At 39.3% G+C, this 72,089-nt stretch overlaps 3 protein-coding genes across 3 annotated transcripts; 1 reads left to right on the top strand and 2 right to left on the bottom strand.

Moving 5' to 3' along the window:
- Nucleotides 1-5,336: 5,336 nt before the first annotated feature.
- On the bottom strand, nt 5,337-7,457 carry LOC122009107 (protein DEHYDRATION-INDUCED 19 homolog 2-like). The gene is made up of 5 exons (XM_042565130.1): nt 7,243-7,457; nt 6,999-7,153; nt 6,371-6,448; nt 5,938-6,185; nt 5,337-5,583 (listed from the first exon to the last, which is right to left on the bottom strand). The coding sequence occupies exons 1-5, from the start codon at nt 7,313-7,315 to the stop codon at nt 5,484-5,486; spliced, it is 654 nt and encodes a 217-aa protein (XP_042421064.1). The 5' UTR covers nt 7,316-7,457; the 3' UTR covers nt 5,337-5,483.
- Nucleotides 7,458-26,789: 19,332 nt separating this feature from the next.
- On the top strand, nt 26,790-37,138 carry LOC122009106 (trafficking protein particle complex II-specific subunit 130 homolog). The gene is made up of 10 exons (XM_042565129.1): nt 26,790-26,980; nt 28,882-29,111; nt 29,216-29,397; nt 29,627-29,810; nt 29,951-30,041; nt 34,846-35,006; nt 35,727-35,816; nt 35,928-36,086; nt 36,666-36,727; nt 36,806-37,138. Exons 1-10 carry the CDS (start codon nt 26,917-26,919, stop codon nt 36,981-36,983), a joined length of 1,401 nt encoding a protein of 466 aa, XP_042421063.1. The 5' UTR covers nt 26,790-26,916; the 3' UTR covers nt 36,984-37,138.
- Nucleotides 37,139-56,368: 19,230 nt separating this feature from the next.
- LOC122009105 (protein DEHYDRATION-INDUCED 19 homolog 2-like) lies at nt 56,369-58,489 on the bottom strand. Its single transcript, XM_042565128.1, has 5 exons — nt 58,275-58,489; nt 58,031-58,185; nt 57,403-57,480; nt 56,970-57,217; nt 56,369-56,615 (listed from the first exon to the last, which is right to left on the bottom strand). The coding sequence occupies exons 1-5, from the start codon at nt 58,345-58,347 to the stop codon at nt 56,516-56,518; spliced, it is 654 nt and encodes a 217-aa protein (XP_042421062.1). The 5' UTR covers nt 58,348-58,489; the 3' UTR covers nt 56,369-56,515.
- Nucleotides 58,490-72,089: the final 13,600 nt, after the last annotated feature.

The raw sequence follows: 72,089 nt of genomic DNA, 5'->3' as shown, positions 1-72,089 counted from the left end.
TCATTTTCTTTTTCTATTTTAACTAATTTACTGTTTAAGCAGGAAATAATTTTGAAAAATTTCTTATTTAAATTTTGGTATACCTCTTCAGGACCTTCGGAAACGAGTACGGACTCGTGGTTCGATTCAGGTTCGGACCCGTTTTCCGATTCTTCCTTCGATTCTTCTTCGCGGGCCATCAGCGCGAGGTAACTCTTGTTCTTCTGTTCTTCGGCTTCCAATTCATCCGAGGAAGTGTCGTCTCACGTTGCTTTAAGGGCCTTCTTTTTGGTCGTTCTTGGTTTCTCGTTTTTCAACTTTGGACACTCGTTCTTGTAGTGGCCCTTTTTGTTACATCCAAAGCATGTCACACTCCTCGAGTCGGTTGGAGAGTTGATCTTCTGAAGGTCCTTTTTGGTGAAGCTCCTTTTCCTCCTGGTGAACATTTTCCTTACCAAGTTCACCAGGTGCTCTTCATCTTCAGAGTTCTGATCAGAGTCGTATTCAGGTTCAGACTTGTTCTTTATCTTCTCCTTGGAGGAACCTGCAAACAAAGTTACACCCTTCTCAGCCCCGACGTTAGTTTGCTCGTGTAGTTCTAATTCACAAAACAACTCGTCTAATTTAAATTTAGATAAATTTTTTGAAATTTTGTAGGCATCCACAATAGATGTCCACAAACTATTATGTGGAAACACATTCAGTGCATACCTTATTAGGTCCCGGTTCTCCATTTGGTGGCCTATCGCGTGGAGTTCGTTGAGGATGTCCTTGATCCTCGTATGTAGCTGACTTGCAGTTTCCCCTTCCTGTATTTTTATATTGAATATTTTATTTAGAGTAAATCCCTTTTTGTTACCTTAGCATCGCTGGTTCCTTCGTGCAGCTCGATCAGTTTGTGCCACAGCTCTTTGGCGTTCTTATGTGGTCCAACCTGGTTTAGTACTTCTCTAGTCAATCCGCACTGTAGGGTGTTGATTGCCTTGTTCTCTATCGATGCCTTCTTTTTTAGGTCTGATGTCCAATCTTTTGGATCCAGTAGATTCCCGGAACTGTCTACTGGAATTTTGTAGGGTCTGGTGATGCTCATCCACTGGTCGAAGTCCGTCTTAAGATACACTTCCATTCGCTTCTTCCAGTATGGGAAATCGTCCCCGTTGAAAAGGGGAAGTCGTACTGTTCTGAAGCCTTCAAGATGAGACATTTTAATCCCTGCACACAATCAAATAAATAGGCAGGCAAATTCCCAAGACTTGGTTTTGGATTAGCAGTGCGGGAAGAATTAAAAGATAATAAATGAACTAAATTGGTGTTGCACCAATTTAGATTTAATTTCAACGAGAAAACTTTCCAAAAAGATAATAGTATCAGTTTGGAATTGAATGTAAGATTGAAAGCGAAAGAAAGAAAAGAAACAAGAGAAAATTTCCCCCCTGTCTGATTGGTGGTTGCACCAAATCAGAGCGGTACCTGCTCTGATACCACTTGTTAGATCGTGAAGTTTCGATAGAGGGGGGGTGAATATCGATTAAACAATTCGTTCGAAAAGAGTTACGCACAATGAAAATAGACAGACAATGCTAACACAAACCAGTTTTACTTGGTTCGGAGCCTATGTCGACTCCTACTCTAAGGCCTGCACACAAGGGTGCTTTCGGCGGGCAATCACTAGCAGTTCGGAAAATTATTACAAGTTAAGTGCTGAAGTGCTAATGAAAATTAAAGTGATACCGACAAGAAAATTAACCAAAGAAGAAAGAGCGTGTTGTCGGAGCTTTGTTGGCGTCGCAGGAGCGCAGAGCAGCAGAGCAAGCAGTATAAGATCTCTCATTTTCAGTTGTCTTTAAAGCTCCCCTCTGACTCTCCTTTTATAGGATGCTCGGGGCGCCCCGGATCCCTTCCTGGCGCCCTGGTGAGACGTGGCAGGTCCAACCAGCGAGCTCCACGTGGTGACGTGTGATCTGGATAAAAATCACCTCCAGGGCGCCCGGACCACCTTTCTCCAGCAACCAGCTTTCCTGCAAGATAAGGTTAGTCCAAGGCAAATAAATAATGTATATCCTGCAAAACAGAGTGTTAGCACAGTTTATAAGTTTGACATAAAAAGTATGACTTAGATTCCGTCTTTCCGAGACCGGAATCTAGTCACGATCTCGACTTAGATATCCGAAATGGATCTAAGCCGGATCGATGCCTAATGTTCCCTTCCCGGGAACGCATCCTCACAGTCACTCCCTTCCAGTGACTTACCTTTACTCACCTGTCAGACGTCCGGTCAACCCTTCGACCCGTCTGGACTTCTCGCCAGCTATCCGGTCAGCCCGTCGACCTAGCTGGACTTCTCACCAAGCGTCCGGTCAGCCCGTCGACCCGCTTGGACTTTGTGTCAGACATCCGGTCAGCCCGTCAACCTGTCTAGACTTCGTCTGCACACTCGGTCAGAGTGTTAGATCACAACAACCTAACTTAACCCGATTTGTCATTCATCAAAACCTGAGTTAGACCGTTAGTGCTAACCGCACCAACACATCTTGCTTTGGTCATCACTGTGCGTGGGCATCCATAGCTTGGGCCACCATTTCCAACAACAAGATCTTCAACCGCGAGATAATAGGGAAGCAACCAAATTAAGGTAAGCAATGTATAGAGATTTGATTGCATTTATGTGATGGGTTGGTGGATATGAATTTTGTATCAGATTTTATTGAAGAAGGAAAAGGTAATGTGAACCATTTGTTAATTAAGATTTAATTGGATTAAATCATAAGAGGATTAGTTGTGTAAGAAGTGTTGGATCAGTAAATAGAATTAAAATGTTGATTTCCTAATCAGATTAGGATTAGGATTAGTTATTTGGCTTGTGATAGAACTTAGCAGTACTATGTATTCTGTGTTGTAGGATACTAGTCGGAGACACATCTCGACGTGGCATTATTTATCACGATCGGCAGATAAAGACGGGTACTTCTTACTTTATCTCTTTAGTACATTGATCCTAGTGCATAAGCTATATTTTCGGATAGTTTCTGTATTTATCTTGACTCCACTCGTATTTCTCCTGTACTTGATACTTAACCACTCAATCTTTGAGAAACTCGTTTCTATATCTATACAGTCTCTAGTTGCTATCTATGATATTTAGCAGATACTGGATACCATATACCATATACCATATACTAGATAGTATATATTGGATATATGGATACTGGATATCATGTTTACTTGCTTGAATGTTGTTATTTACATACCTTACTAAGCATGCTGGCTTCACGTACATACCTGTTTTCTGTTTATATATATATATATATGATGACTGTTGCATTTTACGCATCATGTCATTGCATGCATGCCGGCGACCATGTCTCCCTTGTGGTTGAGTGGGTCGTTAGCCAGGACCGCACGCTCAACCACTCATGGGTAGTGGTAGTGGGAATGTGCTGCTTGTCCTGTCATGCACTCACTCGATCACTCATGAGTAGTGGCGGCTGGAGTTGTGAGCAGCAAGGACCCTATTGCTACGTAGCTAAATAGCTACTATGCAAACTGTCCACTCGGTCACTCGAGAGTAATGGCAGTTTGAGTGTCGTACAGTTGTCATCGATCCGACCTCTCGACCATACAAGGGTCGTGGTGCGGAGGGGTGGGCGGAGTGACCATCCGTGCATACGCTGTTATTATTATACCTACTGATGTTGTTGCTTACTTATGCTGCTATTGCTTATCTATGCTACTGTTGTTTAGTTATGTTGATATGCTCACATAGGTTGAGATATATACCTGAGGTATGGGTTTAGACACTGGTTTACTTATTGGTAATATGTATATATCTCACATGTTACCCGTGTAGTTATGAGCAGTACTATAGCAGGTCTTTGCTACATCTGACCTTCTATTACTAGCCTAGGATATGATTTCAAGTATGGATATTTATTATGATATCACTATTGTATCTGCTATTTTCCCTTTGTATCTCTAGTTCTTTATTATGTTCATGCACTATCCGTCTATTACCCGCTGAGTCTTAATATTCACCACCCCATAAACTGGTTTATTTCGTCAGGTAGCAGGTAAAGAATTCATGGAGTCGTTTGGAGGCCATGTTTGCCAGCCCCACGTCACATTGGAGGACAATCTATGGTTTCGGTTTCTTACGCTATTTTGTTTTGGATTTGTGATCTTGGCATTGTAATAGTTTGATGTGGACTTGGAGTTTAGCTTTGTGATATCTTGTATTTGGTTTGGTAATGATGTGTCAAGCCGAGCAGACTCGCAGTTAGTTATTTGGTTTATTTTATGTTCGTTATTCTGTGATTTTCCACTGTGTTTATGTTACATCCGTGTGGGTTGTCTATTAAACTGCGTGGTTGTGTTTTCATCTAGCCGTGTGGGTTGTTGTATATTACTGATGAATATGTTTGTGGATGTATGTATATATATGCTTCAGATTGTCACTGGTACTGAGAGATGCTGTCGAAATTTTGTCGATAGGGATTTCTCTAGGGGTGTGACAGTATCAGAACCCGATCATGCTTTGACATGATCGTAAAATAGTTTTACGAATTGTAGTAATTGTAGTTTTATTATTTTAGGCATTAGGAAAATACGGATTGGAAAATTATTTTCCAATTTGAGATTGAAATCCCACATAATCATTCATAATTGATCCATCAATCGATTGATATGTCTATTAATCTATTAAGCATATGAGCCAATTGATCAGTCGTTGATAAAAACTTCTCCTAATCAATGGACGAAAGCTCTCAATCGATTAAGAAGCTAAAAATCACAAACAAAAACTTAATCCAAAAATCACAAGCAGAGACTTCTAAATCGTTTGTCTAATCGATTCAATCGATTAACAAAAATCATCAATTATTAAGCGGTCAAAAATTACGTACAAATGACTTTGTAATCGATTACTGAATAAATCAAGTATTTTAATCAATTATTTCGTATAGAGTTTCGTAATCAATTACTTAATTGATTAAACATCATAATCGATTAACGAATCGATTAAGAGCTCTATTTTCATGAATAAAAAGTTCCACAATTGATTACCCAATCAATTAAAACCTGAATCAATTAAGAATAATTCTGATCGAACAATAAAGATTGTAATCGATCACTGAATCGATTGAGAATTTTCCAATGATTAATATTTTTAAAAATAAATAAATAATTTAATAATTTTATCAATTGAAAAAAATTATTATCAAATCTTAAATATAAAAAATAAATTAATAAGTTTACATTAAAAAAAACTAAAAACCTAAATTTTATATAAAAAATCGTTTAAAAAATAATATTTATTTTTAAAAAAAAACATATTGAGTCCATAATGTTTTTTCTGTCTAAAGCCTCAAAAATAGTTGAGACAGCCCTTGCCTATCAATATGTTACATACAAAACAAGTTCTTATCTGATGTCAATGAAGACACAAGAATCAGAGATGCTCAACAATGTCTTGCGGTAGCTGATGCCAACATGAACAGCCAAATTCTCCCTCAAAAGAAGTTATCAAAGATTGTAGAAATAACAAGGCCTTGCAGGAACTCAGTCCTCCGAACTTGTTCCTCATCCTCGAATGAAGAAGATGGCTCAGCACTGGAATGAGAATTGAGGTTAACATAATAGAGGAAAAGCGAAAACAAACGATAGGGCAGCATAAACATTAGTCAATGTTTCGAATTCATGACAGGCAGTAGAGACAGATTGATTTTCTCGAACAAGTGTACAGTATTGATAATGATGCGACCTAAGATAGTGATCAATCATGGATTTAAATAGCAAGATTGAAAAATCTTCAACACAGCAGCCATTGATGATTACTACAGATAAGAGAGAGATTAGGCAGTAAATTATGGTTTAGGATTCAAATTAGTAGCAGGGAATAAGATCTTCAAGCATGACCTCGTTATTTTCTAAAGAAGCTTTCATTTTAACCAAATTGTCTCTTACCTTTCAACTGCTTTTTCATCTGATAATTTATCAGCCATAGTTTCTCGGTTTGAAGATTCCAACGGTGTAACTTCCAATGGATCAGTCATGGGGAAATTGCCAATAAATCTTGACAACAATGGATCAGGTGCTGTGTTGGAAGGAAAATTTAGGCAAGATGATTCCTCGAGAAAAGTTTGATCACTGCTATCACACAACTTTCTCAGCATGGAGTTGAAGTCCGAAGAACCTTTGTAGACTCTACTCTTCTGTGGCATGTAAATGCACATTCAGGAATTCAAGTTGCTAATCAAACATACAACATGATATCCCATGCAAAATGAGCCAATAAACAAATGTTCAACTCCTAAAGTAAGTTTCTAATAGTTAATACTGAAGATTCCTGCTGAGTTTTAAAGTTTCCAAGTTCAGAGATAATGAAAATTACAGATACCTTAAAGTAGTCCCCGTGTTGCACTTCTATGTGGTCAACCATGTCAAATTCAATCCTAGTTTGGCAAATAGGGCATGCCTGAAAAAAAAAAAGTAATGGATAAAATGGTTCAAATTATAGCCCTAGCACGAAGCAGGGTTAATCAGGTAATCACGAAGCCAAACAAAAACAGCAAGAAAGAAATTTAAGCTGAAACATATTCAAGACATGAAAGGATAAGGTTTGAGTCATCTGTAAATTGTTATGGCCATCACGGTCTGCTGATGAAGACAATCTTGATGAAAATGGATAGGTATGTTCATATACAAAACGATTAACCACAAAAACTTCCAAATTTATGAAAGTCTTAAACCTTACTGAAAATGAATATGGAAAGATGTTTTCCCAACTACTATCAATGAATTCTTAGTGCAGTGCAGGATTGATGCCTTAAATCTGATTTAGAACCTTAGAAAGCTATAATCCTAAAGAAGATAACTTAAAAACAGTTTCCAATGAGAAGATTACATAAGTTAGTCATGATTCCCAAACCAATTTCTCCAATAAAAACTACATCGAACCCTATTTTTTTTTTTTTGGAAAAAAAAATACGAACAGAAGCATCATAACTATAATCAGTAGCAATTACCCCTTTCGTATGCTCCCATGGGTGCTTCTTGTCAATATGAAGGCACAAGCTTATGACATCGAATGCCTCAGAGCAGAAGGGGCAAGGGAACTCCGTCAAGGAGTCGTAGTCGTCCTCTGCCGCTCCATGAAACTCCTCCATACCAAGACACGCGTCTACCAAGCACAATCCGACAACGGAGGCAAAGAGTAATCAAGATCCAGAACTCCGCGAAAGAAATAACCCAAGGGCGGCGCATACTGACCATAGAGAGGTGGAAGGGTGGGCCGGCGGTGTGCGAAGGCGTGGCGCGAGTGGCTCCGTCGGTCGTTCTCCATGATGCCTGAGTGGCGAACTTGTGGAGAGTAGGAGCTGAGGCTTCCGAATCGAATCAGACGAAGGAAAGGTTGGGTTTTTTGTTTTTTTTTTTTTGATGTACTTTTGAAGCGAAAGTGCTCGGCAACTTCGATTGCTTCGGGAGGAAGGAGAGGAAGTGGAGACAAAGGGCGTGGCGTCGAAAATATAATAAATAAATAAAAATTATTTATTCTTTATATGACTTGAGGACGGAGAAAGTAGGGCCCACACGAGGGTCGGTGAAGGTGACGGGGCAGCACTTGGGGTAGGACCCACTAGTGTGAATCCAACATGAAAAGTGTGCTGTACCGAAGAACTAATTTATTAAACAAATATTTTATTAGTAATATATATATATATATATATATATATATATATATATATATATATATATATATATATATAAATTAATTATTTTTTTAATATTAACCAATGTTATTCTATCTTAAAAATACATCATTTTAAAGATTAGCAATTTTAGTCCTAAATTCTTCAATCGACTAAGTCAATTGAATAATTTTATATTCGATCGTAAAATTTATCAATCAATTACCTAATCAAATTAATTGAATAATCTTTTGTTATTTTTTTTTCAAATTGAACATACCATTCATGTTCATGTTAAAAAATTATTATTGACTGAGTCGATTAAATAACCTTCTATTGCATTTCAAGTTGAAAATATTATTCTTCTTAGAAATACTATTTATTCAGTTGATTGTTAACTTGTGAAGCAGAGTACTCAATTGATGAATTTGAAATCAAGAAATTATGATTTAGTTAAATTTGGGGCTTACAATAATCGACTTATAACAATCGATTGATTGATGGTGCAGTGGTTGATGAGTTTAGGGAGTCAACTAAAGTACTTAAAACCATAAAAGGTTATTTAGGGATCTGTGATTTAGAACAGTTGATTGATGAGGGATTGATGAGGGTAGGACCTAACTTATGGATCAATCAATTGAGCAGTTGACGCGGACTGATATGCTCACAAACAAAAGGTTTTATTCGGGTGAACAATTGACTGATAATTTTAAGTAGTCAACAAATGCCAAAACAAAAAACTAGAATTGCTGTTGAGTTGATAAGACAGCAATAACATTCGGATGTTTTGTATGCTAGAATTGTCGACTGATAGGAGGCAAATAATTGACTGATGGTAAGGAGCAATTGTTTGGTTAGAGAATTTTGAACGAACATAAACACTATAAAAGGGTGTTTCAAGGAGTTTTTGTCTACTATACTTAAATAATTCCTAGGTCAGTATGGTTGCATTCCAGAGCAATTTAAAATAAGAGAAAGCAAGCACAAGTGAAAGCATTATTTGTAATTCATTTACTTGTTTTTGTTTTTCATCTTACTGTGTTATCCTAAAAATAGATTTGCGAGAAGTTTCTTCACCTATGGAAGAGTTCTGTGTGGGAGAAAAAATAGATGGTTTGCAAGAGTGATTCACTTAAAGGATCATAATCGTAAAATAGGGGTTCGAGGGAGAATGGTCGAACCACGTTATATTGGTTTGTATTTTTTGTGTTTGTGCTTTTCATTTTTGTTATCTTTATATTCATACTAACCATTATAGAAGTGTGAACAAAGTCGAACTAGCATAAACATGCGAGCGTTTATTCACCTGGACTATTGTGCAAACATATTCTTTGAACATTAAAGCACACTACTTAGTCTATCATAAAAGGACCAAGCTAGGCCTGACTTCACCAACAATTTCCTAACTAGACCAGGTTGAGGGTTGAGGGTTGAGGGTTGAGGGTTAAGGGTTGAGTGCAACAACACTTGGCGTGGAATACTTAAACATTTATGATTAATCAAGTTAGATATCATCGTTGAATCTTGAACGATTAGTCTAATCTTACGAAAGTTTTTCATAAGCCGTTAGGATAAATCGAAAAGTACTCACAACTAGAAATCGAACCATGAATACTTAAGTGACAATTGAATATCCTTCCACTGCAGCCCCGAAGACTAGAATACTTAAACATTTAACTCTTAGTACAAGATGATTACAAGGTCAATAATTCAAGGGATCTAGATGTTTGTGAACCAAATTAACATTATGCTCTAGCCCACTAAGTCACCCATGGAGTAGCCTATCTTCAACTGTGGAGGTTCTAACAAGTGATCTTTGGTGTAATTGAGGTCAAAGTTGATTAAGCTCGAGTTGACTCGAGTTTAAATTTTGATATTTCATCAATATATTAGTAAGAAGTTAAGTAGATTAAGATTGACTGAATATTTAATTAGTAGTGAAAAGTCCAATATGAAAGTTAGTAAGAGAAAAGTTCAAGTGAATCAAGGTAGGAAAATCTAAGTGAGTCAAGATTAACTAGACACTTGGTAATTAAAAGTCCAACGGGAAATTAGCAAAAGGAAAGTCCATGTTGGTTGAGGTTGACTTGACATTTGGTGATCCAAAGTTCAACAGGGAAGTTGGCAAAAGAAAAGTTCAAATGGGTCGAGGTTGATCGGATACTTGGTGATCGAAAGTCCAATAGGAAAATGGGCAAGAGAAAAGTCTAGCTGCGTTAAGGTTGACCAGACACTTGGCATGATTGAGGCAGTCCTAGTAGGTTGAGGTCAACTGGATACTAGGTGACGATGAATTTCCAATAGGTCAAGATGGATGATTGGATATTAGGAAACGAGAAGTCATAGCAGCCCATGAATGATTGAATGTTGGGTAGAGAAAATCCTAGTAGGTTAAGATAAATTAGATACTAGTCAAGACGCGAATTCAGGCTTGAAAATGTTGCAATTAGGGTTGGCAATCATCATCAATCGATTGGTAAATCCGAAACCCAAAAGTTTGGGTTCGCTACTTGAGCAATTGATTGGTAGCTTATTTTAGACCGATAAAACACTGGCAAATCGATTTGTAGCAATCAATCGATTGCTGCAATTGATTGTTCTACTGTGGCCAATGAATAGAAGGGTTTGAAATTGACTGGTTAGTTTGGTTAGAGGCAAGCAATTAGTGTGGTTTACCATTTGATTGGTTAGGTAAAAAAGAGTTGTTCTATATATTTGAATGGTTTGTATCTGACATGACAATCAATTGATGAGTAAGGTCAATTGATTGCTAGGCGGAAATCAGCCCGAACAACAATCTTATAAAGATAATTTTTAGGAGGATTCTCGATGCCTATTCTTTGGGGTTTTAGAGCAAAGTGTTGCTGTATTTCCAGATCAACAAGAGCATTTCCAAGCAATAAGAGATCAAGTAAAGCAAGGTTTTAATTGTAAAGTCATTTTCGATTTCATTTATCATTGCATTCTTGTTTCTTATTGTATTATTAAAGGTTGTAAAAGGCTTCTCCACTTTTGGAAGGATTTTCGTTCTATTTTTTAAAAATATTTAGCTCGTATTTAAACATTTAGTTCTTGGCATAGGGTGACTATAAAGGCTATAATTCAACATTCTGTTGTAGCCTTGTACAGTAGTCTATCTTTGTGAATCCTTCCAAGAATATGACATCAAGTAGTTGTTTTGTATCTTTAAGATGAATCAGATAATATCAAATCTGAAACGATCGGTCCGATCTTATGAAAATTTCCTAATGACCGCTAGAGTAAATTGGGAAGCGCTCATGATGGATGACTCAGAAGCTTAATATCTCATAGTTACGCATCTCATTTAGAAGAAAACTTTCTATAAATGTACTGTAGCTGAGGATAAGATATCAAATAGTTATTTTGTATTTTCATGGTGGCAAAAGGCGACTACGCTCGCCCCCAGCACTCCGTCAACTCGTCCCAAGGTCAACACAGAGGAGGTAAATTACGGACGACTACTAACCTTTGGAATAATGACGGTCTCATGAGAAAGGCTTATTTTGTATCTTCATGACACTATAGTTGGTGATATGAGCTCTGTCTACTAATGCGTTTAATCTTGACGATGTCTTTCTCAAAGAAGGTTAGGTTCCAACTGTACTTAGCTTTGACATGAAGGTGAAGCACTAGACTTTTTCTGTGCATAGGTCGTTCCCTTTATATTACTTTCCCCACTTGTGCCCAGCTCACCAATGATCACATCAATCTTCTTTAATATTGGCTCCATGACCCAATCTTTTAGGTCTTTGAATTCATTAGACTTCCTATCTTTGAAGAATCTTTACATGTGAATCTACTCTATCGAATCTTTAATTAATCTTTAATATAGTTCGAATGTATACATTCATTGTTGTGTTCATGTTTCCTATGGAATCTACAGTAGTTTCATCAATCCCTCTTATAGAAGGGTGACCACAATACCACATGGAAATGGGATATGATAAAATTATATCAAGTTTTTCCATCTCGATAAGTACCGTAAACATAGGTGCATTTAGGAATTTCTTTGAGCGTCTTAATGATTAATGATAGGAGGAGATTGAGATCCATTGTTATTTTTTAAAATCTAAGTATTTAGTTTTTTATACTAATTAATTTTGAAGATGATCAATTTAATCTTATAAAAAAATTTTATCAATCATCAGAGTAAATTATGAAATGCTCATGAAAGTCCATCCAAATGACCAAAATTCTTAGGTCCGTGCTATAGCGGAGACTCAAATCTTAAACCCCTTGGTTATCTATTGGAGAGTTTAATCAGTATATTATTGTCCTAAAGACTTGAACCTTGGCTTTCTCAGTTCTTCGATTTATTTCTTCATTTTGGTCATCTTGGCATCATGACATCCATTGTGATGTGATGGTTCACCCTATGCATCACTTCTGTATAGTTTTTTGAGTTGGTTCTTCCTATGAAGTATGACAATTGAAACGGTGATGAAGAGGACTTAGTAGCTCCATCAAAAAGGGGTCAAAGGGGGGAAAAGTCTACTAACACGGATGTCAAGGTCAAAAATGGTCAAAGACCTTAGTCGGTCGATTAGACCAGACGATCGGGAGCCCCTAGTCGGTCGAGCAAGGATATCAAACGACCATCCTCAGGTATCGATGACTGGAGTTAAGAGGTATGCGATAATTCACGACAAACCAGTCCTCGTCAATCGCGCGGCATGGCCAATCGCACAGAGATAACCACCGACAGTTGGGAAGCAGAGAAGGAGACAAGACAGAAGCTCCGAACGACACTACCGAACAGGGACAACTAGTTTGAGCGGAATCCGGTCGACCTACAGTGGGACCTAACCACATATCTCATCGTACCCTTTTGGAGGTTAGTGTCACTAACAACAAAGCATGTCTAGCAGGTAAATCATATTTTAGAAATTTCTCGCCTATCACATCAGATATTTGCACACTCGCTTAGGAAAAGGTGTTAGGAACACTTTTTGACTTATCTTTTCCTAGGACGCTTTGGAAAATATGTACACGCTTTGGATGTATGCACATACACTACAATAAAAGGGGGGTTCCTATTTACAAGCGAAGGTATGCGCAACTTTGCTATTCGACACACTCTTTGCTACAACATTCTTATTATTCTACACTGTGCCAAAAATTAATTTAAGTATCGGATGGTCAATGCCGGAAACCCCTTTCTGGCTCGGAACTAACGTCTTTTGTGTTGTAGGACTATGTGGAGTCGCCGCTTAATCAACCCATAGTCATGTCCCCAGCTTGTCATCTTCTCTGCTTTCAGACAGAATCATATTTGATGGCATCTGTGGGAAACTCTACCTAAATCTAAAACATGAAGATGGAGGATGGTCGACAACTTACCATGGTAATGCTAACACAAGAAGACTTGAAGATGTTAACATAAGCCCGAGTCGCGAAGCTGGTGCAACAGCAGCAAACGACGGTCGACTGCCAAACGAACAAACCCACAGCATCGATGATAGGACAACAAACTAATCCTGGAGCCTAGTAGAAAACACCGCCATTCGCAAGCCAAACAATAGGTCGGTTGGCGCCTTCAGGGATGCTCCGAAGGCGCCAATCCCCTACCACCGCACATTATTCCGCACACTCTCGGAAGAGCAAGGCCGGCGTAAAATACACAAGGGCCCTCTTTATAGGGCGCGCCCATCCGAGATGGGCAAAAGGCAAAGCACCTTAGCTCGATGACTCTCCGAGTAAATCAATAGGTAGTTCTCTTAAGAGATCTGGGCGATCAAGCGCCACCTCACTATAGACCACCGACAATCGGGAGTATACGGGGACAACCGACCCTCGAGGATCATCTTATCAAGTTCAACAATAAGGTCATATTACACTAGTATACCAACGGAGTCATGTATCGAGTATTCCTCACCACACTCTCTAGATCGGCACAGAGGTGGTTCAGGCGCTTGCCGATCGGATCCATTTGCAACTTCAAAGACTTCCAAACGACTTTTTATAGCATTTTGCAAGTAGTCGCTGCTATCAGAAGATGAACGTCAATCTGTTTATGATCAAACAAGGGCCCAAGGAAGCATTGTGGGCCTAGATCAAGAGGTTCAACCAGATGACTATGGATATCCCATCGGCCACCCGGAGATCTTGATAAGTTCTTTTTCCCAGGGACTTACGGATGATGACTTTTTTCGATCTCTTATCTGAAAGCCCCTAAGAGACTTTGACTAGCTACTCGGGCGGGCTACCAAGTATATTAATGTTGAAGAGGCACAGTCAGCTTGAAAGAAAGAAGTCATTCTCGAGCCAGCGGTCGCCACCGAGCGTTAAGCGACCCATGTCCACCAGCTTCCAAAGGGGCCCCGAGCGGATGCCACTTAGCAACATCAGGAGCTCAGAGCCCCATGTACTCCAGCATGTTGAGGCAGAACGATCGAAGTTCACTGATTCTCGACCATGGCTCGACCATGGACGTCGCCGCTCTTTTGCTATTATCACCGCTCAGCAACCCATAATGCTAAGCATTGTTACCATCTTAAGCTACGACCATGATGATAGATTCCTCCAAGATTCCACCATTAATCCCCATTTCCTGACTGCCACCATCACTGCTGATCAAGAGGACAACACGGTGAGGGTAGGTTGACATTCGAGCAGCATCCGCAGCAGCTCCAATGAAGAGATTATGAAAGGCTTGTCTGAACCTTTGCCAAGCAGTCATGCCCGTCAGCTCAGGAAGAAGAGAATCATAGCAACACTGCTTGAGGAGACATTTGTATGATCGCAGGAGGTTCGACTGACAGTGATTCCTGTTGGTGCAGGAAGCATCCGACGATTGAACCTATGTTTTGATTATGTCAAAGGGTTCAAGTTAAGTTGTTTTGTTATCTTATATGTGTGAATGAGTTTACAGGAAAGTCCTAACTGCGGTTAGGTAGGTGGAAAAATCCTAGGGGTGGTAACCCTAGGTCCTAGGGGGTGGTAACCCTAGGTCCTAGGGGGTGGTAACCCTAGGTGGTGGAAAATCCTAAAGGGCGGTAACCCTAGGTCCTAGGGGGGTGGTAACCCTAGGTGGTGGAAAATTCTAAGAGGTGATAACCTTAGGTCCTAGGGGGTGGTAATCCTAGGTGGAGGAAAACCCTAAGAGGCGGTAACCTTAGGTCATAGGGGGAGGTAACCCTAGGTGGCATAAAACGCTAGGGGGTGGTAACCCTAGGTCCTAAGGGGTGGTAACCCTAGGTCCTAGGGGGTGGTAACCCTAGGCAGAAAGTCTAGTTGGTCTGGAGGATCGATCTGGCATCAGGTATGCTCTCCTGAGTGGAGTATGTGAGAACGCGTTCCCCGCTGAGGAAATAGTAGACGTCGGTTCGACCTAAGATTTTCGATCGGAAATCCGAAGTCAGAACCGGACAGTCCGGTGACTGTCAGATGTTCTTGTTCATGTTATTTATGTGCTAACTTTATTTTGCAGGATATATTATTATTTTATGGACTAACCTATTTTGCAGGGACAAAAGAGCACATTATGCATCGGATGAATAGTACCCGAAGCGCCCTCCATGGAGCTTGGAGGCGCCTCGGGTGCAAGGCAGAAGCTGCGCAGAAAGCCACATTGGAGGCACCCTCATGGAGGCTTGAGGTGCCCTCATGGTGGCTTGAGGCGCCTCAGACAGCATTGGAGGCGTCTTCAAGGTGTATGGAGGCGCCTTCAAGAGGATCAGTGAGGACTTTTTCTCAGCTTATCTACGCGGCTGACTCGGCTAATGGAGGCGCCTCAAGGGGCTTATAAGGAGCCCTTGACCAAGAGCTCAAATCATCAATTCCCAAGCGATCCTTCTTCCGCGTCTTTCTCAAGAGACGTTCCAAAAGTGTTGTAACAAGACACCGACAACCCGGAGCTTTAGTTTTATGATTTTTAATTATCGGTATAATTTTAGTGCATTTAATTGTAATATTCAAGTGTACTCTTTTGCGATATTATAGTTGTTGCTCAAGAAAGCGATCAACGATCGCGACCTTGGAGTAAGAGTCACCCTAAACTACGAACCAAGTAAATACTTGGGTTCCTCAGTGTTGTGTTTTCTTATTCCACCGCTCTTTACTCGCATGTTTTTGAACACGAAAATTGAAAACCACGAGCGCTATTCACCCCTCCTCTAGCACATCTCGATCCAATAATTCCAACAGAGCTAGTAAGTCACATGCCCAGCGGTTGGAAATCCATGTTGTTGGATGCAACAAAGAGAGAATAGAGAGGCTAGAGATCAGTTTTGACCCTCAAGATTTGGAGGGAGTAAAAGCCCCTCACGACAATGCCTTAATCATCCGAACTATAATTGCTAACTATTAATGATGCAGATCATATTTCTTGGCTTAATAGGTAATAAGGGAGAAGATGGAGGGTATTTTGATCTTTACACTTGGTAAGGGTTTGGGGGTTATAAGGAAGCACTGTTCATTTTCGAGGGGGGGGGGGGGGCGGGTTGTGCTTTGAGCCTCCGCCATGAACAGGGTTGGCTTCCTCTCACATGCCTTGCCGGCGCCGACGTCGGTGGCCGATCGCTCCCCTCCTCCTCTCCTTTACCCCTTTCCTCCGGCCTCTTAGCACTGGCGTCGTCACTGTGAGGAGGAGGGGCTTCTTTGTGCCTTGGTTTTCCGTCGCCACCTAACAAAAGGGCAAGCTAGGGGGGCTTCTTTGTGTTCGGGAAGCCACCGTCACCCCTCTCCTCTCTTCCCCTCTCCCTCTCTCTGTAGATGCCGGTTCACCGGAGGAGAGTTGTCTCCTTCTTCAGTCTTCGGGCGAACGATGACGAGGAGCACCACTATCGCTGCCACCAGCGTGCGCCGCCGCCCCTAGCGGACACCGCTACCGCCTCCTACGACCATCGCCGTCGCTTCCTGCAGCCACCAGTGTGCATCGCTGCCTCCTGCAACCATCGCCGCTGGCAGCCACCGTTGCCCCTTCCCGCGGCCACAGTCGCCGCCTCCAGCGGGTGTCGCCGCCGGCAGCCACCGCTGCCTCCTTCCGCGGCCATAGTCACCGCCTCCAGCGGGTGTCACCTCCGGCAACCGCCGTTGCCTCCTCCCGCGGTCACAGTCGTCGTCTCCAGCGAACGCCGTCACTCTTCGGGCAGTCGCCGTCTACGTACTGTTTGTTTGCTCCGACCTTCGAGTCGAGATGGGGTTCCGGCCATCGAGCCGTGTTGTGTTTCGCTATTCAAATTGTTATTTTTCTTGTGAGTTATTTGTATGATCCGGCCTGCCAGCCGCTATCATATCTAGTCTACATGTCGTGTGCCGGCCTGCGAGCCGTCATCATATGCCGACCTATGAGTCGTTGTAGTATTCCGGCTCAGGAGCCGTTGTCATATTTCGGCCGACATGCCGCCTATGGGATCCATGCTGCACCGGATTCCATGTCATCGCCCTTAGATCCGGCTCCTCGGCTGGCTCACACCCATCTACTCGTTCGGGCCGCTACGACTCGATCAGCACCGTGATCAGCTCACCGACCCATCAGAGGGCGCCCCCCCGGGGTCAGGGTACGCCACTGTACTCGTACCCATCTTATATTTATTTCATTGTTTTGCTATTATTGAATTGCTCATACATTCGTGGGACCCACCTCGAGCATCGGGGTACCAAAGATCGGGGCAACCCAGTCGTTGGATACATGTACTGTTGGCCAGAGAGCTTCGGGCGGCTTGGTCAACACAGAAGACAACTCATCATTTGAGTTATAGAGATGCGGTCAACATTCCAGGCATGTCACACCGACAGGTCCGTCTTCTCAAATTCTCGATAGGAACAATTAATATTCATCATACTTTTATATATACAGGTAGCTCGGTGAACATTATATTCAAAAAAACATTTGATCAACTATAAATCTATCGGAGCGAGCTACAACCCATGACAATGCCCTTATATGGGTTCACGGGCAACGAAGTGTTGTCGATTGGCTAGGCCGACTAGCCATATCACTTCGAGAGGAGCCACTCAAGGGGATGAAAATGACGAACTTCATTATGGTGGATGCTCCATCCGCTTACAATATCATATTAGGTCGACTGGCGTTGAACGAGTTCCAAGGTCCCCACATTTTGCCCAAAAATAAGTTTCTTGTGGTTAACTTGGTCAGTGAACTTAAGGGTAACCAACTACCAGCTCGTTGGTGCTATGTAGAGATGGTAAAAACTGAGTCGAGAACTACTCAGAAAGCTCAACAGCTACAGGTAAATGCGATTCTGGAAGAGCCCCCCACGCTGATCTATGAAGAAAAAGAAGAAGTTCAAGTGCATCCCACCTAGCCGGAGGCCACAACCTTTATCGCTACTAATCTGAGCAAGGAGAAGAAGGCGGAGCTGGTTCCCTGTCTCAGACAAAACCATAATGTGTTTGCATGGACAACTCACGAGCTCCAGGGTGTCTCACTGACCATAGCACAACATGAATTACACGTCCATCCGAAAGCCAGGCTAGTGAAGCAAAAGAAAAGAGATTTCAGCTCGAAGCAGAATCAGATCATCCAAGCGAAAGTGGAGAAGCTACTGGAGGCCGGACACATCCGCGCAGTTTCATTCCGGAGCTGGCTGGCCAATATGGTGTTGATTTCTAAATCGAACAACAAATGATGGGTCTGTATCAAAATCCCTTCGAGCTACTGATCTCTATGTAGATATAGAGGAAAACACTGAGGAAGTACAGAGTCAAGCTTAATCCTAGCAAGTGCCTGTTCGAAGGAAGGAGCGGGTGTTTCATTAGTTACATTATTACCGAAAGGGGAATCGAGGCAAATCCAAGCAAAGTGAAACTAGTGCTGGATATGCCCCCTCTACGTAACCTAAAAGAAGCTCAGCGACTGATCAGTCAGATCACAACTTTGTCAAGATTCATATCCAAATCATCCAATCGAAGTCATTCATTCTTCAAAATCCCACACCAAGCTACGAAGTTTTAGTGGAACAAGGAATACGACAAAGTGCTAGAGGAACTCAAGAACTGTTTAACATTTTTACTTATACTAGCAAAGTCCATCGCCGACGAGCCACTCTGGATATACCTATCATCCACAGAGTGAGTGGTCAGATAGGCATTAGTGTGATAGAACGACACTAAACAATAGCCGATGTATTTCTTGAGCCATTAATTGAAAGATGTTGAATGTCACTGCACCTGTCTTGAGAAGTTAACGTACGGGCTGGTCCTCATAGCTCGGAGTTACACCCTTATTTTCTCGCACCCTATGATTGTGTTAACTAACATCGCGCTAGGGAAAGTGCTCCTCAACCGAGAGGTGTTCGAGCGGCTAATCAAGTAGACTACAGAGTTGAACAAGTTTGATATATAGTACCAACCCAAAGCAGCGATTAAGGCATAAGCCTTGGCTAATTTTGTAACTGAAGTCTAGAACGTTGAGCCGGAAGCAACTTGAAGAATATATATAGGTGGGTCATCCACCCGACAGGGCAGCAGGGTGGGCATACTCTTGATATCACCTCATGAAAACTGAATGCAACTGTTCATGTAGCTGCACTATTGAGCTACAAATAATGAGGCAGAATACGAAACACCGATCGGCCTACAAATAGCCGACATGTGTGAGTCACTCGAGTCCTTGTCTATTCAGATTCTCAATTGGCGGCCCAGTAACTCTTTGACACTTTTGAGATAAATAACGTAAGGTTCAATTATATGCTGAGGCTTTCAAGAAGCTAAAGGTGAGATTTCACAAAAAATCCCCTGGGCGGACAATTAATATGCGGACGAGCTAGCCAAGCTAGCAAGTTCGTTAAGTCTTGTGGTGTTGGATAAGCCAACCGAGCACATGATGTTGGTAGCTCACATCGAGAGATCGACTGAAATGGGAACCTTAGACGATTAGAGGGCACCATTAGTTGAGTTCCTCTGATTGGGCAATACATCGATCGATCGAGGCTCAGTTGCTAAAAAAGAGATTTGGATAGTTCATATTAGTAGGAGACCATCTGTATAAAAGAGTCTTCTCGAGGTCATTGCTGAAATGCATCGGATCAAAGGATATTCAATACATCCTACAAGAAGTTTACCAAAGCTCCTGTGAAAGCCATTCGGGCGGTCATTCATTGGCAAGAAAAATCTTATTGGTAGGTTATTTCTGGCCTACCTTGCAAGCTGATGCCGCTTATCTTGTTAAAAATATTAGAGCATACTACACAGACCTGTTGAAGAGTTGAAGACATCCATTGTCTCTTGCCTGTTCGATCAGTGGGGCATGGATATCATTGGGCCTTTCCCCTAGCGACTGGACAGAGGAAATTTCTTCTTGTGGACGTAGATTACTTCTCCAAATGGGTGGAGGTAGAACCACTCTCCAAGATAACCAAGCAAATGGTTATCAAGTTCTTGTGGAAGAATATTGTATGTCGATTTAGCGTCCCTCACAAACTCGTCTCAGACAATGGAAGATAAATTTAAGGATGGAGGCTTAGAGAGAGGTGTGTCAATTATGGTATTATGCAAGTCTTCACTTCAGTAGCTTACTCTCAAAGCAATGGCTAGGCAGAAGTCAGAAACAAAAAAAATCCTTAGAGGACTTAGGACTCAACTCGACCATGTTTGAGGAAGCTGGGTAGAAGAACTGCCAAGCGTGCGGTGGGCCTACCGCACTATGCCCAGAGAAGCTGCCAACATAACCACATTTTACTTAGTATACGCGCGCGTGCTCGTGCGCGGGGGAGGGGGGTGCAGGCGCAGTGGTGCTGGTAGAGATAGGAATCGAGTCCGATCGGGGTGCAGCTCTATATTGAGAAAAATCCTGAGCGGCGCCTTATGGAATTAGACACGAGATCAGGAATAAAGTAGTTGTTCAGCTGATGATATATCAATAGAGGATAAAGTAAAACTACAACAGAAGGGTAATCCCGAGATACTTCCAAGTCAATGACTTAGTTTGAAAAAGAGTAAAGCTAGTTGGTGATGTCAAGAAGCTAGAAGCCCCTTAGGGAGGACTGTATAAAGTAATCCAAAAGCCCATTTCGAGAGCTTATTATTTACAAGATGAAAATGGGAGGAATCTGAAATAGACTTAGAGTACAAACCATCTATAGCTCTACCGAGCAGGGTAGTAAGGCCATGATTAAATTCATGTAAATTGTAAAAATATTTGTTCCACGAATGCAAGAAAATTTGAAGGAAAAATTAATAAGTGTGTCAAACTCTTTAGCCGTTCGACCACATTATAAGCGAGCAAAACTCTCGTGCTAAGTGTCAAAGACTCTCGACTCATTCGAGCGAGTTATAAGTGAGCCGAGCTCTCACACCTCCATACTCTTAAGCCACTCGACCAAGTTATAAGCGAAAAAAGCCCTTATGCCAAGTGTCAAAGACTCTCGACTCATTTGGGTAAGTTATAAGTGAGCTGAGCTCTCACGCATCTAGATTCTTGAGCCGTTCAGCTAAGTTATAAGTGAGCAAAACTCTTGCGCTAAGTGTCAAAGACCTTCGACCCGTTCGGGCGAGTTATAAGTGAGCTGAGCTCTCACTCCTCCATACTTTTGAGCCGTTCTGCGAAGTTATAAGCGAACAAAGTTTTCACGCTAAGTGTCAAAGATTCTCAACCCATTTGGGAGAGCTATAAGTGAGTTGAGCTCTCACACCTCCAGACTCTTGAGCTGTTCAGCCAAGTTATAAGCAAGCAAAGCCCTCGCGCTAAGTGTCAAAGACTCTTGACCCGTTCGAGTGAGTTATAAATGAGCTGAGCTCTCACACCTCCAAATTCTTGAGCTCTTCGACCAAGTTATAAGTGAGCAAAGCCCTCTTGCTAAGTGCAAAGACTCTTAACCCATTCATGCGAGTTATAAGTGAGCTAAGCTCTCATGCCTCCAGACTCACGTGTCATGTGACAATGATATAAGCAACGAAGCACTCACACTAAGTGCTCAATACACACATGCCGCTCGACCAAGCTCAACTTTTGTTCTATATATTATACAGACAAATATAAAAAGTCAAGTCTCCTATGCTAAGGATAAGTTAAAAGACCACAAGACTATAGAACAGAGAACTCAAAAGGGCCGAACGGATGTGCATGTATTCATACTTAGAAAATTTTTACAGGGTGCCTTTGGTGAGTACAAGAAGCTACTGATAAACTTATAGAAAGAACTATGCAATGTAGTTAAGCATGTCATCTGGGAGCAAATCCATGATTTTCTCCCTTTTTATAATTTTGGTCAACATCTCGGTGGAGAGGTAGTCGTCGTCCTTCAGCTATTGGAGGGTTCCATCAATGTTGTAGTCAAAGAGACGGAGAGTTTGATCGGTGAACATTTGGTTGAAATCTGGGAGCGAAGGTACTTCACCTAAAAGGTTCCAACCGATTGGGCAATTCCTTAAACTTGTTGAATTAGGTCTTGGACGCCTCAACTCGACCTTCATTGTGATCGACTTAGTGTCTTTCTCATCAATTATTCGTTAGTGCTCTCCGAGCTGGAGCTCGCTCGCCATCCGCTCTGTGGTTCGGCTAACACGCTTGGCCGCTAACGCAGCTTCTGCCTCTTCAAGCTTCTTTTCCAAGACCCAAGCCTCTTTATTTTTGATATCCGGTCTTCAATGGCTTAGAGCTTCCTAATGACTGGCGAATTAATTTTTGACTCAAAGTGATGAGCACGCTTGGTTAATCAATCGAGTTAGAGAGCCCGATCATGATACTTATTCTTTTCCACCATAAGCACCCTCTTGGACCCTAGTAGCTACTCAAAGCTCGTGTCTAAATCTTTCTTTAGTTGGGGCATCTCCACAGTTAGCTACTCAACCCGAGCTCGTGAGGTGTCTGTTTGCTCGACCGGGGCTTGCAGCTGTTGGTTCTCATGCTCCAGGAAGGCCAACCTCTGCATATAACCAAACTCTCCACCTAGAACTACAATTGAAAGAAATAGTTAGTGTCGAACAGGAAAAGTAAAGAAAAGATTCGGCTAAATTTACCCCAAAACTATAATTGCCAACAAGCTCCTTGGGCGAAATGGTCACTGCTCTGGCCTAGCGTCTGCCTAGGTCTGTGCCATGGGACCTTGAATTTTGATTTGGTGCTCTGGGGAGCACAACTCGACGTCGTCTAGATGGTGCCACTCATCGGTTGGCAAGCGGATGATGACCTTGATATATTGGTGGCCGCTCGGATCTGAAGGCTTTAAGATGGCCTGACCCTTGGACTTAAACATGGGGGAGGAACGTATAATGGAAGTGAGGGCTTTTGTGCTAACCCGCAGAGATGGCAGATAGGAGATCGATGACTCGAATATTGTCCCGATCGGCAACCCAAACAAAGAGGGAGTCCGGTCAAAAGAAGGAGTCGGTAGGACAACCTCCCTCTTAGAAATTATGGAGGAAGAAGTCTCACCTCGCTCGGATGGAGGTCGAGGAGTTGCTGTGGGAACGAGGGGGGGGGGGTTGTAAAGCTGAAGTTACCGAGCTAGAGGAAGACTCCGTTTGGTGCCTCTTGTGGTGCTGGATCAACAGCTCGCTAGAGGTGGTCGATTCTGATAGGACCATGGTCGGTGCCATAGAGGGGCGCTCGAGCGACAACTCGCCAGTGTTGGGCGCTGCTTCACTGGCCGCTACCCCGCTTCCCCCTGCTTCACCTGTCAGCTCTTCAGAATGCTCGACCGATAATAATCCGCGATTCTCCATCTTGACCACTCCTTTAATGTTGATCTCCACATCGACAAGCTTACACTTGCCACTTAGTAACGCTCTATTCATGATTTGATCTGTAAAAAAGGGAGAGAAATCAATTAGATTCAAAGATGACAGGAAGAAAAATGATGTATCTAGAGGGACAAACAACCGTGTTTAGATAGGGCTTAGCCCGAATACATATAAGACTCCCTCCAAAAGCAACCTATATATGTGATGCTTCTGACCGGCAAGACTCACAGTTGTTTGGAGGTAAGCTGATTCGCCTCGGTGTCTCCTAAGCAGAAGAGGCTTCGACAATTCTATCTGCCAGTTGGTCAGAAAGACGGGCCGAGCAAGGAGACGAATGAAGAAGTAGTGCTCTTTTTAGTATTTATTTGGGGTAAGCATTTTGTCAAAATAAATGGCGTCCACTCGAGTTTGAAAAAAGAAAGTGTCTAGCTCGAACAACTTCAGATACTAAAAATTGTGAAACATATGGGGTACAAGAGGAATCCTGTATAGACAGAATAATACTACAACCCCGCATAGTAATCTAAAGAAATTAAACACTAATTGATGTAGTGGATTGTGAAAGTATCTAAAACTTTTGAAAAGAAGGGATGGATGGGAAAGAGTAAGCCGGCAAAGAACTGGTCTTTGAAAAAGGGAAGAAAGTCGTCTAGAGGTGTATGAAGGTGAGCATCAGTAGAGGGAATGACGATTTGGTAATCGCCGAAAATGTAGTAGGTTAGTTTCATTTGATCAACCTCGTCACTGTTAAAATTAGACACGGTGGAGGTGTACCACAGCCCGGGGATAGCCAGGGAGAGGGGGAGAAGGAGAAGGTGCCATGAAATAAAAGATAGGAATCAGAGATTGAAAGGGAGAAAGAGAGGAAGCTTACTGGAGAAGGATCGCCGGCGATAAGCAAGGAACCGACAGCAAGGAAATGAACAAGAGGAAGACAAAGGCAATATGGAAGGAAGAAGGAGATGAAGGGTTTAAAACCCCTGAGCACAACGTTCCCAGGTCGTCCGATCAAGGGTTTTGGAAGATGAGACGTGATCTAAGTCGTTGAATTCAAAAGGTAGTCGTCGCATCAAATCCAAACAGTCACGTATCACATTACACATGCGGTGAAAGGGAAAAGCGACACGTGATATTCGATTACAGGTGGCATTAATGAGGAGGGAGAGCGCATGATTAAAAGGCATGACCAAACGTACTTTTCATTAATGGTTCGAGATTTGAATGGTTTTCAAGAAGTTATGGTGATGTCAGCAGCAATTAAAAGACACTACGTGGGGGTAAGTGGTCGAACCAGAGATCATAAGGAAGTTAAAAAATGATTAAGTGTTGGCCATGATAGATCCGAGTGGCATCAGCCTTGGCATATGAATAGCATATTATGATATTGATAGGAAAAAGTATAAAGATGGCTAAAAGTGTTTATCATAGTCGAGCAGCGGCTCTAAACTTTAGCATCTCCAATAGGAGAAAAGGCAGCTTCTCGACAAATGGAAGGTGGCAGGAGGAGTGAACATCATAGCCGAGCAACGACTTTAAAACCTAAAGCGCTAGGCTGAAAAGAGAGCAGCTTCTTGAAGAACAGTTTAAATATTGATTGTGATAGCCGATTGACGACTCTAAACCCTAGTGTGTTCGGTCGGCGAAAGTGTTTACAGAGAACATTAAAAGTCCAGTCAGTCGAACTTACCTCTTCCTTCAACTAGACTTGAGGAGAAGACTTATGATATAGTGATGAAGAGGAGCTCCACCAAAGAAGGGTCAAAGAAGGAAAAAGCCTGCTAACGCGGAGGTTAAGGTCAAAAATAGTTAAAGGCCCTGGCCGACTAATTGGACTAGACTATTGAGAGCTCCACGTCGGCCGGGCGAGGATGACAAACGGTCATCCACTAGTAGCGATGACTGGAGTTAAGAGGTAATCGACAATTCACGATTGGCTAGTCCTTGCCGATCGTGCGGCATGGCTGGTCGGACAAAGGTAACCATCGACAGTCGAGAAGTAGAGAAGGGGCAAGCCAGAAGCTCTGAACGACATGACCGAACTGGGACAACCAGTCCGAGTAGAATCCGGTTGGCCTGCAGTGGGACCCAACTATATATCTCATCATATCCTTTTGGAGGGTAGTGTCAATGATAACAAAGCATGTTCAGCAAATAAATCATACTTTATAAGCTTCCCATCTATCACATCAGAGATTTGCGCGTTCGTTTAAGGAAATGTTCCAAAGACAGTTTTTGACTTGTCTTTTTCTAGGACGCTTTGGAAAATATGTATACACTTTGGAATGCATGCCCAAACACTACAATGACACTATAAAGGGGGGAGGGGATTCCCCATCTACAGGTGGAGGTATACGCAGCTTTACACGCTCTTTGCTACAACATTCTTATTATTTTCCATTGTGTCGGAAACTGACTTGAGCATCAAAGGCCAACGCCGAGAACTTCTTCTCGACCAGGCACTAACGCCTGTGTTGCAGGACCGTGCGGAGTAGCCACTTAGTCAACCCCATAGCTACGCCCCTATCTGCCATCTTTTATATTTTTAGACAGGATCAACAATGAAGAAGGTTGGAGATTGAATCTAAACATGATAAGGAGATATAGTTATAATATGATGCGGAAAAACCGAGCAAACTTTTAGAGGTCATATTTTTTACTCTAGTTGAATTAGAGATATATAATATATTAAATTAAATCTTGTTTATAAATTTATAATTAATTAACTCATAACGAGTTGATTTCAAATTAAAAAAATATCATTTAAAAATTTTTGAAGACTTGGAAGAATTTTAATTTTTATTATCTTTTATTGAGTTAGGGTTTGAAAGTATTTTCGTCTTTTATAGATGTAAGATTTAAGACTATTTAATATTTATTTAATTAATTTTTAATAATTTTTTTATCAATAAGATTTTGATAAAATTTTCCTCAAATTTAGAATTTTTAGATGTCTATTTTCATATTTTACTGCATGTCTATAAAAGATTATTTCTAATATTTATATTTTAATCAATAAATCAATAACTTCGGCTAGCTAATCCAGTATACAATATTGGTTATTTTGATCATGGCTTGTTGACTTAAGCTCATCAAGTATAACACTTGGGGACAAGATACTAACAGCAGGAGCGGAAGCTACCGCTGCTGCTGTTCTGGCTTCTGGCTTATGCTGTTCTTTCTAAGGAGTTCCTTCCAAGTCGTTTGAGGCACGCTTGAAGCCTTCTTGCGACGGCTCAAAATATATATTTCAAAGTCTTGCTAAACTCTTCGAAGCAGGTGGGAAGCCTCCTAATAGTTGAGGGCCTCCTCTGCACCTTTGCTTTGGGCTCTTCATGGGTTCCTTTCCTTTCATCAAGCCCTTTGTTGGGCCATAGTCTTCTCCTTCTTTCACTCTCATGTACGTATTTACTTAAATAGCCCTACTTGAATTAAAAGAGACATTCAGGAAAATCAATCTCCGGAGGGCATATATAAGATTATCCGCCCATTCTTTTATATTTGTGTTTCGCTGTCGCGGCTGCCGGCGATCTCGCTGTTCCGACACCGAAGCCGGTGAATGTGAGCCTGGTGACGGCCGCCGTCCGCCGCCATGGCGAATTACCTCGCCCAATTCCAGGCCATCAAGAACACCTCCGATCGCCTCGTCGTGGCAGGTACCCCATCTCACTCTTCCTGTAACCGAATTATGAAAACCCTAGATCTGCTCAGATCTGCACCCTTATCTTTGTTCCTAGCACCGACTTGGAGATTAATATAGTGATCCTGCTTGAAATCTGGTAATTGGAAGAGCCACGATACGTTTGATGGGTTGTAGGCCTAGTCTGCCTATGAAATTTATGTTTTTTATGGTGGAATCTGCTTCGATCTTTCTTCAACTAGATAATTAGTGATCATGGTTTCAGTACCTAGAGAAATCTAGCTTCGAGTTCATTGTTTCGCCTCTATTTTCTTTAGAAAGTTTGATGCATAGTTACAATCCAATATATTTTTTTCTCCGCTGATGCATCAAGTTTGTACTCGAATTATGTGGTTGGTCTGTCATTTTTTGGTGAAAATAAAATGGAATTACGGAGTTATTGATTGTTAGGGGAGTTCAAACTTCAAATTGCTCAAATCCAGTCTGGCAATCTTTGGCCACCTCTTTTAATTACGTAGATCTGTCTAGTAGAGACTAATTATTTATCTCGAACACTTTTGGTGATATTTCTAAATTCCAAATGCATATATTTTTACTCATGTCACTTCAATGAAAAATTTTGTGCCTGAAGATAGAAGAGTGTTCACTTTTTTGCCTCTTTGCTCCTTAACCTTGTGATCCAAATTGCTGGTGAATGCTACCTTTAATCTCTAAATTGATAACATGTATTCTGTATTACTGTTGGGTATGATGAGTTAAATGGTGTGACATTACTTGTAGAGGAATGATATTTATTCTAGCATTCGAGCTTCCATCTCTTATATTGTTGAGTTCAATCTTTCTGGTTAGCTTATTACTATGCACCTCCTTTTCCATTAACCCCTTCAGCTTCCACTTTAATTGGTGTGTTGTTGGCTGGGGAGTTTGAATCAATTTTTTTTGCACCAGTGTTTTTGAAGTGGGACCAACCAGTGAATAAATGGTCCTGGCAGTTCATGGTTTTCTGGATGAACAAGCATAGACTCCAATGCAATAGGGATAATCCATGATTCCCCCTGAACTGTTACGGCCTTGGATTTCTATTGTAACCAGCCGATCATTGAGTCAGATTTTAAATACACTACCTAATACTCAAGCCAATACCTGTACTTTCTTTTGATCATTCAGCTTTCCATGTTTGTATTACATCCTTTTGGAGCCATATTGATAAAATCATTTATAAGCTTATAAGGATCTAACTGGAGTTTATGGATGCCAATAACATGTTAGGATGTTCTTGTCCGTGTTGATCAACTTCTAATTGCAAATTCATGGGTGCGCCTAGGCACACTTAGCACATTGGAAATCTTGACACAAACGCGAATGGTAGCTCAGATATCACACTTTTCATCTTTACTCTATAATTGTAGGTAGCCACTAACTCCTAAGTTTTGTGTTTCATAATTTTAAGTTTTGAAAAGTTACACCAATAGGATTTAGTTATATTTGCCTTCTTGTTCCATGGAGCAAAGGATTTCTTAAGGATGAGTCAAAATGATTAGAAGCCAGATACTTCAATTTTGAACTTAAGTTAATTTGTAACTTTAACTAGGTGAGTTAAATTCTTTTTTTTTTGTCAAGTAGAAGTGAATTTGGCTAAATAACTAGTGATTGAAAAGTATTACACTGAAAGGAATGATGAGCGACCAGGTTGGCGTATAGAGCTGATTTATTTATTTATTTTTTTATTTTTCTGTCAAGAATAGGACTGGTTTGAATTTTTTTCATCAATCATTAGTAGTTGGGCACATTGAAAAAAATGGAAATCCCAACAATTTTATATTGCCTTGTCCTGTTGTGGTACCTAAAGATTCTCATGCACTTTTACTTGTTTACTTTTTCTTATTGATAAAGTCTCCCGGTTTCTTCTTTTCCCAGTTGAAGATGTGAGTGACTTGTGGCCTAGTGTAAAAGAAGGTTTAGAAAAACGCTTGCCTTTGAAGAAGGCCAGTTTAAATAACAAGACAAGGAATCCTGTCTATGTGGAGAATCTTCAGGCTGAGTTCATATTAACCACTGATTCAAGGTTGCGTAGCCGGTTTCCCCAAGAACAGTACCTCTTTTGGTTTCGAGAACCGTATGCAACTATCGTTCTAGTTAGCTGTGAGGTAATTATTCAAGTCTAGATAGCAGACGACTCTATTCTTTTTCAAACATATAAATCATGTTAATTATTCTTTAAATTTATGATTGTTGTGATTACAATTTTCAGGACCTTGATGAATTCAAGACGATCCTAAAGCCTAGGTTGAAGTTAATTGTGCAAAATGAGGAACGCGAATGGTTTATTGTCTTTGTATCAAAAGCACACCCCAATAATGACCAAGCAACTAAAAATGCAAAGAAGGTTTATGCAAGACTGGAGGTTGATTTTAACACCAGAAAAAGAGAAAGGTGTGTCATGGCTTTCCATATACATAGTTGACCTTATGAAATCCATATTACAACATACAAAATTCATTTGTTGTTGTATGCTTGATTCATGATTGAAGTCATTGCTAATTTATTACATTTGATGAAGCCCCATTGTCTGCATGAAACTTAAACAAAATGTCTTAAAACTTTTTTACCTATGCTTATTTGAACTACTTGTTATGAGGAGATTCCTTATGTTTCTTCTCAGGTGCTGCAAATTGGACTTAAATGGAGTAGATGCAAGCTTCTGGGAGGACTTTGATTTCAAGATAGTGGAATCTATCAGAAATACATTAGACAGACGTGCCCAGTTTTATGAAGAGGAAATAAGGAAAATGAGTGAACAACGTCTAATGCCAGTCTGGAACTTCTGTAATTTCTTTATTTTGAAGGTACCACACCTGAGTCTGATCTTATTAACATCCATATGGAATACTAAACTGTTTGCTATGTTTTATTTTCCTAAAAATTATCTCTCTCTCTTGTTTTGCAATTTCTCATTGCATCCGACCCTTATATTTATTTCTTCCAGGAGAGCTTGGCTTTCATGTTTGAGATGGCACATCTCCATGAAGATTCATTACGTGAATACGATGAGCTTGAACTTTGCTATATAGAAACAGGTTATTTTTTATTTTTTCTCATTTTAGCAAACTATACTTTAGCTACCTAATATGCTAAGGTTAGGAATAATATTCTTCTATACATTCTGCATAATAATCTTACAAGTGAATCATCATCATCATTATCAAACAATGCCAGTCCCTATTAAGATTTGAAATCCCGTTCTAAATCAGGTTATGTCCATAGACAGAATGAGATAGTTGCAATGTCATGCTAAATGTATCCATTTGCTATGCTAGAGCACTAGGGTGGAGAAGAATAATCAAATAGGAGAAGTGGAAGAAGATTAAAGAACGAAAAGGAAGAAGAGAATAGGAGTACCGGACCCTAACCTTTGTCACCCTTCTCGTAGAAGCCTTGTTGCCGCCTTTGGCCACCTTTTGCTGCATTGCTATCTTTGTGGAATGGTTGCATACTAAAGTCCAACTTTACATAACATCATGGGAAATCTTAGATGGCTCAGGGAAGCCTTTGTTGCATTTCCTTCATCATGGAGGATTTTGATCAATTTCATCATCTTGAATTGTTTTTATATGTCAGCTAGTGGGCAAAACAAAATATTTCTCGTCCATCAACACAAAATGAAATTTTAATCCTTGGTCCTGACTATTTGGCTTTAGCTTGTATCAAGGTTTAAAATTTTGAGTTGTGCCGAAGTTTCGGTCCCAAATCAACAGCTTCGGTATCCTATCGTTCTATGTTGATACAATTTCGATATTTTTTTTTTTAATTTTTAAATAAAGGGTAACTCGGTGCATGAAGTTCTTTGTCAATGCGGGCCGCAAGAAGGGTCGACCACATTGGGTCTATTGTATGTATTCTTACCTTACATTTCAAGAGGATATTTTAGCGACTCGAACCGATAACAATTTTCCCATAGTAACAAAACTCTCTTTCTTTTTAATTTTTAAATATAAGTGTATATTAATTAAAAATTAATTTTATTAATATTTGATTGCTATATATGCTCACTATTGATGTTATATTTCAGTTATTGAGGTGTTGATTTCATATTTCGATATTTTGTTCATAGGATGTTTGATTCCTATTAAATTTTTACAACAGCTATAGAAAGGTATAAATTTAAAAATTATTTAAATGTATAAAAATATTTATTTTTTAAAAAAAATTTAAAAGATATAAAAGTAAAATAATTAATTTTCAAAATTCAAAACTAAATCTAAAATTATAAAATTATTTGGAAGGCTAAAAGATAATTGTAAAATTATTTGAATGTCTTAAATTAATATTTAAATGTATTTGTAAATTTTTAAATTTTATTTTAAATGTTTAAGAATTATATTTTGAAAAAATAGATTATTTAAAATTCTCATTCAATTTGCAATATATATTAAAAATTTTAAATTATTTTATTAATTTTTAAAATTATTCTCTAAAATTAAAATTAAGAAAATAAAAAATTGGTTGTTGCCGCCGCAAGTGTCGCATCTTTGTAGAGGCCACGACACCTTTTGCATCCCTATAGAGGTCATGATACCCTCTGCGCAACCACGGGTGGTAAAAATGGTAAATTCCACCTGTGTTGACCGACATGACATGAAATTTAAATCCATGGCTTGTATTCCTCTATTAAGCTTTATGCAACAAAATATACTAGTAATTAATTAATATTTTCTATTATATTGGCTAATATCTTTTTTGGTCTCCTATTTATTTCACTTTAAGCCCTAATATGATCAACTTTCTAATTATAAAATTTATTGGTGTGCACTAACTCAACCTTATTTCTCTCATTTTATCACATATTAGAACTACACTTAATTGGTCTTAAATGTTAGTATTTTTATTTTATCCTTTCCAATAACTTTAGGCAGAGTAACATGTATTGAACCAATTAAGGATATGCATGAGGATGTAACAACCAGAGTAAAAACTTCAAGTGAAGTAACCGAAGCATTTCCAATAAAGATAGAGTTACATCAAGGATCAACTTTAATTCTCTATCTTACACTAATTATGGACGACCTCATTGCACACATTCAAGACACAATATCGTGGTGCATGTTGTTTGCAAATGATATTGTTTTGATAGATGAAACACGTGAAAAAGTAAATGCTAAATTGAAATCTTGGCAGGAAATATTAAAAGGGAAAGGTTTTAGACTTAGTAAAATAAAGACATAATATATGGAATTTAAGTTAGAATATTATACGTAATGAGACAATTGTTAAAATAGGAGATGACGAGTTGTGAAGTGAGAGCTTTAAATATTTAGGATTATTTTTGCAAAACGAGAGAGGATTGAGAGAAATGTCTTACATAGAATACAAGCGATTGAAATGGAGGAGAGTGTTGGGTGTTTTATGTGATATAAAGTACCTCTAAAACTTAAAGGAAAGTTCTACAAAATCGCAGTTAGACCTGCTATGTTATATGGAGTTAAATATTAGACTATGACTTGAGCAAATCAGCAGAAGATGACAGTTGCAGAGATGAGGATGTTAAGGTGGATCTGTGGACATACGAGAATAGACAGAATAAGAAATAAGAGCATTAGAGAGAAAGTCAGAGTTGCATCTATTGAGAAAAAACTCTAAGAGATACGTTTAAGATGATATCAACATGTACGACGACCAATGAATGCTCTAGTTAGGTGATGTGAAATTACGACAAACACGCACATCAAAAGAGGAGGAGGACCAAAAAGGATTTGGTTAGCAATAATAAAACAAGATAAATTTTATTTAAATATAGATGATTATAAAGTAAGGGATAAAGCCCAATAGTGTAAAATGATCTATATAGCCGATACCACCTAGTGGAATAATGCTCGGTGGTTGTTGTATCCTTTTCTTCATACCCATCTTAGAATTTTCTTCTTCTTTGCTACAATAACTTTTTACTTATTTTTTTTTGCCTAATATGTCAACAACTGATTTATATAATTTGATGGGTCATACCATAATTTTATCATTTTTTTTTGTTTTAATTTAAGGACACAACTATCACACAAAACTACAAAAGCTCCTCTCTCATTCTTCATCCTATTAATGATTAATATCCCTTTTCTATTGAATAATAGATAAAGTACTTTTGAACTCTTATAGGTTTCAGGTTCAACCATCCTAACAACGCTGTCATTTTTTTATTGATACTAAAACCCAAGCTTAAAATGTTGACCTGTGTTGGAGTTCAATCTCTAACTTGAATGGTTTGGTTTCAGTATTATGCCTTTCAATTTCAATCATGTCAACAAGGAGTATGAAGAGAGGAAAGAAGAAGAAGAGGAAGCAGAAATGAGTAAAGGAAGTTTACCTGGTTAGCAGAAGGAGCTCATAGCTCGGGCACAAGGTCTTGTTGGGTAATGAAAGGTGCTTATGGTTCGGGTGGAGTGTTGTGTTTGGTCATGAAATGAGTTGTTTAAGGAAGGAGGTCACTACTTGGGTGGATACTTGCATTAGGTTACAAAAAAGAAGCTCATGGCTTGGGTGGAGAGTCGTTGAATGACTAAAGACACTTAGACCTCTCGCGACAAAGGTGGAAGACCCTTGCAACTTGATCAAAAGGTTTCATCCTTGCAGGAGACTCTCGAGCTTGCCAAAGATGATCTAAACGAAGGTAGAATTGCCAAAGAACTCATACCAGGGCAACAAAGTTTCTCAAGTGTTGGTTAGCAAGCAGAATGAATAATTTTGCTGGTGCTAACTGACATGATTCAAGATTTGAAACCATGACTGAAACTACATTTCATATATTCAGTTTTTTTTATACTTATCTTAAAAACCTAAGGTTTCTTAAGATTTTCTCCATCAATAAATCTTTAAATTTAATCTAATTACATTATTGTCAATTAACATATTACCATTTGCAAATAGCATACACCAAAAGGGAATCATTGAATAAAAATAGAACAGCATTTGCCATTTATACATCATTTTTTCCTATATCATTATGTTTGTGCATTTGTACAACATTTTCATTTCTTTTCCATTTCATTAGTATGTTTGTCTATGAATTTATATTTGCATTTGTGCATCTTTATGTGATTTTGATCATGAACTTATTGGATTCAAGAGTATTTCAACTGCAATGGTTATTAGAATTGTCTTTTATCCCATGTTTCACGTTTTAATACTTCTTCTGTTAATCACTAAATATCTGATATTTTCTATTGATGCTAGGATGCTCAATGCCCATTAGCCACACAGGAACATATGGTGATCCATGCCTTGCCCCAAATGATTAATCTTTTTCGAATGGAGTGAGCTCCACCTTAATTCAACGTGTTATTGGAATAGGACCCTACCTTTTGAGTGATGGGTGTGACACGGCATATTGAAATTAAGATCTTGCAAGCTTATTAGTCTCACATGGACAAGTGCATTGATCCATTATCTTTTAAAATTAAGAGGTTATCTCTCTTCCAAATGAACAGTCACTTTAGGATAGAATGAGCTCCAACCCAATTCATTACTGTTTTGGTGTAGTAGTGTCAGGATTCCAGTACAAAAATAACCAAGATGGCAGTTTAGTACTGTGGTATTTCTAATCCTTTTTCCTTCTGATTGTGAACTATGTGGAAAGCAAAAATTCTCTCTTCCATTGTGCTTATCTTTTCATATGAGCTACAAGGAAGAAAGATTGGTTTATGCTAATTCTTTTTCAGAGAATAACTTCTCCTTGTCTCCTCGCACTGTCTTTGCTTATTTATGTTCTGTCTTTTTCACTTTTGAGTATGCACTGCAAACTATTGTTTTTTCTATATTATGTAGGAATATCCAGTTCATTTATTCATAGCCCTGCATGATAACTTATCTGACTTGTTCTTTGCGCAAATACAGTTAGTACTCCTGGAAAACAAAGGGATTTTGGAGGATTGGAACATGGTGATGATCAGGCTGCATTATTGAAGCCTGGATTCAAACCTTTATCTCAAATTGTCCAGGATGATTCATTCAGAGAATTTGAGTTCAGACAATATTTATTTGCACGCCAAGTGAAGGTTTGCACATTAGAATTTACACTTATATGCATTTTTTGCTTCAATTTTTTTTCATGAATACAGAGATTATTTTCAAACTGTCCACTGATGATTGACCGAGAAGAACTGAAGAAAGATTCCATTTTTGCATCTGTGACATTGCCAAGCATACGATTATTTTTTTTTTAGCTTGTTATGGAAATTATTCTTGGGTGTTTTCTTTTTTGTACCAAACTACCTTTCTCTTTTAGATGATTCATCTTTTTTAGAACAACAGCTTCCTTTTCTATTGAGTTGCTATAGTCAATAGTTTTGCTGCATTGTAGTTTTATTTTGATATTCAAGTGGTTAAGATGAAAACCTGATATTTTTTTCCTCTTTCCAATTCTATTTATTTATTTTTTTTTTATTTTTTTTGATAATCCATCTATCTGGGGCTTCAGTCCAACTAGACCAATTCTATTTCTCAAATATATAGTAATTTGTAGTTGTGTGATATCATCAAACAATTTAATATGATGTATCTGCTCTTTCTTTATCAATATCTTGTTGCTCCTTTGCTTTTCAGAAATTAGATATGTGATTGTCTTAGTGTGACACTTAGTTTTACTAAACTTCTCTTGTTTATGCCAAGATTGTAAGTGGATTGCAGGTTTATTTGATATTAGAACTCAACTTATTTATTTTAGTGCTATATGAACTATTCTACACTCATCCCATTGTGTTCCTTCCATGTTGCAGCTACTATTTAGATTAGGTCGTCCATTAGAGGTTGTGATGAGGGGTTATTCATTCATTATCAGCTTCTCAAAGACACTGGCTTTGCATGAAGTATGTGGTTCAACCAATCATATGATCTCCTTTTCATCTTTCTGAAAATTTAATATCATGTATGAAAATTAAATATTGGTTTCCAAATAATGTGTTTCTTTGTTTTTTCAGAACACCCTTCCTTTCTGTTTGCGTGAAGTGTGGGTGATAAGTGCTTGCTTAGCTATTATCAGTTCGACTTCGTCAATTTATGATGGACTTGCTGCACCTGATAATGAGAAGGAATTTTATCGTTTACATGGAGACCTTTATTCACTTTGTCGCATTAAGGTAAATTTTGATTTATAGAATTCATTGACTTTGCATTTATGCTTTTTCTTGAGCCTTTATATTTTATGCTTTGTCTTGAGCCTTTATATTTTCATCCTTTGATACCTATAATTACAAATGGGTATTGGACTACAAATACAAAGAGATCTTTTGAAGCTTTTTGATACTTTAGAAAGGCATTGTTTTCCTACCTTGGCATTGGCCTTTCTTCTCTACTTTTGAAGAAAATCAAGATAGCTATCCATTCATGGGTTATATATTCAGACTGTGAAGAAACCAATTTGGTTCGCATTGTTTTGTACAACTTATACCTTTTTATAATTGTTGAACCCCTGAAAGATATTACAGTTTACTTGGAGATCTTACTTCAGGTTTATTTGAGATGTAGCATATGAAATGTGCCTTTCTGTTAAATTTTTCCTGTGGTAAAATACACTTTCATTCTTTTAGCTTTTCAGAAGTATGCCTGCTCAGCTGTGAGCGTTGTCATTTTTTATTTGTTTTTTATTCAAGTTGTCTGGATGATTTTGAATTGCTACATCAAAAGACAAAATTCTAATATTATTGTTGGTATGACAGTTCATGAGACTTGCATATTTGATCGGTTATGGAGTTGAAATAGAGAAAAGTCCTGTCAACAGGTACAGGATCACATTACTTCTATTAATTTTCTGTTGTAGAAAAATGTTTACTTATTACAGTTATTGATAAACAAACAGTGCTTCGTTAAGCATGTTGCCCTGGCCAAAGCCATCTATTTGGCCAGCTGTTCCAGAAGATGCTTCCGCTAAAGTGCTTGCAAAGGAAAAGGCATGTTTCTTTCTTTTTCTTGGTTACATATTATTTCTAAAGGACTTGAATGAAACTTATATTGATTGTGAGTTAAAAAAAAGTTAATTTCGACGTGGGTATCTTCAGTGACTTTTTATTTCTAGAAATAGAATTTTCACTACTCATTTAATTACAATAACAACAACCAAGCATTATCCCACTAGGTGGGGTCGACTCACTACTCATCTAATTAAACAATAAAATTTAATTTCAATATATAAAAATTTGAAAATTTCTAGATATATGCAAGCAGGTTTACAAAAGAAAAGAGCAATTATCAATTAAAGGTTTATTGTTGAACATAATTTGAAATGTTGTTCCAAGCTGGAGTTTGGATGGCTTGTGGGAATAATATTGTTTTAAGTATTAATATGCCGTATTGGCGACACAAGGTGTTAATGGTGATGCAGAGGTGGAAGAAGGAGATGAAGAAGAAAAAGAAGATAAGGTGGCTAGGTATCTAGAGGAGCTATTCAATCAATTGAAGGAAGTTGTTCTAGACTTTAGCCCTTCCAAAGTTGATCATGAATTGAAAACATGTGGTGACCTCGTGGCTCCAAACCCATGCCGGTGCCAATCCCTGGGTGAAACAAAAAATTTCACCCGTGTACCGGCACAACACAGTATTTTATACTATGGTTGTAGAGAAGTTGTTTTAGTTTCTCTCACTCATACAAGAATTTCTCTCACTCATACAAGAATTCAAGCTTGATTACTGTAATCATTTTCTATCTAATTAGTTTACTTTAACAAGAAAACTATAGCAATTGTATGATAAATTGAGATAAAATTTTAAATAAACTAGCTATAAAATAAAGCAAACATTATTGGATTCCCCTTGATGTGCGCCTAACCATACCAAATGCCACTATGATATGATATTCATCTAAACGATTGACATGGGCATCATAGGAGAAATTAGTTGTGTTGTGTCATGCAGGTCAATATTTGGTTTTGGTGTTTTATGAGTAGGCATTTTGATCATGCTTGGCGTGAGATTTCAAATTGCGGTTTAATATATCCTTTTTCCCTCATCTTATTGTTGACATGATATTACATATACTAAATTTTAGTTCAATTTAACTTAAAACCTTTAATTTCTAATGTCCTTTATTTTATTTACATTTTTGTCAATTAGGACAATATTGTTTGAGGAAAAACAGAGACTGAGGAATGTATGTTGAAAAACTTGTAAGTTGTATTGATGTAAAGATATTAAACATACAAGTTAAAACTAGCCTTCAATCTAAGTTTCTAGTTTTGGTAAAAATATTCACTATACTACTGGTAGCGCTTTATGTCACAACCCATCCAATTTCAAGCCCAAGAGTGGTCCACTTTCTTGGCATATAGTCTTCTAGGTTCTTCTTTAAGATCATTTTAGATATTATTTCTTGGAATTTTTTATCATGGAAATATTTAAATATTTTGTAGGAGCTTTCTAGACATATAATGTATACCATTGGATCAAATTGATTCAACTGTTTATTTAAGAGGAGAATACCTATAAATATGATCAAATTGATTCAACTGTTTATTTGAGAGGAGATTGCCTATAAATATCTCCCTTCCCTTCACTTATGCATCATCTTCAAGAATAGTAATCTCTCTTTACTTACTAATCTCTGAACCTCTTTCAATCGCTCTTATCTTCTCTTGTAGTTTTCTTGTGAGTTAGATTTACTTAACAACTTTGCAGGAATAAGTTGTCAAGTGTCGCATAGGTGAGTAGTGCTAAATTTAATCCCATGACAATTGGTAGTACCGTAGTACAACTAACATCTAAATATTATGCTTAGGAGTAATGATGTTGGACGCCGAGGCCATGGGAAATCAATCTCGTGCACTAGAGAAGCAACATACATAAGACAAACACGACTATGCTACGACAATGAAGGTGGGTGCTCTTGAAGCACGAGTTGCTAATTTAGAGTAAGCTTATTACCAAGGTGCAATCCACCATAAAGGTGATTAGTGTTAATAGCTTGTAGGAAGATATCACTTAGGTAAAGTATAATAACTAATTGTCTAGATGGGGTATAGAGAAAGTGTGGTGAGCTAAATGTTACCACCAAGGTCGTTTTCGATTGTAAGAATGCTTACCCTGTTGAGTTGTAAGTCGTCTCTCAGGAGCTCGCCAGACTTAAGAGTGTTCGTGGAGTGGTAGTTGCAGGTATGGACAAAAATGGAGTCATGCACACATAAGGTGTGTTATAGGCACACATGTGGGACTACCTCAGGGTGAAGTGTCAGCTATCTCAATGCCAACAAAAGCCATCTACAAGGGTGTCTGCTTTACCAAGGAGGTTGATAGTTTCTTGTACAATCTCCAGAGTTTTTTCGAGTTCAAGGGTATACAGGATAATTCTTTGAGAATCAATGGTGCAACTATCTGCTTACAAGATGTTGCGCAGATGTGGTGGCATTATAAGTTTAGCAATAAGAATAAGGGTCTTCACTCAATAGACACTTAGAAGAACATCAACTAAGACCAACTATGGCAAATGTGGGGGGAGAGAAGAACAGACATAAGGACTATACATTTTGTGATGGTAAAAAGATGGACAAGCTAAAAACAGGTCAGTCCAATACACCACCCAAAGCTAAAATGTTTTTTTACTTCATTTATAATGGTCCACATTTGATGAGGGATTGCTTGAAGCGCGAGACCAAAAACGTCATCTCAATGTCATGATCAGCCAACATGAAGAAAGCCAACTCTATAATGGAGGGCCTCCACTTGGGATCACTTCAAATACTTAGTGCTCTCAAGGCTAAACTATCACTCCTTCTGCCAAGAATTTTATTGTTGACAAAAAATTTTATGTTTGTAAGTGCAACTATGACCGACAAAAAAGTTTGAGCAGTGCTAGATATAGGAGCAACTCACAATTTTATTGTCAAAGATGAGGCTAAGTGGTTGATGTTAGGACTGGATGCAGTGATGGCTGAAGAAGCTAGGGGGGGGGGGGACAAAATTAGTGCAGAGGAATAAAAACAATACATATCACAATCATTCACAAGAAGGTTTATGTGGTTTGGAACTCACTCTATGGCTTATGACTTGGTGAATCACTGTAAAGCTCACTGTTATTCTTCTTCACAGTGAACTATGTGGTTCGCAACCTTCATTCCCACTCAGTGTCCTATGATTCGTCAATGAGTCACTCCTAGAAAGCCCACTATTATTCTTCTTCACTGTGAACTACAAGAGGTGGAGAAACCTCTTATAACATACAAGTATTGCAAGAGAATCAGAGGAAGGCTGACAATTACATGATGAAACCTAATAGGATTTAACCAATCACTATTTCGCCAACTATAAGTTCTTCACCTTACTCCCTTTTTGTAGCTTTCATCCTTATTTAAATTTTACTTGTTATTTTGTTCAACTAATCTGACTTTTATTAGTCCACCTATGAGTCAATCAGTCAACTATTTTTAACCTGAGTCTCCCAACTGCTACTTGAGTCAACTAGATTCCACCATTAGTCGACTTACGGTAGCTTTTAGGTTATCCGACCATTGCAGCATAGCTTTATAGATCAATGGCTCCTTGCTTTCTAGCTCTAGCATTAATCGACTAGATCCTATCAAGATTACAAATCCATTCAGCCTTGAACAAAAACATTATGTTTGTTGGCTAATCACCCCAAGTTGACTCCTTAATTGACTCAACACTCCAGTTGAGTTGATTCAATTTCAATCAACTAGAAGTTCGTGTCTTATCGTCCTAATAATCGAGTTTCGCCTAAGTTGAAGATTACCTTTGCCCAAGCGTATAATTCTCTCAACTCTCACAGCTTCCCACTAAAACTCACCTTTTGCAGCTTAACTTCACTACTAAGGTCGCCTTTCATCAAGCTTCTTGTCCCTCAAATGTACTTGAGCCCTCCACTCGTTCCACGTGTCATCCTTCATACTCCACCTATATAGTTCTCCTTCCCTCCAGTTCTTAATGTTGCGCCTCAATGCTCCTCAACATGTGGTCCCTCAGTTGTCATCATCCTTCTTTGATCTCTACGAATCTTGAGTCACTAAGCTGCCAATTTGACCATTTCAATTCATCTTCATCACTTGACCTCGTTGATTCACAAGCTCTTCAAACTCCATGTGTCCTGTTAAATCTTCACACTTCAAACACATGTGAAATCACACTCTTAGCACAAACATCAAAATGCAACACTAGGTATTCTCTCTACTCTCACAGCTTATCACAAAAATTTATCATTTTTTTTGCAGCTTGACTTCACTACCAAAGCATCTCCCATCAGACTTGTCCCTTGGATGCACCCGAGCCCTCAGCTTGTTCTATGTGTTATCCTTCGTACTCCATCGACGCAGTTCTCCTCCTCTCCAGCTGTTGCGCCTCAATGCTCGTTGACCTGCAGCCCCTTAGATGTCCTATATCATCCTTCTTTAATCTCTACAAACCTCAAGCCACTAAGCTGCCAACTTGGCCGTGACAAGTCATCATCAACATCACTTAACCTCGTTGAATCACGAGCTCTCGAAGCTCTATGTGTGCTTATCAAGTCTTTGCATACTTCGAACACATGTGAAATCACAATGTAAGGCCTAACTTAAACTCTTAGCACAAACATTAAAATCCAAGGTCAAACTTGACCACTTAGGACACTGTTGCACCAATAGTTGGGTTGTGGTGGAGGTTCCCTCGAAGTTATGAATCGTTAGTTAGGCCCATTGTTGGAATTGCCCAATCAGTTTAGGTTTATCTTGGAAAATGAAGTGGAAGCCTAGATTTCTCTATCGTGTTGATAGATGACTTCCAAGTAGTGCTATGATTTGAGTTCTTCCACGAAGTGCATGCATTTCCTCTACGAGCAACTAACTCCCTCAACATACTTGTAAGAAACAAAGCATGTGTGACTCTTATAGAGTATGCTACCAAGGTAGAGTCCAAGGCCTAAATTAAATCCTTAGCACAAACATTAAAACCCAAGGTCGAAACTGACTTCTTAGGACACAATTGCACCAACAGTTGGGTCATGGTGCAGGTTCCCTCAAAGTTATAAATCGCCATTTAGGCCCATTGTTGACATTGCCAGTCAATTCAGGTTTATCTTGGAAAATAAAGTGGAAGCCTAGATTTTTCTATCGTGTCGATGGTTGACTTCCAAGTAATGCTATGATTTGATTGCTATGATTTGAGTTCTTCAACGAAGTGTGTGCATTTCCTCTACCTGTAATTAACTCCCTCAACATACTTGCAAGAAACAAAGCATGTGTGATTCTTACAGAGCATGCTACCAAGGTAGAGTCCAAGGCACTATCAGCTGTACAATTCAAATCAGTGTTGAAGTCCAATCCAAGCTACCTTGCCACTATTTGGGAATTGAATGATGTAGATGCCAAGGAGCCAATCCCAAAGGTCATACAAGTGGTGCCAGAAGAATTTTCAAAAAAGTTTTTGCCAAGGCGTCTGGTAGATAATTAGATTGAGTTAGAGCCAAGTATTAAGCCACCAGCCATAGCACCTTATCGCATGACACCTCTTGAGGTAGTTGAGTTGTGCAAGTAATTCTTGGACTTGCTAGACTCAAGCTAGATTCGTCCTTCCAAGATTCCCTTCAGTGCCTCTGTATTGTTTCCAAAAAAGGATGGGTCTCTCCATATGTGCATCAGCTATTGAGTGCCATAACGAATACTTCATCCCTCTGATAGTTGAACTTTTTTATCAATTAGGAAAAGGTTGATACTTCTCTAAACTAGACCCTACAGTCAGGACACTACTAAGTATAGATTGCAGCAAGGAATGAGCCAAAGACAGCATGTGTAACAAGGTTTGGTGTCCTTGAATTCTTGGTTATGCCCTTTAGTCATACAAATGCACTAATAACTTTTTGTACCCCTATGAATAAGCTCTTCCACTCCTATCTTGATCACTTTGTGGTAATCTACTTGGATGATATTGTAATGTATAACACAACCCTTGAAGATCACATACAATGCCTTAAGCAAGTTTTCTAAATGTTACGTATAAATGACTTGTATGTCAAGCAGGAGAAATGCTCATTTGCCTAAGAAGAGGTAGAGTTCCTTGGTCATAGAATTTGCAATGGGAAGCTCATGATGGTCAAGCCAAGGTAAAGACCACACACACCAAGGTTACAATCTTTGGGTTGGAAGTACTATCGGTGTTTCATTAAAGGCTTTTCTAGTAGTCGCGTGTTTAACCATCCTTTTATAAAGTTCTTATCTTTTATTATTCTTATTTCTGCGCCTGGATCTCTTAGGTGCTTACTGGTGAAACGATGTTGATCCAATGACTCCGTGTGATTTGGATAAAAATCTCACCTCAGGCGGACCTCTGGCGCCGGATCGGCGCCCGACCGCTTTTCTCCGAAACGGCTTTCTGCGGACAGGTTGGTGAGACAAATAAATAATGTATATCTGCCAAGCAGTGTGCTTACGGTTTATAAGTTTGACATAAAAGTACAACGAATTCTAGTCTTCAAGGCAGGAATCTAGTCACCGATCTCGACTTAGATATAGAAATGGTCTGGCTAGGATGATGCCTAATGTTTCCTTCTGGAGCAGCGTCCTCACCGATCACTCCCTTGGGTGACTTACCTTTACTCACGCGGGCATTAAATTGACCCTTGACAAAATCTGGACTTCTCAAAACCAGCTATCCAAATTAGGTCCAAATGGAAGCCTATATTTGGACTTCTACTTGATGTCAAATTAGGCCGGATTGACTTGGACTTCTACGTAGGCGTCAGGTCAGCCGTCGACCCGCGGACTTAGGCGTGCGGACATCGGTCGGCCGAGTGGGCTGTCACGGACTTCGTCTGCCTCGGTCGGTGGTCATGATAACCTAACCAATCAATTTTCGACAACAAAACCTGAGTTAGACCGTTAGTGTTAACCGCACCAACAATCTCTCCCTTTTTGATGGAATGACAACCTGGTTAAGTTAGTAAAAATATGCAAAAAAATTAAGCATTTTATTCTAGCATGGGGTTTAAGTTAGTTTTAAATTTTGTTTTTGTTTCTCTAACTTAACCACCTATCTCTCTCCCTTTGGCATTCATCAAACAAAGATATATTTTGAACATTCAAAAATACAGAATACATAAAAAAATATGTAGGAAACGATGTCAAGTTAACTTGGGGGAGTTTGAACTTTCAAATCAGAAATTTGAAAAGCTAATTTTCTACTATAAGTATAAGTTTCAAACGTTTGGATCAAGGTGAATTTTCAAAATATATTTCAATTTTGAAGTATTTTTCAAACATAAGTTTTGACAATCAAAATTTTAAGGCTAAGTTTTCATTGTTAAATTTTCTAAACAACATTTTTCAAATTTGAAAAAAAAAATCAAAACTGAGTTTTAAAATATATTTATTTTTCAAAACGGTTTGGAACAAAGTTTGAAAAACAATTTGAATATAATTAATTTTATACAATCTAGTTTAATAATATTTGAAACATAAGATTTCAAAAACTAATTTTGAAAAACTTTTCTTTTCAAGACTTAATTATCTTGTAAAGATTTTAAATTTGAAACCAAAGACCAATTTGACTAATGAAAAATATTAAAAAATATTGTGTTTAAGGTGGAGAAATAATGTTAGTGTTAAGTGTTAATTTAATCCTCCCGTAAACGTACTCAGGCATTGTCTAACTGGTGGGTACTTCTTGACTATGAGGAGGATAGCGACTTGTAGTTAGTTAGAAAGTTAAGTTTATTGTGATCAGTTTAGCGGTTGGTGAACTAGATAACTTAACTTGATTAATGTATGTTTTGTATTTAATGCCCAGACTTATATCGATGCACTAACATAAGCATCTTAAGTCCAGGCAATTGGCCTATACATCTCACCCCTTTCTATGTTTGTCAATCACAAGCAAGGTAATCCTAGGGTGTTGGTGAGATGCTCAAATACTAGTCCTGGGGGAACATGATTTCTAAAGGGATTTTTCTAGTCTAAGGCTAAAGTTATTTTGAAATTCTAAAAGTAGGAAGGTTTTGAAAAAAAAATAAAACAATTTTAACCTAGAATTTAAAACAATTTAGAATTTTGAAAATCCTAGTCTATTAAATTAGAGTATAACCAATCAGATCTGAAAATGAAGGTCAATAGAATAATATGTACTACAAAGAGATGTAATAGTGTCATAACAATGCTATGTAATAATCACGACTACTGAGATGAAGACGGAGGTGGTTCGGAACCCATCGACAGAAGGCGAGTCATCGATATCTGATTAACAGCCGAGGCAGTGCGTCTCGTGGAATAAATCGCGAATTAGAATCTCTGCCCGTCTAATAGTAAATCGAGAGAGGAGACCTCTGTCTGCCTCTCGTCGGGAAATCGGAGACCTCTCGTCGTATCTCTCGGTGAAACTCGGAGGACTCCTACTGGAGGCTCAACATAGCTCTCTCTAGCCCGGATACTCGATCGGCTAGAGTGCGAGGCGCGGGACGTGGGGCTCGAGCTGGCGCTGGGGCAGGAGTGGCCTCGTCAGGAAAGAGTGCGAGAAAAAACTCATCGGCCTCCTCTTCTTTGTTCTGGGTCAAGCTGGTGTTGTGCCCCCCTCTGCCAAGTCATGATACCCTCACCATCTATATGCTATAACGTCAAACTCGGTCATATAGCGGATGTCACCTCTGGTGACATCAATGCCCAAAGAGGGCATATATGCTGTCAGAATGTGACAGTAGGGCATATGAACTCGCCCACTCGTCACATATCCGTCTAAGTAAATAATGGTGGAAAAGATATACAGGCTAATGTCAATATCTAGCCTATGACACAGAGCATAGAGGAGAAAGGAATGGAATGAGCGCATCATCGCGATGTCGCGAGAGCTCAATGGTAGAATGCAAAAGACTAAAACCCTATAAAGGGCGTAGTCCTAGACTCGAAGGGTAACTGACCTAAACTGGGTCACTGTGGATACTCGCTCGCCCCTAAAAAAATACGAATAAATCGTATCAAGAGTGATATGCGAGTAGGGATCTCCAAAGGGTAGCTCCCTGAGAGGATAGCACTGAAAGGGACAGGTAGACTCTCGTAACTCAAAAAAATCTCGGATGGCAGTAGGGGACAACGTGATATCTATTAGGATGTATACTAAAAGCCTAGCTTTTGGTATAAACATTTATCTAGAAATAAGAATCACATTGGTCAAATGTCTACATTTATGATAAATGTAGTTGTTCAATTAATTTATATTGTAGATAACATGGTGTGTGGTGTCACACGAAAAGAATCGATATTGCTCCAATACCTTATAAATTATAAACAATAGCTCACGACCAAGATGGAAAGGAACAAACCATTGGAAGGTCGTAGTATAATTAGGTATTAGTTTATCTTAACTATATAATTACACTAGTACACTTAGAGTGTATTGAGTAGGACCATTTGAGGTCGTTCCTTTTATACTGACTTTATGAAGGAACAAAGATCTCAGTTATTATGGAAGTGTGTGCTCTTAATCCTAATATAATAACAAGCACATATATTTGATATTTATTTCTTTAATTTATCAATGAGTGAGATTTAGTTCGATAAATCAATAAGCCCGATAAGTTGGGAAATGATATCACTTATAGTGTGTGTTGTTGATTATAGAAGGAAACTGTGTCCTAGTAATCTAGGTTGAGAATGTCTCCAAGAGGAGCTCATAAGGATTGTCATGTTAAACCCTGCAGGTGGACTTAGTCCGACATGACCGATGGGTTGATGGCGCTACTCTTGGACTAGATGTATTCAATTAAGTGAGTTGTGGGTAACTCGTTTAATTAGTGGACGTCGACGTCTTAAACACAAGGAGACTAACACACTCATAATAAGGAGCCCAAAATGTAATTTGGAATTGGTGCGGTAGTTCAATAATAATTCTTTAGTGGAATGAATTATTATTGATGAAATTAAGTTGTGTGTTCGGGGCGAACACGGGATGCTTAATTTCATCGGGAGACCAAAACCAATTCCTCCTCTCGGTCCCTATCGTAGCCTCTTGTATACAAATTTATACCCATCACATACCCTGCACCATCAGCTGGAAATAGTAAACTAACTTGGAGCATAAGCTAGTAAGCCAAGACCAAATAGATGAGCCCAATTGGTGGGCAGCTGACTTGGGTCCCAAGCTTAGGTGGCCGGCCACTAGAATATTAAAAAGGATTTTTATTAAAATTATTTCTTATGTGGATATCATGATTTTAAAGAGAGTTTAAAAATTAAAAATTTCCTTTTATAGCTTTCTACAAAAGATTACGAGAAGAGATTAATCTCTTTCCTTATTTGTAGATTAAAAGGATGGTTTTAATTTTTGGTAAAAACTTTCCTTATTTGTAAATCATCTACATGTTTAAAAGAGAGTTTAAAATTTGAAATCTTTCCTTATTTGTTGATTAAAAGGTGGATTTTAAATTTTAAGAAAACTTTCCTTTTTAACCATGTTCATGATTTAAAAGAGAGTTTAAAAATTAAATATTCTCTTTTATAAGTTTCTACAAGAGATTAAGAAAAGATTTGATATCTTTCCTTATTTGTAGATTAAAAGATATTTTAATTTTTAGAGATAACTTTCTTTTTATCCACATGTTTAAAAGAAAGATTTTAATTTATTAAATTTCCTTTTTATAAACCAATCATGAAGGGATAAAAATTATTGGAGAAATTTTTATAAATTTCCGGAAACAAATTAGGAAGTTTTAATTCTTGTTTAATTAAAACTTTCGCGGTCGAGGAAATAAGTGGCGGCCATTTTATAATAAAAATTATTTTTAATTAAATAAAATTTTCCTTTTTATGGCAAAAGAATTAAGGAAGTTTTTATTTAAATTTCCTTATTTGCCAAGATCAAGGATTATAAAAGAGGGGGTAGAGGTGCCTTCATGGTGAACGACTCTATTATTCTTTTCCTCCCTCTCTTCCTTGGTGGCCGGCCTCTTCCTCTTCTCTCTTCTCCTTCTTGTGGCCGAACCATCTTGTTCTCTTGGAGTCCTTGTGGTGGCCGGATCTAGCTTGGAGAAAAGGAGAGAAAGGAGGCTTCGCTCTTGCATCCCTTGGAGCTTGGTGGTGGTGGCTGAACCTCATCCTTTCTTGGAGTCATGTGGTGGCCGAACCTTGCAAAGAAGAAGAAGGTGCCTTGGTGGTTCTCGTCTCGGAAGATCGTTGCCCACACAACGTCCGGGATTAGAAGAGGAATACGGTAGAAGATCGAGAGGTCATTATCTATTAAGTAAGGTATAACTAATATAGTTTTTCGCATCATGTTAGTTTTATCTCCATGTAAAAATTCCAAATACAAGAGGCATGCGATTCTAGTATTTCGAATTAGTTTTCGATGTTGTGTTCTTTTATTTTTCTTTCCTTGTGATTTGATTGTTCCTTTTGGTTGATCTAAAGTTATTTAAGGAAATTAAATATTAGCTTTCCTTAAAAGGCTTTGTCTAGGCGGTGGTGGTTGTTCCCATATCCAAGAAGGTCATGTGCCTCGCCATGCAGTCCTGGAAGCCAATTTTGGAAATTAATATTTAATGGAATTAATAACCTAGGTGATTTGGATCGACCGTGTTAAGTTCCGCAGGAGATCTAAGTCTAAACCTAAAAGAACAAATAAATTAAATTTAGGATCAAACGTGTTAAATTCCGCAGGCGATCTAGAGTTTAATTTAAAAGAACACGTGGTAGTAGGAAAGGTTCAGACCTTTGTACGAAAATTTTGTCTTGATGGGGCCATTAGGTTTTCAGAATGCAACCAACAATATAGGTCCCATTGCCCTAGTATTATAGGTAAAATCGTCTACTTTTACTAGGTTGTTATAAAATTCTCACACAAACTTATATTTCTTGGTACGAATACATTCAACAATTTTGAAGATTGTAGTAGTTTATGGCCTCCATAGCTGGAATGCAAGAGCGTAAAAAGAATGCTTTATCTATACATTTAATCCTAATGGCCATGTAGATGGTTGACTCAAACTTAATCCTAAGCTCATCAGTGGGAAACCTAGGATCAATACTGGAAGTATAGGGCCCAGCACTAGATTTAGAACGTTTCATAAATTATATAACAAAATTATACTAATTAAAGAAAACAAACATGCAATAATATTCTTATACTTTAAATAGAAGACAAGAATTTTACCGAGGAGCCATTGAGAAAATAATTTTAGAACTGACGACCTCGGTTGATTCGCGACAGCGTATTAACCGTAGAACGAGAGAAAATTTTAACTTTGAATGCTTTCGTAGTAAAGCTTGGAATAAGCTTGAACGAAAGCTTGGAAGAAGAGGTGCAAGGGTAGGGGGCGCCCCTGCCCCCCTATATATAGGGGAGTCTGGGCGCCCGGACCTATTCCAGGTGCCCAGGGTCAAGTAGGGCGGGGCGCCCGGATCCCCTCCGGGCGCCCCGGGTTCGTATACCAGGGGCGCCCGCCCCTGGTTTTTTACTCCGGTATTGATTTTTTTTTTTCAATAGATATTAAAAATTTAAGTTTTAATAAATTTTTAGAATGAAAAAATAAGTTTTAATTTAAAATAACTTTTTAAAAAAAAATTAAGTTTTAATTTTTTAAAATAAATTTTTAAGTTAGAAAAATTTAAGTTTTAATTTTGAAATAAATTTTTAAGTTAAAAAGAAATTTAAGTTTTAATTTTAAAATAAATTTTTAAGTTAAAAAAATTTAAGTTTTAAAATAAGTTTTTAAGTTAAAAAAAAATTAAGTTTTAATTTTAAAATAAATTTTTAAGTTAAAAAAATTAAGTTTTAATTTTTAAAATAAATTTTTAAGTTAAAAATAAATTTAATTTTTAATTTTAAAATAAATTTTTAAATTAAAAAAAAAATTAAGTTTTAATTTTAAAATAAAATTTTAAGTTAAAAAAAAATTTAAGTTTTAAAATAAGTTTTTAAGTTAAAAAAAAAATTAAGTTTTAATTTTAAAATAAATTTTTTAAAAAAAATTAAGTTTTAGTTTTTAAAATAAATTTTTAAGTTAAAAAGAAATTTAAGTTTTAATTTTAAAATAAATTTTTAAGTTAAAAAAATTTAAGTTTTAATTTTAAAATAAATTTTTAATTTAATTTTAACTTAATTTACTTTAATTATAATTATAATTTAATTAAATTTAATTTAAGTGTTCTTAGTCATCTCACCCGATCTATGTTTTCAATCAGGGAATCCTATAATTTTATGAGATGAATTAGATTCAATTTTGGAGTTTGTTTTAACTTGTGTTATATTCAAGTTTAACTTTGGGTTCAACAAATAGGCGTTCTCTGGATAAACTTCTGGGCTATGGTGAGTCACTCGGACATCATTAAAGTAACCATGCCTTCGAGGTTTTCCAAATAGTCCTATCCACTGGACTTAGTACAAAACCTTAGTCTAATTGGTTAGGATTCATAAAGGGTAGCTTCGGTCAATTCCACTTAGCCATATGCATCAGGTCGAAGCTATATGTTCCTAGACATGCATAGACTAAGCTTCCCTAACGTACTATCATCCAATATTTCACCAGCACCATTTTTCAAGTTAAACTTGAACCATTTTTAACTAATCATAATTACCCTGTTGGGTAGGTTGGTTAGGGTTACCCTACCGGGTAGGTTAGTTTTAGAGGTGCCAGCTATTCTGGAGTCTCCCCCTGAATTAATTACCATTTAATTTATCTTTGTTCTCGGTTTATGTCTATTTCTTTTATAATTAAATTTCACTTGATGATAGTTTACATTTTGTTGATTTTTAATATGTTTAGATTTTAAACCTTTTGGTTCAGGTTTGTATTCTAGTTTTTTATTTGGTTTATTTGACTTTATATAATATATTTTATCTTTAGGGATGTAGTATTGATTAAGTCCTACTAACGTGATTAAATACTGGAACCCAAGTTTGTTTTGTTGGTTTGTGTTGGGTTATTAATGACTTGAATGTTTTATTTGAGCTTGACTTATAGCCAAGTCCGATTTTATTATACATTTCTTTTTGATTATTTAATATTAAACTAAGTTTTTGGATCTCAAGCAGAATTTTTCTTTGTTTCTTTTAAATTATTAATTTCATTTTTAGTGATAAATTCTCGTCCTCAAGTGTTAGAACTTGAGTTGGATTTAATTTTTTGTTTGTTCCTTGAGATTTTGATTTTCTTTAAGTAACTCATTTTCTTTTCTATTTTAACTAATTTCTGTTTTAAGCGAGGAAATAATTTTGAAAAATTTCTTATTTAAATTTTGGTATACCTCTTCAGGACGCCGGAAACGATCTGCGGACTCGTGGTTGATTCAGGTTGACAGTTTTAAAATTCTTCTTCGCGGGCCATCAGCGCGAGGTAACTCTTGTTCTTCTGTTCTTCGGCTTCCAATTCATCCGAGGAAGTGTCGTCTCACGTTGCTTTAAGGGCCTTCTTTTTGGTCGTTCTTGGTTTCTCGTTTTTCAACTTTGGACACTCGTTCTTGTAGTGGCCCTTTTTGTTACATCCAAAGCATGTCACACTCCTCGAGTCGGTTGGAGAGTTGATCTTCTGAAGGTCCTTTTTGGTGAAGCTCCTTTTCCTCCTGGTGAACATTTTCCTTACCAAGTTCACCAGGTGCTCTTCATCTTCAGAGTTCGATCGGAGTAAATGATGAGTTGAGACTTGTTCTTTATCTACTCCTTGGAGGAACACAAACAATTACACTTCTCGTACAAGCGTTAGTTTGCTCATATAGTTCTAATTCACAAAACAACTCGTCTAATTTAAATTTAGATAAATTTTTGAAATTTTGCCAGGCATCCCAATAGATGAATCCCTGACTATTATGTGGAAACACATTCGGTCCATACCTTATTAGGTCACGGTTCTCCATTTGGTGGCCTATCGGCGTGGAGTTACGTTGAGGATGTCCTTGATCTCGCGTGTAGGTGACTTGCAGTTTCCCCTTCCTGTATTTTTATATTGAATATTTTATTTAGAGTAAATCCCTTTTTGTTACCTTAGCATCGCTGGTTCCTTCGTGCAGCTCGATCAGTTTGTGCCACAGCTCTTTGGCGTTCTTATGTGGTCCAACCTGGTTTAGTACTTCTCTAGTCAATCCGCACTGTAGGGTGTTGATTGCCTTGTTCTCTATCGATGCCTTCTTTTTTAGGTCTGATGTCCAATCTTTTGGATCCAGTAGATTCCCGGAACTGTCTACTGGAATTTTGTAGGGTCTGGTGATGCTCATCCACTGGTCGAAGTCCGTCTTAAGATACACTTCCATTCGCTTCTTCCAGTATGGGAAATCGTCCCCGTTGAAAAGGGGAAGTCGTACTGTTCTGAAGCCTTCAAGATGAGACATTTTAATCCCTGCACACAATCAAATAAATAGGCAGGCAAATTCCCAAGACTTGGTTTTGGATTAGCAGTGCGGGAAGAATTAAAAGATAATAAATGAACTAAATTGGTGTTGCACCAATTTAGATTTAATTTCAACGAGAAAACTTTCCAAAAAGATAATAGTATCAGTTTGGAATTGAATGTAAGATTGAAAGCGAAAGAAAGAAAAGAAACAAGAGAAAATTTCCCCCCTGTCTGATTGGTGGTTGCACCAAATCAGAGCGGTACCTGCTCTGATACCACTTGTTAGATCGTGAAGTTTCGATAGAGGGGGGGTGAATATCGATTAAACAATTCGTTCGAAAAGAGTTACGCACAATGAAAATAGACAGACAATGCTAACACAAACCAGTTTTACTTGGTTCGGAGCCTATGTCGACTCCTACTCTAAGGCCTGCACACAAGGGTGCTTTCGGCGGGCAATCACTAGCAGTTCGGAAAATTATTACAAGTTAAGTGCTGAAGTGCTAATGAAAATTAAAGTGATACCGACAAGAAAATTAACCAAAGAAGAAAGAGCGTGTTGTCGGAGCTTTGTTGGCGTCGCAGGAGCGCAGAGCAGCAGAGCAAGCAGTATAAGATCTCTCATTTTCAGTTGTCTTTAAAGCTCCCCTCTGACTCTCCTTTTATAGGATGCTCGGGGCGCCCCGGATCCCTTCCTGGCGCCCTGGTGAGACGTGGCAGGTCCAACCAGCGAGCTCCACGTGGTGACGTGTGATCTGGATAAAAATCACCTCCAGGGCGCCCGGACCACCTTTCTCCAGCAACCAGCTTTCCTGCAAGATAAGGTTAGTCCAAGGCAAATAAATAATGTATATCCTGCAAAACAGAGTGTTAGCACAGTTTATAAGTTTGACATAAAAGTATGACTTAGATTCCGTCTTTCCGAGATAGGAATCTAGTCACGATCTCGACAGATATCGAAATGGATCTAAAGCCGGATCGATGCCTAATATTCCCTTCCCGGGAACGCATCCTCCCAGTCCTCCCTTCGTGACTTACCTTTACTCACATCGGGACGTCCGGTCAACCCTTCGACCCGTCTGGACTTCTCGCCAGCTATCCGGTCAGCCCGTCGACCTAGCTGGACTTCTCACCAAGCGTCCGGTCAGCCCGTCGACCCGCTTGGACTTTGTGTCAGACATCCGGTCAGCCCGTCAACCTGTCTAGACTTCGTCTGCACACTCGGTCAGAGTGTTAGATCACAACAACCTAACTTAACCCGATTTGTCATTCATCAAAACCTGAGTTAGACCGTTAGTGCTAACCGCACCAACACATCTTGCTTTGGTCATCACTGTGCGTGGGCATCCATAGCTTGGGCCACCATTTCCAACAACAAGATCTTCAACCGCGAGATAATAGGGAAGCAACCAAATTAAGGTAAGCAATGTATAGAGATTTGATTGCATTTATGTGATGGGTTGGTGGATATGAATTTTGTATCAGATTTTATTGAAGAAGGAAAAGGTAATGTGAACCATTTGTTAATTAAGATTTAATTGGATTAAATCATAAGAGGATTAGTTGTGTAAGAAGTGTTGGATCGATAAATAGAATTAAAATGTTGATTTCCTAATCGATTAGGATTAGGATTTGTTATTTGGCTTGTGATAGAACTTAGCAGTACTATGTATTCTGTGTTGTAGGATACTAGTCGGAGACACATCTCGACGTGGCATTATTTATCACGATCGGCAGATAAAGACGGGTACTTCTTACTTTATCTCTTTAGTACATTGATCCTAGTGCATAAGCTATATTTTCGGATAGTTTCTGTATTTATCTTGACTCCACTCGTATTTCTCCTGTACTTGATACTTAACCACTCAATCTTTGAGAAACTCGTTTCTATATCTATACAGTCTCTAGTTGCTATCTATGATATTTAGCAGATACTGGATACCATATACCATATACCATATACTAGATAGTATATATTGGATATATGGATACTGGATATCATGTTTACTTGCTTGAATGTTGTTATTTACATACCTTACTAAGCATGCTGGCTTCACGTACATACCTGTTTTCTGTTTATATATATATATATATGATGACTGTTGCATTTTACGCATCATGTCATTGCATGCATGCCGGCGACCATGTCTCCCTTGTGGTTGAGTGGGTCGTTAGCCAGGACCGCACGCTCAACCACTCATGGGTAGTGGTAGTGGGAATGTGCTGCTTGTCCTGTCATGCACTCACTCGATCACTCATGAGTAGTGGCGGCTGGAGTTGTGAGCAGCAAGGACCCTATTGCTACGTAGCTAAATAGCTACTATGCAAACTGTCCACTCGGTCACTCGAGAGTAATGGCAGTTTGAGTGTCGTACAGTTGTCATCGATCCGACCTCTCGACCATACAAGGGTCGTGGTGCGGAGGGGTGGGCGGAGTGACCATCCGTGCATACGCTGTTATTATTATACCTACTGATGTTGTTGCTTACTTATGCTGCTATTGCTTATCTATGCTACTGTTGTTTAGTTATGTTGATATGCTCACATAGGTTGAGATATATACCTGAGGTATGGGTTTAGACACTGGTTTACTTATTGGTAATATGTATATATCTCACATGTTACCCGTGTAGTTATGAGCAGTACTATAGCAGGTCTTTGCTACATCTGACCTTCTATTACTAGCCTAGGATATGATTTCAAGTATGGATATTTATTATGATATCACTATTGTATCTGCTATTTTCCCTTTGTATCTCTAGTTCTTTATTATGTTCATGCACTATCCGTCTATTACCCGCTGAGTCTTAATATTCACCACCCCATAAACTGGTTTATTTCGTCAGGTAGCAGGTAAAGAATTCATGGAGTCGTTTGGAGGCCATGTTTGCCAGCCCCACGTCACATTGGAGGACAATCTATGGTTTCGGTTTCTTACGCTATTTTGTTTTGGATTTGTGATCTTGGCATTGTAATAGTTTGATGTGGACTTGGAGTTTAGCTTTGTGATATCTTGTATTTGGTTTGGTAATGATGTGTCAAGCCGAGCAGACTCGCAGTTAGTTATTTGGTTTATTTTATGTTCGTTATTCTGTGATTTTCCACTGTGTTTATGTTACATCCGTGTGGGTTGTCTATTAAACTGCGTGGTTGTGTTTTCATCTAGCCGTGTGGGTTGTTGTATATTACTGATGAATATGTTTGTGGATGTATGTATATATATGCTTCAGATTGTCACTGGTACTGAGAGATGCTGTCGAAATTTTGTCGATAGGGATTTCTCTAGGGGTGTGACAGTATCAGAACCCGATCATGCTTTGACATGATCGTAAAATAGTTTTACGAATTGTAGTAATTGTAGTTTTATTATTTTAGGCATTAGGAAAATACGGATTGGAAAATTATTTTCCAATTTGAGATTGAAATCCCACATAATCATTCATAATTGATCCATCAATCGATTGATATGTCTATTAATCTATTAAGCATATGAGCCAATTGATCAGTCGTTGATAAAAACTTCTCCTAATCAATGGACGAAAGCTCTCAATCGATTAAGAAGCTAAAAATCACAAACAAAAACTTAATCCAAAAATCACAAGCAGAGACTTCTAAATCGTTTGTCTAATCGATTCAATCGATTAACAAAAATCATCAATTATTAAGCGGTCAAAAATTACGTACAAATGACTTTGTAATCGATTACTGAATAAATCAAGTATTTTAATCAATTATTTCGTATAGAGTTTCGTAATCAATTACTTAATTGATTAAACATCATAATCGATTAACGAATCGATTAAGAGCTCTATTTTCATGAATAAAAAGTTCCACAATTGATTACCCAATCAATTAAAACCTGAATCAATTAAGAATAATTCTGATCGAACAATAAAGATTGTAATCGATCACTGAATCGATTGAGAATTTTCCAATGATTAATATTTTTAAAAATAAATAAATAATTTAATAATTTTATCAATTGAAAAAAATTATTATCAAATCTTAAATATAAAAAATAAATTAATAAGTTTACATTAAAAAAAACTAAAAACCTAAATTTTATATAAAAAATCGTTTAAAAAATAATATTTATTTTTAAAAAAAAACATATTGAGTCCATAATGTTTTTTCTGTCTAAAGCCTCAAAAATAGTTGAGACAGCCCTTGCCTATCAATATGTTACATACAAAACAAGTTCTTATCTGATGTCAATGAAGACACAAGAATCAGAGATGCTCAACAATGTCTTGCGGTAGCTGATGCCAACATGAACAGCCAAATTCTCCCTCAAAAGAAGTTATCAAAGATTGTAGAAATAACAAGGCCTTGCAGGAACTCAGTCCTCCGAACTTGTTCCTCATCCTCGAATGAAGAAGATGGCTCAGCACTGGAATGAGAATTGAGGTTAACATAATAGAGGAAAAGCGAAAACAAACGATAGGGCAGCATAAACATTAGTCAATGTTTCGAATTCATGACAGGCAGTAGAGACAGATTGATTTTCTCGAACAAGTGTACAGTATTGATAATGATGCGACCTAAGATAGTGATCAATCATGGATTTAAATAGCAAGATTGAAAAATCTTCAACACAGCAGCCATTGATGATTACTACAGATAAGAGAGAGATTAGGCAGTAAATTATGGTTTAGGATTCAAATTAGTAGCAGGGAATAAGATCTTCAAGCATGACCTCGTTATTTTCTAAAGAAGCTTTCATTTTAACCAAATTGTCTCTTACCTTTCAACTGCTTTTTCATCTGATAATTTATCAGCCATAGTTTCTCGGTTTGAAGATTCCAACGGTGTAACTTCCAATGGATCAGTCATGGGGAAATTGCCAATAAATCTTGACAACAATGGATCAGGTGCTGTGTTGGAAGGAAAATTTAGGCAAGATGATTCCTCGAGAAAAGTTTGATCACTGCTATCACACAACTTTCTCAGCATGGAGTTGAAGTCCGAAGAACCTTTGTAGACTCTACTCTTCTGTGGCATGTAAATGCACATTCAGGAATTCAAGTTGCTAATCAAACATACAACATGATATCCCATGCAAAATGAGCCAATAAACAAATGTTCAACTCCTAAAGTAAGTTTCTAATAGTTAATACTGAAGATTCCTGCTGAGTTTTAAAGTTTCCAAGTTCAGAGATAATGAAAATTACAGATACCTTAAAGTAGTCCCCGTGTTGCACTTCTATGTGGTCAACCATGTCAAATTCAATCCTAGTTTGGCAAATAGGGCATGCCTGAAAAAAAAAAAGTAATGGATAAAATGGTTCAAATTATAGCCCTAGCACGAAGCAGGGTTAATCAGGTAATCACGAAGCCAAACAAAAACAGCAAGAAAGAAATTTAAGCTGAAACATATTCAAGACATGAAAGGATAAGGTTTGAGTCATCTGTAAATTGTTATGGCCATCACGGTCTGCTGATGAAGACAATCTTGATGAAAATGGATAGGTATGTTCATATACAAAACGATTAACCACAAAAACTTCCAAATTTATGAAAGTCTTAAACCTTACTGAAAATGAATATGGAAAGATGTTTTCCCAACTACTATCAATGAATTCTTAGTGCAGTGCAGGATTGATGCCTTAAATCTGATTTAGAACCTTAGAAAGCTATAATCCTAAAGAAGATAACTTAAAAACAGTTTCCAATGAGAAGATTACATAAGTTAGTCATGATTCCCAAACCAATTTCTCCAATAAAAACTACATCGAACCCTATTTTTTTTTTTTTGGAAAAAAAAATACGAACAGAAGCATCATAACTATAATCAGTAGCAATTACCCCTTTCGTATGCTCCCATGGGTGCTTCTTGTCAATATGAAGGCACAAGCTTATGACATCGAATGCCTCAGAGCAGAAGGGGCAAGGGAACTCCGTCAAGGAGTCGTAGTCGTCCTCTGCCGCTCCATGAAACTCCTCCATACCAAGACACGCGTCTACCAAGCACAATCCGACAACGGAGGCAAAGAGTAATCAAGATCCAGAACTCCGCGAAAGAAATAACCCAAGGGCGGCGCATACTGACCATAGAGAGGTGGAAGGGTGGGCCGGCGGTGTGCGAAGGCGTGGCGCGAGTGGCTCCGTCGGTCGTTCTCCATGATGCCTGAGTGGCGAACTTGTGGAGAGTAGGAGCTGAGGCTTCCGAATCGAATCAGACGAAGGAAAGGTTGGGTTTTTTGTTTTTTTTTTTTTGATGTACTTTTGAAGCGAAAGTGCTCGGCAACTTCGATTGCTTCGGGAGGAAGGAGAGGAAGTGGAGACAAAGGGCGTGGCGTCGAAAATATAATAAATAAATAAAAATTATTTATTCTTTATATGACTTGAGGACGGAGAAAGTAGGGCCCACACGAGGGTCGGTGAAGGTGACGGGGCAGCACTTGGGGTAGGACCCACTAGTGTGAATCCAACATGAAAAGTGTGCTGTACCGAAGAACTAATTTATTAAACAAATATTTTATTAGTAATATATATATATATATATATATATATATATATATATATATATATATATATATATATATATATAAATTAATTATTTTTTTAATATTAACCAATGTTATTCTATCTTAAAAATACATCATTTTAAAGATTAGCAATTTTAGTCCTAAATTCTTCAATCGACTAAGTCAATTGAATAATTTTATATTCGATCGTAAAATTTATCAATCAATTACCTAATCAAATTAATTGAATAATCTTTTGTTATTTTTTTTTCAAATTGAACATACCATTCATGTTCATGTTAAAAAATTATTATTGACTGAGTCGATTAAATAACCTTCTATTGCATTTCAAGTTGAAAATATTATTCTTCTTAGAAATACTATTTATTCAGTTGATTGTTAACTTGTGAAGCAGAGTACTCAATTGATGAATTTGAAATCAAGAAATTATGATTTAGTTAAATTTGGGGCTTACAATAATCGACTTATAACAATCGATTGATTGATGGTGCAGTGGTTGATGAGTTTAGGGAGTCAACTAAAGTACTTAAAACCATAAAAGGTTATTTAGGGATCTGTGATTTAGAACAGTTGATTGATGAGGGATTGATGAGGGTAGGACCTAACTTATGGATCAATCAATTGAGCAGTTGACGCGGACTGATATGCTCACAAACAAAAGGTTTTATTCGGGTGAACAATTGACTGATAATTTTAAGTAGTCAACAAATGCCAAAACAAAAAACTAGAATTGCTGTTGAGTTGATAAGACAGCAATAACATTCGGATGTTTTGTATGCTAGAATTGTCGACTGATAGGAGGCAAATAATTGACTGATGGTAAGGAGCAATTGTTTGGTTAGAGAATTTTGAACGAACATAAACACTATAAAAGGGTGTTTCAAGGAGTTTTTGTCTACTATACTTAAATAATTCCTAGGTCAGTATGGTTGCATTCCAGAGCAATTTAAAATAAGAGAAAGCAAGCACAAGTGAAAGCATTATTTGTAATTCATTTACTTGTTTTTGTTTTTCATCTTACTGTGTTATCCTAAAAATAGATTTGCGAGAAGTTTCTTCACCTATGGAAGAGTTCTGTGTGGGAGAAAAAATAGATGGTTTGCAAGAGTGATTCACTTAAAGGATCATAATCGTAAAATAGGGGTTCGAGGGAGAATGGTCGAACCACGTTATATTGGTTTGTATTTTTTGTGTTTGTGCTTTTCATTTTTGTTATCTTTATATTCATACTAACCATTATAGAAGTGTGAACAAAGTCGAACTAGCATAAACATGCGAGCGTTTATTCACCTGGACTATTGTGCAAACATATTCTTTGAACATTAAAGCACACTACTTAGTCTATCATAAAAGGACCAAGCTAGGCCTGACTTCACCAACAATTTCCTAACTAGACCAGGTTGAGGGTTGAGGGTTGAGGGTTGAGGGTTAAGGGTTGAGTGCAACAACACTTGGCGTGGAATACTTAAACATTTATGATTAATCAAGTTAGATATCATCGTTGAATCTTGAACGATTAGTCTAATCTTACGAAAGTTTTTCATAAGCCGTTAGGATAAATCGAAAAGTACTCACAACTAGAAATCGAACCATGAATACTTAAGTGACAATTGAATATCCTTCCACTGCAGCCCCGAAGACTAGAATACTTAAACATTTAACTCTTAGTACAAGATGATTACAAGGTCAATAATTCAAGGGATCTAGATGTTTGTGAACCAAATTAACATTATGCTCTAGCCCACTAAGTCACCCATGGAGTAGCCTATCTTCAACTGTGGAGGTTCTAACAAGTGATCTTTGGTGTAATTGAGGTCAAAGTTGATTAAGCTCGAGTTGACTCGAGTTTAAATTTTGATATTTCATCAATATATTAGTAAGAAGTTAAGTAGATTAAGATTGACTGAATATTTAATTAGTAGTGAAAAGTCCAATATGAAAGTTAGTAAGAGAAAAGTTCAAGTGAATCAAGGTAGGAAAATCTAAGTGAGTCAAGATTAACTAGACACTTGGTAATTAAAAGTCCAACGGGAAATTAGCAAAAGGAAAGTCCATGTTGGTTGAGGTTGACTTGACATTTGGTGATCCAAAGTTCAACAGGGAAGTTGGCAAAAGAAAAGTTCAAATGGGTCGAGGTTGATCGGATACTTGGTGATCGAAAGTCCAATAGGAAAATGGGCAAGAGAAAAGTCTAGCTGCGTTAAGGTTGACCAGACACTTGGCATGATTGAGGCAGTCCTAGTAGGTTGAGGTCAACTGGATACTAGGTGACGATGAATTTCCAATAGGTCAAGATGGATGATTGGATATTAGGAAACGAGAAGTCATAGCAGCCCATGAATGATTGAATGTTGGGTAGAGAAAATCCTAGTAGGTTAAGATAAATTAGATACTAGTCAAGACGCGAATTCAGGCTTGAAAATGTTGCAATTAGGGTTGGCAATCATCATCAATCGATTGGTAAATCCGAAACCCAAAAGTTTGGGTTCGCTACTTGAGCAATTGATTGGTAGCTTATTTTAGACCGATAAAACACTGGCAAATCGATTTGTAGCAATCAATCGATTGCTGCAATTGATTGTTCTACTGTGGCCAATGAATAGAAGGGTTTGAAATTGACTGGTTAGTTTGGTTAGAGGCAAGCAATTAGTGTGGTTTACCATTTGATTGGTTAGGTAAAAAAGAGTTGTTCTATATATTTGAATGGTTTGTATCTGACATGACAATCAATTGATGAGTAAGGTCAATTGATTGCTAGGCGGAAATCAGCCCGAACAACAATCTTATAAAGATAATTTTTAGGAGGATTCTCGATGCCTATTCTTTGGGGTTTTAGAGCAAAGTGTTGCTGTATTTCCAGATCAACAAGAGCATTTCCAAGCAATAAGAGATCAAGTAAAGCAAGGTTTTAATTGTAAAGTCATTTTCGATTTCATTTATCATTGCATTCTTGTTTCTTATTGTATTATTAAAGGTTGTAAAAGGCTTCTCCACTTTTGGAAGGATTTTCGTTCTATTTTTTAAAAATATTTAGCTCGTATTTAAACATTTAGTTCTTGGCATAGGGTGACTATAAAGGCTATAATTCAACATTCTGTTGTAGCCTTGTGAACAGTAGTCTATCTTTGTGAATCCTTCCAAGAATATGACATCAAGTAGTTGTTTTGTATCTTTAAGATGAATCAGATAATATCAAATCTGAAACGATCGGTCTGATCTTATGAAAATTTCCTAATGACCGCTAGAGTAAATTGGGAAGCGCTCATGATGGATGACTCAGAAGCTTAATATCTCATAGTTACGCATCTCATTTAGAAGAAAACTTTCTATAAATGTACTGTAGCTGAGGATAAGATATCAAATAGTTATTTTGTATTTTCATGGTGGCAAAAGGCGACTACGCTCGCCCCCAGCACTCCGTCAACTCGTCCCAAGGTCAACACAGAGGAGGTAAATTACGGACGACTACTAACCTTTGGAATAATGACGGTCTCATGAGAAAGGCTTATTTTGTATCTTCATGACACTATAGTTGGTGATATGAGCTCTGTCTACTAATGCGTTTAATCTTGACGATGTCTTTCTCAAAGAAGGTTAGGTTCCAACTGTACTTAGCTTTGACATGAAGGTGAAGCACTAGACTTTTTCTGTGCATAGGTCGTTCCCTTTATATTACTTTCCCCACTTGTGCCCAGCTCACCAATGATCACATCAATCTTCTTTAATATTGGCTCCATGACCCAATCTTTTAGGTCTTTGAATTCATTAGACTTCCTATCTTTGAAGAATCTTTACATGTGAATCTACTCTATCGAATCTTTAATTAATCTTTAATATAGTTCGAATGTATACATTCATTGTTGTGTTCATGTTTCCTATGGAATCTACAGTAGTTTCATCAATCCCTCTTATAGAAGGGTGACCACAATACCACATGGAAATGGGATATGATAAAATTATATCAAGTTTTTCCATCTCGATAAGTACCGTAAACATAGGTGCATTTAGGAATTTCTTTGAGCGTCTTAATGATTAATGATAGGAGGAGATTGAGATCCATTGTTATTTTTTAAAATCTAAGTATTTAGTTTTTTATACTAATTAATTTTGAAGATGATCAATTTAATCTTATAAAAAAATTTTATCAATCATCAGAGTAAATTATGAAATGCTCATGAAAGTCCATCCAAATGACCAAAATTCTTAGGTCCGTGCTATAGCGGAGACTCAAATCTTAAACCCCTTGGTTATCTATTGGAGAGTTTAATCAGTATATTATTGTCCTAAAGACTTGAACCTTGGCTTTCTCAGTTCTTCGATTTATTTCTTCATTTTGGTCATCTTGGCATCATGACATCCATTGTGATGTGATGGTTCACCCTATGCATCACTTCTGTATAGTTTTTTGAGTTGGTTCTTCCTATGAAGTATGACAATTGAAACGGTGATGAAGAGGACTTAGTAGCTCCATCAAAAAGGGGTCAAAGGGGGGAAAAGTCTACTAACACGGATGTCAAGGTCAAAAATGGTCAAAGACCTTAGTCGGTCGATTAGACCAGACGATCGGGAGCCCCTAGTCGGTCGAGCAAGGATATCAAACGACCATCCTCAGGTATCGATGACTGGAGTTAAGAGGTATGCGATAATTCACGACAAACCAGTCCTCGTCAATCGCGCGGCATGGCCAATCGCACAGAGATAACCACCGACAGTTGGGAAGCAGAGAAGGAGACAAGACAGAAGCTCCGAACGACACTACCGAACAGGGACAACTAGTTTGAGCGGAATCCGGTCGACCTACAGTGGGACCTAACCACATATCTCATCGTACCCTTTTGGAGGTTAGTGTCACTAACAACAAAGCATGTCTAGCAGGTAAATCATATTTTAGAAATTTCTCGCCTATCACATCAGATATTTGCACACTCGCTTAGGAAAAGGTGTTAGGAACACTTTTTGACTTATCTTTTCCTAGGACGCTTTGGAAAATATGTACACGCTTTGGATGTATGCACATACACTACAATAAAAGGGGGGTTCCTATTTACAAGCGAAGGTATGCGCAACTTTGCTATTCGACACACTCTTTGCTACAACATTCTTATTATTCTACACTGTGCCAAAAATTAATTTAAGTATCGGATGGTCAATGCCGGAAACCCCTTTCTGGCTCGGAACTAACGTCTTTTGTGTTGTAGGACTATGTGGAGTCGCCGCTTAATCAACCCATAGTCATGTCCCCAGCTTGTCATCTTCTCTGCTTTCAGACAGAATCATATTTGATGGCATCTGTGGGAAACTCTACCTAAATCTAAAACATGAAGATGGAGGATGGTCGACAACTTACCATGGTAATGCTAACACAAGAAGACTTGAAGATGTTAACATAAGCCCGAGTCGCGAAGATGGTGCAACAGCAGCAAACGACGGTCGACTGCCAAACGAACAAACCCACAGCATCGATGATAGGACAACAAACTAATCCTGGAGCCTAAGTAGAAAACACCGCCATTCGCAAGCCAAACAATAGGTCGGTTGGCGCCTTCTGGGATGCTCCGAAGGCGCCAATCCCCTACCACCGCACATTATTCCGCACACTCTCAGAAGAGCAAGGCCGAGCGTAAAATACACAAGGGCCCTCTTTATAGGGCGCGCCCATCCGAGATGGGCAAAAAGGCAAAGCACCTTAGCTCGATGACTCTCCTGAGTAAATCAATAGGTAGTTCTCTTAAGAGATCCTGGACGATCAACTGCCACCTCACTATAGACCACTGACAATCGGGGAGTATACGGGGACAACCGACCTCGAGGATCATCTTATCAAGTTCAACAATAAGGTCATATTACACTAGTATACCAACGGAGTCATGTATCGAGTATTCCTCACCACACTCTCTAGATCGGCACAGAGGTGGTTCAGGCGCTTGCCGATCGGATCCATTTGCAACTTCAAAGACTTCCAAACGACTTTTTATAGCATTTTGCAAGTAGTCGCTGCTATCAGAAGATGAACGTCAATCTGTTTATGATCAAACAAGGGCCCAAGGAAGCATTGTGGGCCTAGATCAAGAGGTTCAACCAGATGACTATGGATATCCCATCGGCCACCCGGAGATCTTGATAAGTTCTTTTTCCCAGGGACTTACGGATGATGACTTTTTTCGATCTCTTATCTGAAAGCCCCTAAGAGACTTTGACTAGCTACTCGGGCGGGCTACCAAGTATATTAATGTTGAAGAGGCACAGTCAGCTTGAAAGAAAGAAGTCATTCTCGAGCCAGCGGTCGCCACCGAGCGTTAAGCGACCCATGTCCACCAGCTTCCAAAGGGGCCCCGAGCGGATGCCACTTAGCAACATCAGGAGCTCAGAGCCCCATGTACTCCAGCATGTTGAGGCAGAACGATCGAAGTTCACTGATTCTCGACCATGGCTCGACCATGGACGTCGCCGCTCTTTTGCTATTATCACCGCTCAGCAACCCATAATGCTAAGCATTGTTACCATCTTAAGCTACGACCATGATGATAGATTCCTCCAAGATTCCACCATTAATCCCCATTTCCTGACTGCCACCATCACTGCTGATCAAGAGGACAACACGGTGAGGGTAGGTTGACATTCGAGCAGCATCCGCAGCAGCTCCAATGAAGAGATTATGAAAGGCTTGTCTGAACCTTTGCCAAGCAGTCATGCCCGTCAGCTCAGGAAGAAGAGAATCATAGCAACACTGCTTGAGGAGACATTTGTATGATCGCAGGAGGTTCGACTGACAGTGATTCCTGTTGGTGCAGGAAGCATCCGACGATTGAACCTATGTTTTGATTATGTCAAAGGGTTCAAGTTAAGTTGTTTTGTTATCTTATATGTGTGAATGAGTTTACAGGAAAGTCCTAACTGCGGTTAGGTAGGTGGAAAAATCCTAGGGGTGGTAACCCTAGGTCCTAGGGGGTGGTAACCCTAGGTCCTAGGGGGTGGTAACCCTAGGTGGTGGAAAATCCTAAGGGGCGGTAACCCTAGGTCCTAGGGGGTGGTAACCCTAGGTGGTGGAAAATTCTAAGAGGTGATAACCTTAGGTCCTAGGGGGTGGTAATCCTAGGTGGAGGAAAACCCTAAGAGGCGGTAACCTTAGGTCATAGGGGGAGGTAACCCTAGGTGGCATAAAACGCTAGGGGGTGGTAACCCTAGGTCCTAAGGGGTGGTAACCCTAGGTCCTAGGGGGTGGTAACCCTAGGCAGAAAGTCTAGTTGGTCTGGAGGATCGATCTGGCATCAGGTATGCTCTCCTGAGTGGAGTATGTGAGAACGCGTTCCCCGCTGAGGAAATAGTAGACGTCGGTTCGACCTAAGATTTTCGATCGGAAATCCGAAGTCAGAACCGGACAGTCCGGTGACTGTCAGATGTTCTTGTTCATGTTATTTATGTGCTAACTTTATTTTGCAGGATATATTATTATTTTATGGACTAACCTATTTTGCAGGGACAAAAGAGCACATTATGCATCGGATGAATAGTACCCGAAGCGCCCTCCATGGAGCTTGGAGGCGCCTCGGGTGCAAGGCAGAAGCTGCGCAGAAAGCCACATTGGAGGCACCCTCATGGAGGCTTGAGGTGCCCTCATGGTGGCTTGAGGCGCCTCAGACAGCATTGGAGGCGTCTTCAAGGTGTATGGAGGCGCCTTCAAGAGGATCAGTGAGGACTTTTTCTCAGCTTATCTACGCGGCTGACTCGGCTAATGGAGGCGCCCTCAAGGGGCTTATAAGGAGCCCTTGACCAGTAGCTCAAATCATCAATTCCCAAGCGATCCTTCTTCCGCGTGCTGCTGAAGAGACGTTCCAAAAGTGTTGTAACAAGACACCGACAACCCGGAGCTTTAGTTTTATGATTTTTAATTATCGGTATAATTTTTAGTGCATTTAATTGTAATATTCAAGTGTACTCTTTTGCGATATTATAGTTGTTGCCCACCGAAAGCGATCAACGATCGCGGACCTTGGAGTAAGAGTCACCCTAAACTCTGAACCAAGTAAATACTTGGGTTCCTCTGTGTTGTGTTTTCTTATTCCACTGCTCTTTACTCGCATGTTTTTTGAACACGAAAATTGAAAACCACGAGCGCTATTCACCCCTCCTCTAGCACATCTCGATCCAATAATTCCAACAGAGCTAGTAAGTCACATGCCCAGCGGTTGGAAATCCATGTTGTTGGATGCAACAAAGAGAGAATAGAGAGGCTAGAGATCAGTTTTGACCCTCAAGATTTGGAGGGAGTAAAAGCCCCTCACGACAATGCCTTAATCATCCGAACTATAATTGCTAACTATTAATGATGCAGATCATATTTCTTGGCTTAATAGGTAATAAGGGAGAAGATGGAGGGTATTTTGATCTTTACACTTGGTAAGGGTTTGGGGGTTATAAGGAAGCACTGTTCATTTTCGAGGGGTTGTGCTTTGAGCCTCCGCCATGAACAGGGTTGGCTTCCTCTCACATGCCTTGCCGGCGCCGACGTCGGTGGCCGATCGCTCCCCTCCTCCTCTCCTTTACCCCTTTCCTCCGGCCTCTTAGCACTGGCGTCGTCACTGTGAGGAGGAGGGGCTTCTTTGTGCCTTGGTTTTCCGTCGCCACCTAACAAAAGGGCAAGCTAGGGGGGCTTCTTTGTGTTCGGGAAGCCACCGTCACCCCTCTCCTCTCTTCCCCTCTCCCTCTCTCTGTAGATGCCGGTTCACCGGAGGAGAGTTGTCTCCTTCTTCAGTCTTCGGGCGAACGATGACGAGGAGCACCACTATCGCTGCCACCAGCGTGCGCCGCCGCCCCTAGCGGACACCGCTACCGCCTCCTACGACCATCGCCGTCGCTTCCTGCAGCCACCAGTGTGCATCGCTGCCTCCTGCAACCATCGCCGCTGGCAGCCACCGTTGCCCCTTCCCGCGGCCACAGTCGCCGCCTCCAGCGGGTGTCGCCGCCGGCAGCCACCGCTGCCTCCTTCCGCGGCCATAGTCACCGCCTCCAGCGGGTGTCACCTCCGGCAACCGCCGTTGCCTCCTCCCGCGGTCACAGTCGTCGTCTCCAGCGAACGCCGTCACTCTTCGGGCAGTCGCCGTCTACGTACTGTTTGTTTGCTCCGACCTTCGAGTCGAGATGGGGTTCCGGCCATCGAGCCGTGTTGTGTTTCGCTATTCAAATTGTTATTTTTCTTGTGAGTTATTTGTATGATCCGGCCTGCCAGCCGCTATCATATCTAGTCTACATGTCGTGTGCCGGCCTGCGAGCCGTCATCATATGCCGACCTATGAGTCGTTGTAGTATTCCGGCTCAGGAGCCGTTGTCATATTTCGGCCGACATGCCGCCTATGGGATCCATGCTGCACCGGATTCCATGTCATCGCCTAGATCCGGCTCCTCGGTGGCTCACACCCATCTACTCGTTCGGGCCGCTACGACTCGATCAGCACCGTGATCAGCTCACCGACCCATCAGAGGGCGCCCCCCCGGGGTCAGGGTACGCCACTGTACTCGTACCCATCTTATATTTATTTCATTGTTTTGCTATTATTGAATTGCTCATACATTCGTGGGACCCACCTCGAGCATCGGGGTACCAAAGATCGGGGCAACCCAGTCGTTGGATACATGTACTGTTGGCCAGAGAGCTTCGGGCGGCTTGGTCAACACAGAAGACAACTCATCATTTGAGTTATAGAGATGCGGTCAACATTCCAGGCATGTCACACCGACAGGTCCGTCTTCTCAAATTCTCGATAGGAACAATTAATATTCATCATACTTTTATATATACAGGTAGCTCGGTGAACATTATATTCAAAAAAACATTTGATCAACTATAAATCTATCGGAGCGAGCTACAACCCATGACAATGCCCTTATATGGGTTCACGGGCAACGAAGTGTTGTCGATTGGCTAGGCCGACTAGCCATATCACTTCGAGAGGAGCCACTCAAGGGGATGAAAATGACGAACTTCATTATGGTGGATGCTCCATCCGCTTACAATATCATATTAGGTCGACTGGCGTTGAACGAGTTCCGACCAGTCGCCCCCACATTTTGCCCAAAAAATAAGTTTCTTGTGGTTAACTTGGTCAGTGAACTTAAGGGTAACCAACTACCAGCTCGTTGGTGCTATGTAGAGATGGTAAAAACTGAGTCGAGAACTACTCAGAAAGCTCAACAGCTACAGGTAAATGCGATTCTGGAAGAGCCCCCCACGCTGATCTATGAAGAAAAAGAAGAAGTTCAAGTGCATCCCACCTAGCCGGAGGCCACAACCTTTATCGCTACTAATCTGAGCAAGGAGAAGAAGGCGGAGCTGGTTCCCTGTCTCAGACAAAACCATAATGTGTTTGCATGGACAACTCACGAGCTCCAGGGTGTCTCACTGACCATAGCACAACATGAATTACACGTCCATCCGAAAGCCAGGCTAGTGAAGCAAAAGAAAAGAGATTTCAGCTCGAAGCAGAATCAGATCATCCAAGCGAAAGTGGAGAAGCTACTGGAGGCCGGACACATCCGCGCAGTTTCATTCCGGAGCTGGCTGGCCAATATGGTGTTGATTTCTAAATCGAACAACAAATGATGGGTCTGTATCAAAATCCCTTCGAGCTACTGATCTCTATGTAGATATAGAGGAAAACACTGAGGAAGTACAGAGTCAAGCTTAATCCTAGCAAGTGCCTGTTCGAAGGAAGGAGCGGGTGTTTCATTAGTTACATTATTACCGAAAGGGGAATCGAGGCAAATCCAAGCAAAGTGAAACTAGTGCTGGATATGCCCCCTCTACGTAACCTAAAAGAAGCTCAGCGACTGATCAGTCAGATCACAACTTTGTCAAGATTCATATCCAAATCATCCAATCGAAGTCATTCATTCTTCAAAATCCCACACCAAGCTACGAAGTTTTAGTGGAACAAGGAATACGACAAAGTGCTAGAGGAACTCAAGAACTGTTTAACATTTTTACTTATACTAGCAAAGTCCATCGCCGACGAGCCACTCTGGATATACCTATCATCCACAGAGTGAGTGGTCAGATAGGCATTAGTGTGATAGAACGACACTAAACAATAGCCGATGTATTTCTTGAGCCATTAATTGAAAGATGTTGAATGTCACTGCACCTGTCTTGAGAAGTTAACGTACGGGCTGGTCCTCATAGCTCGGAGTTACACCCTTATTTTCTCGCACCCTATGATTGTGTTAACTAACATCGCGCTAGGGAAAGTGCTCCTCAACCGAGAGGTGTTCGAGCGGCTAATCAAGTAGACTACAGAGTTGAACAAGTTTGATATATAGTACCAACCCAAAGCAGCGATTAAGGCATAAGCCTTGGCTAATTTTGTAACTGAAGTCTAGAACGTTGAGCCGGAAGCAACTTGAAGAATATATATAGGTGGGTCATCCACCCGACAGGGCAGCAGGGTGGGCATACTCTTGATATCACCTCATGAAAACTGAATGCAACTGTTCATGTAGCTGCACTATTGAGCTACAAATAATGAGACAGAATATGAAACACTGATCACTGGCCTACAAATAGCCAGACATGTGGGAGTCACTCGAGTCCTTGTCTATTCAGATTCTCAATTGGCGGCCCAGTAACTCTTTGACACTTTTGAGATAAATAACGTAAGGTTCAATTATATGCTGAGGCTTTCAAGAAGCTAAAGGTGAGATTTCACAAAAAATCCCCTGGGCGGACAATTAATATGCGGACGAGCTAGCCAAGCTAGCAAGTTCGTTAAGTCTTGTGGTGTTGGATAAGCCAACCGAGCACATGATGTTGGTAGCTCACATCGAGAGATCGACTGAAATGGGAACCTTAGACGATTAGAGGGCACCATTAGTTGAGTTCCTCTGATTGGGCAATACATCGATCGATCAAGAGTAGGCTCAGTTGCTAAAAAAGAGAGCTGGATAGTTCATATTAGTAGGAGACCATCTGTATAAAAGAGTCTTCTCGAGGTCATTGCTGAAATGCATCGGATCAAAGGATATTCAATACATCCTACAAGAAGTTTACCAAAGCTCCTGTGAAAGCCATTCGGGCGGTCATTCATTGGCAAGAAAAATCTTATTGGTAGGTTATTTCTGGCCTACCTTGCAAGCTGATGCCGCTTATCTTGTTAAAAATATTAGAGCATACTACACAGACCTGTTGAAGAGTTGAAGACATCCATTGTCTCTTGCCTGTTCGATCAGTGGGGCATGGATATCATTGGGCCTTTCCCCTAGCGACTGGACAGAGGAAATTTCTTCTTGTGGACGTAGATTACTTCTCCAAATGGGTGGAGGTAGAACCACTCTCCAAGATAACCAAGCAAATGGTTATCAAGTTCTTGTGGAAGAATATTGTATGTCGATTTAGCGTCCCTCACAAACTCGTCTCAGACAATGGAAGATAAATTTAAGGATGGAGGCTTAGAGAGAGGTGTGTCAATTATGGTATTATGCAAGTCTTCACTTCAGTAGCTTACTCTCAAAGCAATGGCTAGGCAGAAGTCAGAAACAAAAAAAATCCTTAGAGGACTTAGGACTCAACTCGACCATGTTTGAGGAAGCTGGGTAGAAGAACTGCCAAGCGTGCGGTGGGCCTACCGCACTATGCCCAGAGAAGCTGCCAACATAACCACATTTTACTTAGTATACGCGCGCGTGCTCGTGCGCGGGGGAGGGGGGTGCAGGCGCAGTGGTGCTGGTAGAGATAGGAATCGAGTCCGATCGGGGTGCAGCTCTATATTGAGAAAAATCCTGAGCGGCGCCTTATGGAATTAGACACGAGATCAGGAATAAAGTAGTTGTTCAGCTGATGATATATCAATAGAGGATAAAGTAAAACTACAACAGAAGGGTAATCCCGAGATACTTCCAAGTCAGTGACTTAGTTTGAAAAAGAGTAAAGCTAGTTGGTGATGTCAGCAAGCTAGAAGCCCCTTAGGGAGGACTGTATAAAGTAATCCAAAAGCCCATTTCGAGATCTTATTATTTACAAGATGAAAATGGGAGGAATCTGAAATAGACTTAGAGTACAAACCATCTATAGCTCTACCGAGCAGGGTAGTAAGGCCATGATTAAATTCATGTAAATTGTAAAAATATTTGTTCCACGAATGCAAGAAAATTTGAAGGAAAAATTAATAAGTGTGTCAAACTCTTTAGCCGTTCGACCACATTATAAGCGAGCAAAACTCTCGTGCTAAGTGTCAAAGACTCTCGACTCATTCGAGCGAGTTATAAGTGAGCCGAGCTCTCACACCTCCATACTCTTAAGCCACTCGACCAAGTTATAAGCGAAAAAAGCCCTTATGCCAAGTGTCAAAGACTCTCGACTCATTTGGGTAAGTTATAAGTGAGCTGAG

Source organism: Zingiber officinale, chromosome 8A (genome assembly GCF_018446385.1).
Source record: "Zingiber officinale cultivar Zhangliang chromosome 8A, Zo_v1.1, whole genome shotgun sequence".
Classification (NCBI taxonomy): Eukaryota; Viridiplantae; Streptophyta; class Magnoliopsida; order Zingiberales; family Zingiberaceae; genus Zingiber; species Zingiber officinale.
The sequence above is the reverse complement of the archived record's forward strand: the minus strand, read 5'-3'. Positions and strand labels throughout refer to the sequence as shown.

Bases quoted from the DNA above. Each gene is read 5' to 3' on its own strand.
- LOC122009107 (XM_042565130.1), bottom strand. From the start codon at position 7,315: ATGGAGAACGACCGACGGAGCCACTCGCGCCACGCCTTCGCACACCGC. The intron at 6,449-6,998 runs GTAATTGCTACT...TTTTTTTTTCAG, and splicing joins CATGGGAGCATACGAAAGGG to GCATGCCCTATTTGCCAAAC. The intron at 5,584-5,937 runs GTAAGAGACAAT...TTCTCATTCCAG, and splicing joins GATGAAAAAGCAGTTGAAAG to TGCTGAGCCATCTTCTTCAT.
- LOC122009106 (XM_042565129.1), top strand. From the start codon at position 26,917: ATGGCGAATTACCTCGCCCAATTCCAGGCCATCAAGAACACCTCCGAT. The intron at 29,811-29,950 runs GTACCACACCTG...TATTTCTTCCAG, and splicing joins GTAATTTCTTTATTTTGAAG to GAGAGCTTGGCTTTCATGTT. The intron at 36,087-36,665 runs GTAAATTTTGAT...TTGGTATGACAG, and splicing joins ATTCACTTTGTCGCATTAAG to TTCATGAGACTTGCATATTT.
- LOC122009105 (XM_042565128.1), bottom strand. From the start codon at position 58,347: ATGGAGAACGACCGACGGAGCCACTCGCGCCACGCCTTCGCACACCGC. The intron at 57,481-58,030 runs GTAATTGCTACT...TTTTTTTTTCAG, and splicing joins CATGGGAGCATACGAAAGGG to GCATGCCCTATTTGCCAAAC. The intron at 57,218-57,402 runs GTATCTGTAATT...TACATGCCACAG, and splicing joins AACACGGGGACTACTTTAAG to AAGAGTAGAGTCTACAAAGG.